Source organism: Hesperophylax consimilis, chromosome 9, assembly GCF_061612785.1.
Source record: "Hesperophylax consimilis isolate HC1 chromosome 9, BYU_Hcon_1.0, whole genome shotgun sequence".
In the NCBI taxonomy this organism is placed as follows: Eukaryota; Metazoa; Arthropoda; class Insecta; order Trichoptera; family Limnephilidae; genus Hesperophylax; species Hesperophylax consimilis.
In genome coordinates, this window is record NC_142844.1 from 29322477 (window position 1) to 29394565 (window position 72089).

At 35.0% G+C, this 72089-nt stretch overlaps 4 protein-coding genes across 5 annotated transcripts; 3 read left to right on the forward strand and 1 right to left on the reverse strand.

Moving 5' to 3' along the window:
- The first annotated feature begins 4618 nt into the window (after positions 1–4618).
- LOC149421208 (ranBP-type and C3HC4-type zinc finger-containing protein 1-like) lies at positions 4619–17270 on the forward strand. Of its 2 annotated transcripts, none has more exons than XM_089635408.1 (3): positions 4619–4987; positions 15742–16183; positions 16775–17270. In XM_089635408.1, exons 2-3 carry the CDS (start codon positions 15764–15766, stop codon positions 17066–17068), a joined length of 714 nt encoding a protein of 237 aa, XP_089491534.1. In that variant the 5' UTR covers positions 4619–4987; positions 15742–15763; the 3' UTR covers positions 17069–17270. The 2 variants fall into 2 exon arrangements, with proteins under 2 accessions (XP_089491534.1, XP_089491535.1); XM_089635409.1 differs by lacking the exon at positions 4619–4987 and adding an exon at positions 5011–5114.
- A 9152-nt stretch (positions 17271–26422) lies between these two features.
- LOC149421209 (ranBP-type and C3HC4-type zinc finger-containing protein 1-like) lies at positions 26423–30832 on the forward strand. The gene is made up of 3 exons (XM_089635410.1): positions 26423–26487; positions 28971–29405; positions 30414–30832. The coding sequence occupies exons 2-3, from the start codon at positions 29205–29207 to the stop codon at positions 30705–30707; spliced, it is 495 nt and encodes a 164-aa protein (XP_089491536.1). The 5' UTR covers positions 26423–26487; positions 28971–29204; the 3' UTR covers positions 30708–30832.
- Positions 30833–33221: 2389 nt separating this feature from the next.
- LOC149421210 (endoplasmic reticulum disulfide reductase DNAJC10-like) lies at positions 33222–52249 on the forward strand. Its single transcript, XM_089635896.1, has 17 exons — positions 33222–33357; positions 33583–33659; positions 34014–34185; positions 34421–34634; positions 34879–34991; positions 35226–35321; positions 35905–36108; positions 38455–38661; positions 38751–38877; positions 40728–40940; positions 41620–41726; positions 47910–48075; positions 49345–49484; positions 49623–49759; positions 50042–50161; positions 50852–50939; positions 51514–52249. Coding segments are annotated over exons 2-17 (2343 nt in total). The 5' UTR covers positions 33222–33357; positions 33583–33657; the 3' UTR covers positions 51751–52249.
- A 3281-nt stretch (positions 52250–55530) lies between these two features.
- LOC149421211 (uncharacterized) lies at positions 55531–58854 on the reverse strand. The gene is made up of 7 exons (XM_089635897.1): positions 58529–58854; positions 58175–58330; positions 58027–58069; positions 57659–57878; positions 57017–57169; positions 56521–56601; positions 55531–55959 (listed from the first exon to the last, which is right to left on the reverse strand). The coding sequence occupies exons 1-7, from the start codon at positions 58667–58669 to the stop codon at positions 55557–55559; spliced, it is 1197 nt and encodes a 398-aa protein (XP_089492023.1). The 5' UTR covers positions 58670–58854; the 3' UTR covers positions 55531–55556.
- Between the last annotated feature and the right edge of the window lie 13235 nt (positions 58855–72089).

Here is a 72089-nt window from a genome sequence, read left to right on the forward strand (position 1 = left end):
CACGGCCCGAAGCAAGCGGCCGTGCACCGTCATAGCGTTAGAAATGACCTGTGGTACGCCGTCATTACGTCCCACGGGCACGGTTCTGAGGATCGTGCCCAAACAAAGGAAAGCCGTGGTCACGTTCGACCACGGCCCGAAATTACCGGCCGAGCGGCGGTAAAATGACCGGCGGGGCGCCGCTATCGCGTCACAACACGGCTCTCGATTCCAAGAATCAAAGAGAAAGTGGGACCCGTGTGAGCGTAAGGCCACCGCCGGCGGCCTATAAAACGGGCACAAGCCCCTCAGAAAGCAGAGTTAGCCAGCAACCATCACCAGCTCTACACCTCTCTATCTGCTCTGCCCTCTACCTCGCTCCGACTTCTGCCTCTGCTCGCTTTCTTTCACTCTGACCCCCGCCTCATCCTGGACCACGGACTTTCCTACCCCTTCGGACCAGACCCGGGATCAGCGTCAAGAACAAGCGACAAGCGATCGGACCAGCTCTACAGCGGCTTCAGAGACAGCCTCGTTCTACTCCCCCACGCCACTAAAGGACGACATCTTCCGCCTCCACGGATTGGGGTCACCGTCCCTTTTACAGTCTTGTGTATCGCACTTCTGTCTGATACACTTACAGATAGTAAATAAATAAACTACAAATAGTATAGTACGTTCATATGATTATTTAATTTTTTGGCCTCTAGACCGAAAATTCCCACCACACTTCACAAACTCAAATGCACTATAAACACGTCTTAAATCAGTTAAAATAATCATTCTTACTCATATATTATTACACATAATAGAAAACAATTTAAATAATTAAGATGCTTCCCTAACTTATCTCTAACATTGTAAAAATGAAAGTAATTTCCACCATGTTATAAATTTAATGTTATGTAAAAAGTAATTTCTCCAATGGTATGAATTTATTGTTATGTATTTGTGATGTATGGTAAAAAGTTGGGTATTCAAGCGATAGATGGCACTAGTCAGAAAGCTTACTCCAGAGTCCGACAGATGTCGCTAGAGTGTAGCAATTGCCTGTGGGGTATCCTTGTCAGACTTCAAGCTTGCAGAAACAGAGAATTACCAACCCTCGGGTAATGAACAGTGTAGTAAAATCCAGTATTATATTTATTGTAACGTAAATACACGAAATTATAGTAAAGAACCTTTTACTTCTTCACAAGAGTTCCCAACACACTAAATCTGCCAGTAAGCAGAGATATAACAGTATTTGTGTTACATTACCTACTTCATATGAATTAAACCTATCAATTTGATTGTCCTGAAACGGAAAACCTTCCCAGTTGGACAGTCATTGTATTTTTTTAGTATATAATAAATAAATTATTTAAATAAATTTAATAAATATACTCACAGAATCGTCCTGGTGTAAAACCACCAATCAGAATTCAAACGATGCGTGAAATATCTTTAGACGTGTTTAGTGTATAGATCTGATTAGCCAGATACCTCCCACCTTCCTCATCCCCACCTCCTTACCTTATCTAATACCTTCAGCCTCACAAAATACCCCAATGGGGGATGCCATAGTCGCAGTGGATCCAGATGGTTGGGAGCAGTTGGTACTCTTGTGCGGAGGTTGTCGGATTACGACCTTAAAAAACCACTACCAGTCATTACAGCCACACATTATTATATTATAAGAACATAATACAAGCATCTTAAAAAATAAATTAAACCATCTACCATGAAGAAGTAAAGAATGTTTATATTTTTGACAGTAACACGGCGATAAACCTCTGAAACGTCATGATTTAAAACGTTATGAAAATCAGTGAATGAAAATCAAATTTAAAACCAGTTTTGTGTTTAGAATGCACAACGAAAATCCAATTGCGTAATCATCTTAAGGCCGAGTGTAGTTTTTTATTAATTTAAAATAATGATAATATTATTAAGCAAATCGATAATGATAGTGTTTTCAACAAGTAAATTTTTTTTTATACATTTTTTAAATTAACATAGGCTTAGTAATTATCAAAATCAAATCGAAAATATGACCTTTTTCAGACCGTAATGCGTGCGTTTTAAAAAATACTATTAAAAGCTGAATATCGTCAAAAAATACCTGAAAGAGTTTTCTTTAAACTTACGAAAAAAAAAACTAAAAATAAATAAAATAGGTTCGTAGTTTAATTTTTTCATAAACACTAATTGTACTTGTTTTTAAAATGCAGATTATAAAACTTTAGATACGTTTATTTAACAAAACTAAACGATAAATTATTGGTATTATATTTTTCCATTTTTAAAAGTTAATTTAATATTTTTTATACTATAATTTAAGAAAGGACACTTAGATTTTTATATTACTATTAAAATAGGCCTGCCGGTGGCGCCTATTTGAATTTTTTAATACGGTAGAACATCGAACTAAAAGCTTCTTTTAAACATCCCAACAGATGGCGCTATCATGGTGGGAGTCTTAGTTATTGTTTATTTTTCAAACCGATTATATTATTAAGTTATTATTTATTGATAATTATTAAAATATATATTATAATTAAAAAAATATAATTGAAAAATATATTTTATTTATATTATTATTATTATTATTAAAATATTATTATTATTAAAGTATATGATATTATACCATATTTTTTTATTCATTTGCATTATTGGCGGGTAGTCTGTGTTTTCATTGTTCATTTTTTTAAGAAATTTCCAAAGGTTTTTGGATTTAAAGACAGTGTCCTCGACAGAGGTTATGTACATTTTGTAACATTGTTTGGAAAGATCTTTACATTTTTTCCTAGTTTTGCTAAAGATTATATAATCATTTATGGATTTACTTTGTTTGAATTTTTTGTGTTGACTCTTTTTTTGCTGAAGAGAGGCTGTAAGCTCTGATGAAAACCAAACCGGGTAGGTATAGCTTCTCGGTGTGTAAAAAGATACATAGGAGTCAATAGTATTAGAAAAATATAAATAAAGTTTATCTAACGATTCATCAACGCTTTCATCGGATAAAAAAGACCAGTCTGTATTTGAGAGGTGGCAGTTAATTGAGTCGAAGTCGGCTCGTTTAAAGTTTAGGACGCTTTGTGAAGGTTTCCTTTCATTATCATATGTCATATTTAATTTAATGTATAGGGGAGGATGATGATTATCTATAGGTAGAAGTGGATCATTTGAGAGTTCAACAGACATTTCAGGATAGTTTGATAAAGCTAAGTCTAATAAGCGATTGTTACTGTTATATATAAAATTATGTTGATGAAAGTTTAGAAAGTTTACCATGTCCAAAATTTCACGTGCACGATCGTTTTCACTTTCGTTTATGATGAGACCACAGTTATTTGCTTTCCATATTAAGTTTGGTAAGATATAATCCCCAAGAATAACAATTTTCGATTGAGGATATTTTGATGAAATTGTTTCGATGTCTTCACAGTGGTTTCTATATGACTGAGGGTCAAAAAGTGGTGGTAGATAGGCCGTTCCAAATATAATTTTCTCGAGAGGAGTCGTTATTTGCACAAAAAGATATTCGATGTTATTGTGTTTCGTGGTTAATTTTCTTGCTGACAACTTCTGTTTTATTGCAATTAAAACTTCTCCACCTCTTGACTTGGAACTTGATCTGACGTTTCTGTCGCAACGAAATACTTTGTATTTAGTAAGACCGAGTTCAGTCGATTTGATTTCCGAGTTTAGCCAGGTTTCCGTAAGTATAATGATGAGAAGGTAGAGCTGCTTGTAGGTCATCGAGTTTTGATCGCAGTCCGCGGATGTTTTTATAATAGATTTTTATAGTTCTGGTTCGGTTAGGTGGGATTGCTTGAATATTTTTGTAACTTCCTAGTTTTTTGGTCGATTCGGCACGATTCGGGGGTTGGAGTTAATGTATTTTATGGTGACATCTTCAGCATTTTCTTTCCTTTTCTCCAGCTGAACCCTCAGATCGCTTAGAAATTTTTGTTGCGCCGGTGTTGAGTCGGGGTAAATTCTGACATTGTGCTTGAGAAGACTTCGTTTGCTTAGAATATTTCTCGATTGTATTGAATAATGTAGTTCAATTTTTATTGGTCTAGGCTTGTCATTTAATAATTTTCCAACCCTATAAAATTTAGAAATATTTTCATTTGCTGAATTGTCGATTACACCGATTATACTGGTGACAGCTGCCTGGTCATCCAAGATCCTGCCAGCTTCTGTTGTCTTAATGCTTTCGGGCACATTGCAAATAATAATATTTTTAGATCTCATTTGTTGTTCATTCATTTCCGAAATTGCCTCGCAAATAATAAAGTTATTTTGAGAAGGATTTGCTCTAATATCCTTGTATGCACGCAGTTCACCTTCTAAATTAGCAGTTTTGGATGCTACAGCTGAAGACATGGTACTTATGGCACTTAAAATTTCACATGCAATTGGGGAAATTTTAGAGATTTGATCCTTATTAAATTTGTTGGCCGGATCAAAAAGTACCTTATTTAAGGCATTGACAGCTATTTCTGCTTTGGAGATGAAATTTTGCACATCCATTGTGAAACGTTTAAAAATTCACTATTCACTGCTTATCACTGTTGGGAGTCGATGATTTGTTATTGCTTTTGTTGACACACTACAGAAGCACTTCCAATGCTAAATACTGCTATGTTAGTAAATAAGTGCTGCTTGTTAATATTCGATAATATTTATGTGTAATAATTCACTGTAAACAGTTTAAATGTTTAATTTTGACAGGAGTAGATCAAAATATGTTTTTACTATCAAAAGAGTATTGTTGTAATTAATAAAAGTATCTTCTCGTTTTATTTGTTTGTATGTAAAAGCCCAATGGGGACATATAATAAATAAATAAGCTTGCATAAAATGTTTTAAACAAAATAACGCCTCTGACCAAAACACAGTCGCTATTCAAGCGATTAAGAATATTGTGTCAGTCTTCAATTGCAGTCAGCCTCATCGGTCATCGCCAGTCATCGCTGTTATTAGTAACACGATAAGAGTGCCACAATATAATTAGGTGAGTCCAAATATTCTATTGCGCGGTTATTTGTACTGTACCCGTCAGGATTCTTTTCTCGACAGGAATATATTTTTACAAAAGTATGCTGCATTTATTTGTTGAACTATTCCATACCCTCAAGTCAGTGAGTATAATTGTTATACGAGTTTTATTGATGTTATTATAATAGCCATAATTGCCGATCTCTTCTGGAGTCGGCCAGTATTTTAGTGTTTTATGAACGGTGACCTCACCATGTGTCGATAACATTTTGACGCCTTTGTTTTCGATATTATTCAGTATTTCCCAAGAAATAACAAAAAGTTTAAAACTGGGAAATTCTTTTGGTTCTCATGATTCTGAAATATATATCCTGTTTACATATTATAATTTTTCCCTAGTTTAATGATATCTGCGACAAAAAGAAAAAGAGAAAAAGTCGGAGGCACCCGAGAAAGACATTAGCAATTAAAAAGCATTGCGGGTGCTCGGGCCAGTTATTGTTGCATAGTATTTGGTTCGAGTTGTTTCCCACCCGCGTTCCGCGCCTTGCACCTACATGCGTCAGTTGTTATAGTATCGCGCCGCCCGCAAGTACAACCGCTTTCCGCATAACCTATCTTGAGTTATTAAAACCACCGCGCCGCGCTAAAAACGGCAAATGTTATACCGCAAATATCGCCGTGAAATAGTGCATAAAAATAGCAATCTATAACGCATTGAACCATTTCGCAAAATCCAATATCACTATTCCCTTTCCTTGACCTCCTCCAATACTAACAATTACCCCCACCGGTGATTAAAGCAGAGCAAAGTGGAAGGTGCCGACAGTTTGGAGATATTGGTAAGTCGATCAAACAATATCACAAAATACCGCAATTACAGTCCATTCACGCCGCAACATTTGGTCACTTCGAGCCGCATTATTTAAATGTAGTTTTGTTCCTATTCAATCGCATTCATTTGTGCAAGGATTCAGTTAGCAACACTCGTCCGCTATTTGAAATTACATGCCTAGGTATAGGTACTCTTTGATATTTTGGGTAATTAAATTATTTATCGATGTTGTTGTAGCAAATTTATTCGGTGCAAATCGCAAAGATATTCCAGCGTAATATATTCGTCTATGTATTAATGCCAACCTAAGTACGTACGTAAACATCGCTTGAGTTTATGGCACAATATATTTAATTATTTGGAAAATAACTTCTCCACTATAATTCGTCAGTACAAATTGTCGCCCAGTACACTTGTATTTCTTGCGCATTATTTTATAAATAATTAAACTTTTAGTTTGCAAATAATTCTAAAAATGGAAGACAAACTAAAAAGACAATTAGTTTTACTAAAAGGTAAAAGAGATATTATTCTAAAAAGGGTTCAAAATTTAGTTTTGCTTGCAAATAATTTGCCAATTAATTTCGAAGCGTCACGCTCAGGTGAAGCATTTATGTCCGAATCTGAAAGTATTTTAGAAATTAAAAATAAATTTGAATTAATTATTGATCAAATTAACGAGAATACTCTTACGTCAGACCCGAATTCTGAACCAGATTATTCAAGCTGGGAACAGTTTGAAGAATTATACACACGTATTATTCGCGCACGAAATAATTTAAAACCAAATTTAGCTACAAAACCGCAAACATCTACATCTGCATGTGCTGCTACGACTAATAATAATAATTTTATTAAGTTACCCGCTATAGAATTACCTACGTTTGATGGACGGATGGAAAATTGGCACCTATTTTATGAAACATTCAAAACAAATGTTCATTTAAATTCACAACTATCTGATTCGCAACGCGTACAATATTTAATTGGAAAATTAACTGGAACCGCGAAAAATGTTACGTCAGGTTTAGTGCCAACTGGAGACACATATAAAATAATCTGGGATACGCTAGTCAATAAATATCAAGATAAGCGATCTCTTGCCACTTATTACCTGAATAACATATTTCATTCAAAAACCGTAGCTCACAACGCAAACAATCTGACAGTTTTTATAGAAAAATATTCAGCATCTATCGCCGCACTAAAACAATTGGGAATAGAAGACCTTTCGGATTTTATATTACTACAATGCGCTTTGCAGAAGTTAGAGTCGCAAACTGCACAAGCATTTGAGCTCTCAGTTCGAGAAATTGAGATTCCCACCTGCAAGCAATTGGTGTCGTTTGTGCAAGATCAGGTCAAAATTCTGCAACGAACTTCAACAACTCGTGGACCTAACACCGCCAACACACATTCAACCAGTTCCGGTGGAACTGGTCGCACAGCTCAACTCCGCACACATCATACTTACACGAGTACGCAATCAAAATGCCTTTATTGTCAAAATGAGAACCACACGCAACTGTACACTTGTACACAATTTTTAAAATTATCACCAAAGGAAAGGTTTTCCTTCGCAAAGGAAAAATCTTTGTGTTTTAATTGCTTGAGCCCGCAACATACATCTACAAAATGTAAATCAAAAGGCACTTGTCATAAGTGTCATGGCAAGCACCATACTTTTCTTCATTTTGATAAACCCAGTCAAGCAAACGCCTCCACATCCAATGGAGAAACTCAACCTAACGATGCAGAACCGCCGATATGTACTATGTCAGCAACCACGCGACAAGGGGCAACCACTGAAGTTCTTGCTACCGCCAAAGTTCACACTGTTGATCGAAACGGTGAAGAGAATACCGTCCGCTGTCTTCTAGACCCAGGCTCACAAAAACATTATATAACTTCACAATGTTGTGAAAAATTAGGCCTGGCAGTCAGTTCAGGAACGCGCTTCGCAGTCCAGGGTTTAGGTGGCAAAACGCAATCAATAAGAGGAAGTGTCACATTGACAATTCAATCTAGGATTGATCCCTACTTCAAATACTCCATAACCGCTCTAGTTTTAGAAAAAATTACCGCTCATTTACCTACTTGCAAGGTGGACTTGACGTCATATAAATTTATAAATGTTCCGCTGGCAGACGACACCTGGGCAATGCCAGGCCCAATCGATTTGCTAATTGGCGTCAGTCTGTTCTCTCAACTGTTGCTACCAAATAAGATAATCACCCCCGGTTTTCCAGTCGCGATTCAAACCACATTAGGTTATGTTTTTATGGGTGACGCCCCAGTAAATTCTCAACCAAACACCGCATTCACTTTCTGCGCTACGCACGAAATTGAGAACTTAATGCAAAAATTCTGGGAAATCGAAGATATTGGTTCGGAACCAGTTCACAGCCTCGAAGAAAAAGAAGCTGAAGACATTTTTAAAGGCACCACAACTCGCCTCGAGGACGGTTCTTATGAAGTGGCTTTGCCATTCAAAAGCAACCCTTGTGACTTAGGTGATTCATTGCAAGCTGCGCAAAATCGGTTTTACTCACTAGAAAGAAAATTTAATCATCTGCCAGAACTAAAACCGCTTTATGATGAAGTAATAAGAGAACATATTCATAAAGGTTATCTGTCCCAGGTGGAAGCCTTACCGTCAGAAAACGCATACTACATCCCGCATCACGCAGTTAGGCGTGAAGATAAATTGACAACAAAGGTGAGAGTGGTTCTGGACGCAAGCGCAAAGACAAAAACTGGTTTATCTTTGAACGATATTTTACACACGGGACCAAGCCTACAGAATGATTTATTTTGCATTCTTCTGAATTTACGCCTTTTTCCTATCGCAATATCCGCAGACGTTCGTCAAATGTATTTATGTATAAATGTTCGCAAAGAAGATCGTCGTTATCAACGAATTTTATATAGATTCGATCCGCAAAAGCCGCTTCAGGCTTACCAATACAATCGCGTAACATTCGGTCTTAAATGTAGTCCGTTCTTAGCCCTTCGAGCAATCAAACAATTAATGTTAGATGAAGGCGCTCGCTTCCCTCTTGCAAAGGATATTATTAATAGAGATGTTTATGTAGGTGACATCGCTAGCTCTGCTTTAAATGAGCAAGAAGCTATCCGCGCGGCTGAAGAGTTGATTGAGCTCTTCCAGTCAGGAGGTTTTCAACTCGCTAAGTGGGCATCCAATTCCAGCACAGTTTTAGAAAACGTTTCATTGGAACTTCGCCTGTCGCAAAGTGTAACTTTCGATAATGATGCATCGCTAAAAATCCTTGGGCTACGATGGCATCCTTCGGATGACATTTTCGCATTTGAAGTTACTCCAGACAATCGAACTTGTACGAAACGCAATATTTTATCATCTGTCGCTAGACTCTTTGACGTGATGGGTCTGGTAGCACCTATAATTGTACAAGCCAAGCTTCTAATAAAGGAGCTGTGGAATTTAAAAATCGATTGGGACGAAATCCCACCCGCAAGGATATCACAACAGTGGCAGCAGTTCAACGCGGAATTGCCGTCAATATCGTCGATTCGTATTCCACGTCATATAGGAGTCACTGAAGGATGCACGTTAATACTTGTTGGATTTGCGGATGCCAGCGAAAAGGCATATGGAGGAGTGGTATACGCTCATGTGACCACTCCTGATAACCGAATTAAGGTTCAATTAGTTTGCGCAAAATCAAAGGTAGCGCCGCTAAAAATCGTCTCCTTAGCACGCCTAGAATTATGCGCTGCATTATTGTTATCGCACCTGTTAAAAAAGGTAATTGATAATTACTCCGCTAGGTTTACTATTCATTCAACATTTGCCTTTTCTGATTCGACTGTAACTTTAAGTTGGATTCATTCATCACCTCACCGCTGGCAAACCTTTGTTGCCAATCGTGTAGCAAAAATACACGAAAATTTAAACAGTAGTCATTTTTATCATGTCGCAGGTGCTGATAACCCTAGCGACTGCCTGTCAAGAGGTATGCTACCATCGCAATTGATAGCAAATGACATTTGGTGGAATGGTCCAAAATGGCTTTGCCAGCCGCATTTCGAGTGGCCTATTTCACCATTTAAGCACGCAAATTCAGAACAGTTACCGGAATTGAAACCCAATCAGTATGAACAGCCAACTACTTTTGGCTTGTGCTCTCGTGTAGCTGATCCACCCGAAATGAAACCTAAAACCGATAATCGCCTCAAGACAATCGTGTCACCTTTATTATGCACGTTGGCTTCTCGCATTCATTCGTAGTCGAAATTAATTCGAATTGTCATTTACGTGTTTCGCTTCATTAGGAAATTGCCGCGTAAATTTGAGTTAAGCCATATTGACATTGCAGAAATCGCTATTATAAAGGCAGTTCAGCAAGTACATTTTTCCGATGATATGAAGTCAGTGAACGACGGCAAGAAAGTACGGCAAGTTCTTGCTAAATTAAATCCATTTATTCAGGACGGTCTCCTAAGAGTAGGAGGCAGATTGAGAAACGCCGAACTCGAATTTGATAGTCGTCATCCTATTTTATTACCCGCTCATGATCATATAGTTGATTTAATAGTAGATTATTACCACACTAAGAACTTGCATACGGGACCCACCTTACTTATGTCTCTGTTGAGGCAAAGGTTTTGGATACTTTCTTCGCGCAATTTGATTCGGAAACGCGTGCATCAGTGCAATACATGCTTTAGAGTCAATCCCAAACCGCAATTCCCAATAATGGGAGATTTACCCGCTTGCCGCGTCCGCGAAGCTAAGGCCTTTCTGCACACGGGGGTCGACTACGCTGGGCCGCTTCAAATAATCCCGCATAGACGTCGGGGTGTTAGAAGCCAAAAGGCATACATTTGCTTATTTATCTGTCTGGTGACCCGCGCGGTTCACATTGAACTCGCTTCAGACCTCTCGACTGAAGTCTTTCTCAACGCGTTCAAACGTTTTCTATCCCGTCGGGGGCCTGTAAATGTAATGTATTCTGATAATGGGACAAATTTCGTAGGAGCTAAATCGCATTTGAAGGCTTTATTCGAACTTTTAGAGTCACCGGACTACAAGAAAGAATTCTCAGAAAATTTGTTGGAAAACCGTATCGAGTGGAAGATGAATCCTCCACAAGCACCCCACTTCGGTGGGATCTGGGAGAGTAACATTAAGTGCATTAAATGTTACTTAAATAAAGTTGTGGGTACATCTCTTCTCACGTACGAAGAGATGCAAACGGTTCTTCATCAGATTGAAGCTATTCTAAATTCACGCCCATTATCAGTGCTCAGCGTTACCGATGTTTCGGCTCCATTGCCTTTAACACCCGCGCATTTTTTAACGCTCACTCCATTACAATCTTTTCCCGCTGCTGATTTGTCAGATGCGCCAGTAAATTTGCTGCAACGAAAACATCTTGTCGATCGTCTCGTCCAGACTTTCTGGAATCGATGGCAAATGGAGTATCTGAACACGCTGCAATCGCGTCAGAAATGGAATACAAATTCGAATCCAATAACGAAAGGCACCGTGGTAATAATTAAGAGTGACAATATCGCACCACTACAATGGCCTATTGGCGTAGTGGTAAACGTCCACCCCGGCGTTGATGGGGTGATCCGCGTTGCGGACGTTAAGACTAACTCCGGAACATATCGCAGGGCAGTCGTTAAACTCTGTCCCCTGCCTACGCAATAACTTTAACGTTATCTTAGATTTAGTTAATTTAGAATTTAGTTCTACCGCGGGTTCAGTATTGTTTATTGAATCCTTTCATAACGTGTTTTTGTTTTTCATTTTTTTTTCTTTGTTGTATTAGTTACTTTGACCATTGGTCAAGGCGGGGGGCATGCTCGGGCCAGTTATTGTTGCATAGTATTTGGTTCGAGTTGTTTCCCACCCGCGTTCCGCGCCTTGCACCTACATGCGTCAGTTGTTATAGTATCGCGCCGCCCGCAAGTACAACCGCTTTCCGCATAACCTATCTTGAGTTATTAAAACCACCGCGCCGCGCTAAAAACGGCAAATGTTATACCGCAAATATCGCCGTGAAATAGTGCATAAAAATAGCAATCTATAACGCATTGAACCATTTCGCAAAATCCAATATCACTATTCCCTTTCCTTGACCTCCTCCAATACTAACAATTACCCCCACCGGTGATTAAAGCAGAGCAAAGTGGAAGGTGCCGACAGTTTGGAGATATTGGTAAGTCGATCAAACAATATCACAAAATACCGCAATTACAGTCCATTCACGCCGCAACAGCGGGGATGTCATATTTTGTTACTCGGTTGTATATCCTCTCTGCATACCCCATTTAGTTATATTATATGTATTGTTAATTTATTTATAAATATACCCTCATGACAGATTTTCAATGTACACTTAAATTAAAACCTGTTTTTGAAAGCAAATAATAGACTCTTTCAGATTTTAATATTACAAACGGACACAATGCAATTAAAATATGAAAACTGTGATACCAAACATTGAGGATTTTTTACGAATATTTTGTCGCTTCCCTGTTGTTTGTTTCTTGTTAACTGTTATAATACCACCTCATAAGAATAAAACCATATTTAATTAAGCAAATTTGCAAACTTTGACAAATATTTCTCAAACACGCATTGGTATATATTACGATTATTTTGAAATGTGTTTAAACTTTTAGATGCCTATTACATGATACATATAGAAAACTAAACTTAAAACCCAAATTAAATCTTCCATAATCCCAAATAGACTACAAATTATTAGAAAAATCATTAAAAATTTAAAAATAAGCAGAAATTTTAAAAAATAAATGCGCCAACCAAAGTGCCAAAACACGTTTTAGAAGTGTGGCAGCGATGTGTGCGTATGAGAGCTATACTTATTTGTAATTTACGGCGGCTGCCCGAACCGTAAATTGTGTTCAGGAGATGGGAGATTGAAATGAGTGTCTGCACAATTAATTAAATTTATTCAAGAGGACGAATATTACAATTTTACAGAACGCGGAGACGGTGGCAGAAAAAGTAGAGAGAGTGGCGGTAGGATCGAAGGTTGAAACAGGAATGGAGATTTCTCTTCTCCAGCTTGCTTGCGTCTAGCAGCGGATTAATTTACGAAGGTATTGCCACATGTGGGAGGAAATAAAGTAGTCCCACAGAAGCAACAAAAACAAGACAGATCGTCCACAACACAAAAACAAGGAAAATTAAACCTTGGATTACTCTAGGATTAATAAAAGCCATTAGGAAAAAAAATAACTTTATAAAGTAACACAAAGGCCACTAGTTAACAGTAAAACTGTATTATACTATAAAAAGTATAAAAATATATTAACTACACTAATAAGAAAAACGAAAAACGACTATTACTCAAAAATTATAACAGAAGCTAAAGACAATAATAAAAATATATGGTCAACAATAAATGAAATAATAAATAAAAAGAAAAAATATATTCACATATCAGAAATCTCAGATGGGGAAATAATATATAACGTACAAAATGACACAAAAAAATGTTGTAATATTTTAAATGACTATTTTAATAACGTGGGAAAAAACCTAGCAAAATCCATAAATAAGACTAATATATCTAATCCACAACAAATAACACAATGTCAAATTAATAAATTTCACCCAGTCACAGAAATCGATATTGACAGAACTATTTCGGAACTAAAAGGAGATTCTGCCCTCGGCTTTGATAACATAGATACTAAAACAATAAAATCGATGAAAGAATACTTAATTCTCCCCATAACACATATAATAAACCTAAGTCTAGCAAATAGCGAATTTCCCAATAACTATAAAAGAGCAATTATAACCCCCATTTATAAAACAGACTGTCGTAAAGATCCACAAAATTATCGCCCGATTTCACTTCTATCGAATATATCAAAAATATATGAAAAAAATGTAAAAAAACAAATTTGGACATTTTTAGAAGAAAATAAAATAATTAATTATAACCATTTCGGATTAAAAAAAATACAAGTACTCACGACGCGATAGCAAAAATAACCAACTATTTATATACGGCCCTAGATTCCGATAAAAAATGTCTTGGCCATAAAATAATAATTAATAATTTAAATAATAATAAATATTATAGACCTTAAAAAAACCTTTCGACAGCATATCACATAAAAAATTAAGAAGTAAATTAAAATCAGTAGGGATTAGTGGAAAAGTCTTAGCATGGATAACTAGTTATTTACATAAAAGACCTAAACAAGTAAAATTACAGCAATTATTAGTCAGCGATTATTAGTCAGCGATTCAAAATATAGCGACTTTTCAATACCCCAAGGCACGGTTTTGGGACCATTGTTATTTATTATATATGTCAATGATATATTCAATATTTTTAAATATGGAGACATTGTCTCTTACGCTGACGTTACAGTCCTACTACTAAAAGCAAACACCTTGTCTGAATTAAATAACATGGCAAATACAGATATCAATGAACTAAAATTATGGTTTGATGAAAACCTGTTGACTTTAAATTCTAAAAAAACTTATTACTTACCATTTTTCATTAAAAAAACAAGAAACACCTAAAGAAATAAACATAACTATCCACTCTGTGAAAAATACAGAAAACCACAAATGCAATATGTTATGTACAAACATAGAAAGCAAGACCGATATTAAGTACCTAGGCATAACAATAGACCAGCGTTTAAAATGGTCCCCACATATAAATATTCTGAACGACAGAATAAGGAAACTAACATATATATTTAGATTTTCAAGAGATATTTTAAACGAAAAGTTACTTAGAACCACATACTTCGCTTTCTGTCAATCAATTATACAACACGGCATTATAGGCTGGGGCGCGGTACATATAAAAATCAAACACAAACAATTTACATATCACAAAAACTAATAATAAAAACCATATTAAAAAAACCCTATTCATATTCGTCCGAACTTTTATTCAAACAATTTTAGGTCAGAAAATTAAGTGCATTATACTTCTACCATGCAACATTACAAATTTATAAAAACAATATTCAAAATAAAATTGCACCCTTTAAAAATAACAGAAGTCTTAGACAAACGTCAATACTTCCTACTCCTAAATGTAAAAAATCAATAGGACAGTTCAACCATGAATATCTCGGAGTTAAATTTTTTAACTCATTACCAGAAAAAATTAGAAACATGAATGCAAATATAAACGAATTCAAAAGCCACCTTAAAAAGTATTTCGAACAGTTGAACTGAATCATATCAAATATAAACCAATATAACAATACCCCCATACACACAAGCCCTGCTTATTTATGGGGGTACATCAAATACTTATATTATATTATGTAATTAATAACTGTACTATATTGTGTAATGTAATTCGTGTATCTTTTTTTTGCTAGTAAAAAAAATAAAAATAGAAGTCTTAATAAATCTCACCGTAATACAACATGACAGAACGTCTTTTACGAGTAAAGTACCCATTTGGGTATATTTATACCCGGGGGTTAAAATAATGTCCATGGGCGCCGGGTTAATTATGGAAATTAAAATATGTCATTATTCTTACATTTTGCATTTACTGATATCGTTTAATTAGTTGAGACATGTGTATGTGTATTGCGGTGTATAATAATAAAGTGTTGGGTTTTGCCGATAAATCAATCAAATTATTAAAAATATTTCCTACGTATTTCTTAGATTTTTTTCTGACACCAATTTTAAGAAATATAGAATTGTTTGATTTTGTGTTATTTAATTTTAATTCACATCTGACTAAATAACAAACTTTTATAAAGTAGATTAAAAATGGACCATTAGTTCAGAAATGTGTCAATTTATTGAAATTACAAAAATCCTGGTCGAAAGAAAGGAGAAAAGTACTACCATTATACTTGACCAATTTAAAGAGAGTTTATATTTATGTTCATTATTGTTAAAATATCAATTTCAGGTCCAAAAGATCGAATTGAACCATGTCTAAATACGCAGACGTGTATCCACAACTCAAAGTATTGTACGAGCAAGAAGCCTTCAAATGTGGCTCTTGTCTCGAGATATGCGAAATCAAGGCTGGGATCATCGTGACAGAATGTCTGCACACCATTTGCAAGAATTGCATTACCACCCGATTCGATAACGCCATTGATGGCGTCATCATTTGCCCATTTATCGACTGTGAAGAGGCTTGTACGATGGTCCTCATGCCTTGCACGATGAAGGAGTGCTTCGATATCGTCGACTACTTCATGGAATTGTGCATGTATTTGACTGCGCACGACAAAGTGGCGGAAGAAAAACCGTGCATTGAAGGCATTGACAATAATCCGGCTCCTCTCGTTGATGGGGTGTGCGGCGGACGTAACTGCCGGAGACTCAATGCTTTGTTGCGTAAGGTACGTAATCTCCATCGGAATAATAATCTCTCAATCGATGTTTTCGGTATCATATTTACTTTTAATGTGTATGGTTGGTTCCAGCTTTAAAGAAAGGATAGTTTTGGAAAAGTGGCACAGTTGTCAAGATCTTAAATTTTTTTTTTTACAGAATTCTCATCCAAAAATACATAGAACCACAAATTTTAACTTCCCTACATAGAAGGCGGTCTGTGGCAGGACAACGTCTGCTCGAGCCCATTATTGGGTATATAATGCTCGCGTATTCGAATGCAGCGTTGTGTCAAAATTGCAAAGCAATCGGTAAAGGACTTTCAAAGATTTAAGATTTTTAACAAGTGAATATGTATACTAGCTGACGTGTAACTGGCGTTGCTCGGAGTATTTTGTATTTATTGTTATGGGCGAAGATTGGGAGACGCAAAATGGCGATCCTTCAAAGTGGGTTCCGTTCGATTGTCTGAATTGTTGCAGATTGCGCCGTTGTTCCCATTGTCCCGATTTCGTCAGCTTGATGACTTGGCATAAAAATGGCCGTACCTATCAACTCCATGTGATATAACGACAGAACTAACCGTTTCACATTTACAGGTGCTTCAAAACCATTTGATCGAAGACTGCGTGTTTTGCACAGCACAAAAACAGGATGCTCTTAACAAGCACGCAGGCGGGTCCAAGCCGACTATGAAGTGTCCGTCCTGCAGAGAGCTGGTGGTGAACCACGATGACCAGGACCTGCTAAGGTGTGGCACATGTGGCCTGTCCATCTGTTGGCCCACCCGAGGCCAGCGGTGGGGCCCATCTGGACAGGGCGATACTTCGGGAGGCTGCCTCTGTGGTTTAAATGGCAGAAGGTGCCACCCAGATTGCCGAGGCTGCAATTAAGTATTGAACCTCGTATTCTGACAACCCATCACGTCGCCTAATGTTGTTTTCTTGATATTGTAATCCATTGTAATCTATTGAATCCATTGATCCCCTCATACATTTCTAAATCTTTGTTTTAGTTATGCTTATCAATAATAATAATTGATTGGCAATATACCGTTCTGTATAGGATAAAAAACTTTGATACTTTTTCATTCTCGTTTTTGAAGTGAAACTTCTTTAGGCGCGTAATGAATTTTCGGGGACGGAGTAAAACCGAGTCACGATCGAAACGAAAATGCGGGTACCCCCACCACCGATTAAAGTTCATTTGATCTAGTCAAAGTTTTGAAGTAACATATAAATGCTTCTTAGCTCATCCCGACAACTGGCGTTGGTGGTGTAATGGTCAGCATAGTTGCCTTCCAAGCAGTTGATCCGAGTTCGATTCTCGGCCATCGCACATTATTTTTTTTGTTTTTAACGCCTTTTTCATTCAATATCTTATTTTTTAGTAGGTCAGAACATTTTTTAAAAGAAAATAATATTGCAAAATAATAAAAACACTTATCTCACTGTGATAAAACATTACTCCGCTAGAGCGCGCTTTGCGTTATTGTGTTGGATTAAAATTATTATCTAATCCGTATATTATGATAATTGTATTACATTTATTTAATTAATTTATTTATTTTGATAATATGTAATAATTTACAGAAAAAAAAATTAAAACTATCTCCCTCTGATAAAATATCCGTTCGCTAGAGCGCACTACGCGATCTTGTGTGGGATTCTATTTCTGTACATTGTACATTATTTTTAAAAATATATTATATTGAAGTGAAACTTCTTTAGGCGCGTAATTCGGGGACGGAGTAAAACCGAGTCAGGATCGACACGAAAATGCGGGTACCCCCACCACCGCTCACCGTTCACTGTCCCTCTCTCACCATATGCGCTTGTTGAGGTGGGGGAGCCGCTCACGAACGTTCTCTCTCTTCTCTTCTTTCCTCTCTCTCAGACACCAGCGAACTGCGCCACGCCAAGCATCAGCTGCTTGGTTAGTATACTGCGTCGTGAGTGTAATACGAGTGAAATACGTAATTGATTGTGGTTCATACGGTTTAACAAAAGAAGTTTCACTTCTGTCTTGCGTAGGCTTGACACACCCACTTTTTTATTTAACCTAAACAGTCTTACGCGAGGTCAGAGACCGATTTTATTTATCATTACTTGACATCTTTGGGATTTTGTGAAAATAGTAAGCATTGAGAATAGCTGGCAGAGAACTGAACTCTCGACGCCTGGGTGGGAATTTTACGCATTAGTCTATTTGGTTACTAGTCGAAAAAGAAGGTGTATTTCAACATTATTAGACTTTCGTTTAAGAAAGTAGTAAAAAATATTATTTATCGTAACATTATAGGTGGCAGGTGTCCTCGTGTTGTATGAATCACTTATTACTTCAGTCAAATTGTAGAAACATTCTACAGTGGTTTGCCGTTTTCATGTAGGTTTTTGGCTCAACACGGCCAAGGGTGTGAGGCAATGGGTCAAATCCGGCTCAAGGGGTAAAAGGGTCTTCCTCAACCAGCCTCTCCCGTGGCAAATACCTGGACAAACCTCTCCACAACAAAGCTCCACACAGAAGGCCCTGCGGAAAATAGTTCCCCTCGGGTATATGTCCTCTTTGGGAATGCTGTGTTAAGGGTTTTTTTAGGAAAGGAAGGATGGGAAGTTCTGTGAAGGAAAAATATACAAGACGTGGATAGGAATCTGGGGTCAGTGAGTCCAGGCATGATGGATCCGTGAATGAATCCATCCCTTCCACTGCGGTGGAAGGAACGAAGGTCTCCATCAACCAGTATCTCCCGATCCGGCCTGCCATGCAGTTGGTGGGTAGACACATTCGCCGCAAAGTCCTGCTAAGTCACAAATGCAGCGAACCACTTCAGGTGACCTGTGGCAAAGGAGTTGGTCATCCAATGAATAGATCCCGGGGCGGCGGTACCCATACCCACCTCCCAAAATGGAATATTTAATTTATTAATAGATGCCGTAGGTAATAAAGTCAGCTTACATAATATATCAGTTTACTGAAAAACAAAAATAATGTGATTTGGTTTAATATAACTTGTCTCCAGCGCCCTTATCAAAGTTCGTTAATTGATGTTTATTATATCACCAAATACAAATATTACTATAATGGAGAATACAATTATTTCCTGTTCATCCATCCATTAATATAACAATCAAAGCAAGATCAAAAAAAGTCAAACAAAATCCAAAAACAAAATTTAAAAAAAAATAGAATAAAAAAAAAAATTAAAAAAAAAACTATAAAACAAAATAAAATAAAAAACGAAATAAAATCGAAACTGGATACTCCACCATGCAAGATGGAAAAATATAACACTTGGAAAATTACAATACATTGGAAAGATAACTTAGTAAGAGCTACGTAGTTTGTGAAGTTAAATTATATAGGAACGAGTAGATTGCATTAGATACTTGGGCGTAATTATTGACAGTAAAGTTCGATGGGAAGTTCATGTTATTTATTTATGTATTTATTAACGCCCTTTTCGGGGCTTTTACATGAGAATATTAAGAAATATACATTATTCATTGTACATAACTGAGTTGCTTCATTAACAACATTTTATATTTGTTTAAAAATAAATTGAAGATGTCCACTGATGTGGTATGATTGTTTCCCTCCATTAGTATTCTGGGCAAAGAGGAATGCATATGGTAGTTAGTCCCAGAATTTCTGCACTGCACAAATAAATCCTGACTTCTAGTATTACGTTAAGAAATCCGAAAGCTTATCAATTATAGCAATACCGGACTATCAACTAAATCATTTAGAATTTTATATAGAAATACCAAGTTAGTGAAAATTCTTCTGTCTGACAATTTGAGTATATTCATATAATTTAACAGAGTGTTGTAGTTCAACATGATTGCTGGAATACCCGTTTTAAATTTTATAAAACGTAAGAATTTGTTTTGTATTCTTTCAACAGCTTGTACATGTATATTATAATGTGGGTTCCAGACAGGAGAATTGTACTCAAGTAGACTTCTTACATAGGCAAAATATAACAATTTAATACACTTTATATTGTTAAAATTTCCGGTTAGCCTAGTTAAAAATCCCAAAATTTTTAAGCCCTTTTTAGAGATTTCTGTTATGTGGTTAACAAATGAAAGATTTGATTGAATATGCCTAAGTCTTTGATTTGTGTTAATGTCTTAAGAGCATTGTTATCGATGTTGTATTAAAAAATCACTGGATTTTTATTCGATAAAATCTAACTATTGGAAATTTTGAGATATTTATGTAAAGTCTATTTTCATTACACCAAATTGATAATTTTGTTGATATTGTCTTGAAGAATGTTGCAATGGTAAATATTTTGAATAGTTCTAGAAATTTTGAGGTTATCAGCAAAAAGTATGATACATCATGAAATATTTTTGTAAGATCATTTATAAACAAGATAAATAAGATTGGGCCAAGGCGTGAGCCCTGTGGAACTCCATTTGTTGCATTATTTTTTTCCGACAGGGAGGATTTTCTTCTAACAATTTGTTGAATAAATAAATATTTAATAAATGTTACAAGCCGTATACGGAAACTGGCATATATCTTCAGATCATTAGGAAATATACTAAATAAAAATACAGTATACTTTTCCCTGTGTCAATCAATTTTATCGTACGGTATAATTGTCTGGGAGGGAATATGTATGCGTCTATGTATATGAATATGTGTGTGTGGATGTATGTGGGTATACGTGTATTTACGCGATTATGCATGCATGCAAACATACACAACTAAAAAAAGAATAATGTATGTGATAGCAAAATAATAGCAAGTCTTATTGTTCTTTATTATTTTCGTTTTTCTGTTTTTCTGTTTTCCATCTTATTTTATATTTTCTATTTCCGTTATAAAGCTGTAACCTTTCCTATTTTCAACACGTTTATATATTTAGTTCATATTTTATTATTTTATTTATTTTTATTTAAGTTTTAATCCAGCAGGACTGGGAGGATGGTGCAATACCAGTCTGCCATATAACACGAAATGCAGTAAAACAGGGAAACAATAAAATGAACTAAAAATTATAAAAATGGAAATAAGATAAAACAAAGAGAGAAAAAAATTAGGGAGGTACCTAAACATAAAATGAAAATATAAATCAAAAATAAAATAGTCATATAAATAGGTAATACAATAAAAACAATTAGATCAAATTATATGTTCACAATAGACCTCACATATATATTCCATTGGTCACCACGAAACAGGCAGTCGCTTAGTATGGTTATTTAATGTATCATATTTAAATAAATGTTTTAATGTATTTTATAAATAAATAAATAATAAATTTTATGTTCTTCTTTCTGAAATAAATTGGGTAATGACTTGTTTATATTTGGTGAATGATGGGTTGAATACATAGACTAAATACAACTAGACTAGCCGTGTAACCACTGAAAAATAACATCAACACAATTTTGGTTTGGTTCACGTGCACATTTATGAAAAGGCGCACGCATTGTGTCGCAATGCGAAATGGGCACTGTGCATTGCGTTTTACCTTTTGTTGGTTTAGAGTTAAGCTATTTTGCTTGTCAGCTATGCTGGGCAAGTTCATTTTTTCAATCACAAAAATAACCCAGTTCCAAATATTTTAGATTGTACTTATCACGGACTTTATTTTAGAAAATGTAATCAACTATCTGAATAAAAAAATATAAGTACCTTACCGATAGATTGAAGGCAACGCATTAACAAATATCAGAAATTAATAGAATTTCACTAACGACAAGTAAATTTTCTGACGTCATCTTTCAAAGTAGTCATACAATAATGACGTCATGCAGTGTGTTATACGCTTTTAACGAATACATATAAACAATAGTACCTGGCACGAGCTTGCCACATGATAATTATTGATGTGTTGGTTAAAATCACGCGTTTTTACTTGATGCGTGCAAAAAACTTTAGAAGTATTGGTTATTTTTTAGTCTTGTCACTAATTCAGGGTTGTATTAAGTCCACAATTATTTGTGTGTTAATTTATATGAAAAAATTGCGTCGTTGAGTAATTTATTTTGTGTTTACTATTTTAATTAAATTTTTCTTTTCATTGTAAAAATATATATTACAAAGTATTTATATATATATTACACATACCTTTTTTATTATAACTATTGCTGTAGAGGTGATGAAGGTGGTGGAAGATTTCTTACATGAAAAGTAACGTTCATGTAGGCTTAAAATGTTAGGTGCAGGAATAAATATTTTCTATATATATTCCGATAATTATTCTTAAAATGTCTTATTTTCGCTTAGGTTTCCCCACAAACCGAGAAATGGATATAAGCAATCCGGATTCAATTTTGTGAATAAGCATAAGAAACTTCTCTGGCTTGACTTCAGTTAACTTGTATATTTATATCTATCATTGTAGGTATATTATATAAAAGCTGTTTGTTTCTTACAAAATAAGTAAATAAATATTTACAAATACGGAAAAAAGAGTGTTTGCTAATTTATTTAAAAAAAGCGGATTGCAGGCCTTTAACGAACGAATGGACAGGTTTCTGGTTGAATTTTTAGTAAATTTCGAATACATTCATTATAACGATGTCGGAACAGAGTTAGAAAATTTATTTAAAAAAGGGATTGCAGGCCCTTAACGAATGAATAAACAGGTTTCCTCTTAAATTGTTAGTAAATTTCGAATACATTGATTATCACGATATCGGAACACGTTGACCGTGCCATCATCAGGAAGCCATTTGTGCTCAAATCATTTTCATCCCAAACGTTTAGACTGCAAATTTCTTCAGGTGCTTTATAATCTTTGAGCATTCTGTGTGCAGGAGAGAATGTAATATATTCACAAATTAGGTATTGTTGCTTAATCTGAGAAAAGTTATTTTAATTACTGGTTGTTATTGTCTAGCTTTGATTAAGCACTATCTATATATTTCACAAAAATTGTACCTACTACAAAAATAAACCGAATAGGCATTTCTCTGAAATCGTATGACATTACAGCAGTTAATATACGAAATAAATGTCGGTCCGATCGGCATGCATTTGGCAAGGTTGTTGGCGCGGTTCACTCCAATCCTTGGTAAGGAAGGTACAATCATAATTTTTTTCTCGTCTAATATGATTTCTCTCGCTTTATTTTGATATTATATTTTATACATTATTAATAAGTACCTAAACTAGTTTTTTTATAATGCTGTCTTATAAACCTAACGAAGCGGTTAAAAACAAAATAACTTTTCATTTGATTAAAGTGTCAAGCCACAAAGTAAACGCTTTCTTTGATAATTATATACTATTTTATTTAAATAATTTTGTAAATTCATAAAACTTCTACTCAATAGTAAATATGTGTACGTTTCCCGTTTTGGTTCAATATGTAGTGTACAGAATCCAAAACTTAAAATGTGAAAATAAAAATCATTTTGTGTTATTTATTAGTCCTTTACCTGATTCAGACCTGGTTAAGCAAAAAAATTTTATTTTTGGTGACGGTTTTGTATTCAAATTACAACAACAACTCGGTAACAAAATGAACGCTGTTTCTTGGTTTCGCTTACGAGTTTGAACGTTTGTACAAGGAGTTTAAACAGAGTTGGGTTGTTAAGTTCATCTCCATATTTGTGACGTACGCTATGTGGTGTCATTTTTAAAATGGATTTAACTAGACAAGGCTAATCTAGTATAATACATCAATGGTTGAATATCTATGAACATCTTTATAATCATTATCTAAATTTTGTATACGCGAACTTTATCTTCTTCATTGAATAGATAAGACATGAGAAGTTGTGAAAATGAGCAACTTGCATGTTGGTTTATTTTCGGTTCAAGAAGGAATTCTAAGTCGTTCAGTTCTTTTACTAAGCATCTATTTAAATTTAGATTTTGTTTTGATTGAATTAATAAATGAATGTACCTAATGTAAGCTTGGAAGTAGAAATTAAACTCATCCCAACATCCTATCGAGCTGAAACTCGGCAGATAGACTCGTTGTGGATAACAATGCATTGTATCAACTCTTGGTAGTACTCATACACAAGCGCACACACACGCTTTTTTTGAAATTGAATGAGATAATAAAAAACTAAAGAATTTTATATACGAAATAAATCTCGGTAGCATTCAATTAGGATTTGGCTTAAGTGAAAACTCGTTTCACCACAGACATATGAATATATAAACTAGAAATTAAAGATGAGGGGCAAAATCAACTGTTGAAGAACGAAGGGGGTAAAGCTGACTGTGGTTCGTCAATAAATCAATCTGACAGTATATAGGCATCTCGCATTATAATATCACCATTTAGTTCTTAAAAGTAAAATCTGCTTTTGAATGAATAGACATTTTTACATGAGAGCGCAAATTACTCGCCACGTTATGAACAAATTTGCAAAGTCCAAATTCGGCAAAATAAATTTCTTCTATTTTCAGAGTCGAATATTTCGTTTACGTATTTAGTTAAGACACTTTTATAAATGTTCATAATTTACTTCCCAGCAACCAACCAGCTTTGTGTTTCGCTTCCAGACGTATCTCGATGTGATAGTATATGTTTCTACAACTGATCCATATTATACGATGTGAATATGCTTAAAATAAAGTAAAATAATGCTTATATATGGAATGTAATACGAAAATTGGGTTTATTGTCTTTTTCACATCTATTTTTACAAGTTTTCATACCACAAGCCACCATTTTGCCGTGTTATTTCGTAAAATGAACCGATGATGCCTCGACCATAGTTCGCACAAGAATGATGACGTCACGTTTTCTAAATTCACTTGAGGCCATTCGCGAGCACAGCGGGCTCCAATGGAACCGGTATGGGGAGTGGGGAATAATACGCTTTTAATCACTTAGGGCAGGTCTACTAATATTCATATGTCTATGCGTTTCACTCATTTTAGTAAGCCCTTGGGGAGGAAGGTTCAATCCTCAGTAACACAAAAAAAAATTATGCTCATATATTTTTAATAAAAATAGATGTAGGTATGTAAATTTCTGGATGATTTTTTCTTACTTTTAAATCGTGCTTTCAAAACCGTAGTAATTAGCAAGATTACATCATGTTAAATAAGCGCAATAATTAAAAATCAGAAAATTGAACTCATATATAATTTAAGATTTTCACGGCCAAACGGTAGCGGTGTTGCGCTAACTCCTTCTTTAGCCAACGTTTCGGACAGGATTGCAGTGTCCATCATCAGGGCAGATGTGTATTGTATGAGGATGTGATACCGTGTTGCCAGCTCCAACCTTCTGAGCTAACATTAACGTATCATTTTTATTTAAAGTGGTTTTCTTCGTTTAGCTCTGGTGTAGCCGTCAATTACCGGATACCAAGAACTATTGAGCTTAGCTCCATCGTCTCTATTAATGTTTACGGGATATATTAATGTTTACAGGCCATTGAAATTCATAAAAATCCCGTAAAAAAATAAAAATTGAAATTCATAAAAATCCCGTCTTGCAACGCAAGAGTCGGTTTTATCCCCCAGGCATGGTAAAATAAGTTTCACATTCAAATCAAAGAGTTATTAAGTGTTGAGTTTTGTAACAATTTATAAGGATTAACTTATCGTATAGATTTCATAGGAAGTTGTCACAAACTAAAACCACGGATTTTTAAGTAAACGATTATTTATTATTAAATAATATTGTGGCATTTTTGTACTCTCGGTAAAAAAATCTATTCAAGAGCATTTTTTAAGCCATTAAAAATTGCATGCAAGCGGCTCATGTCTTTTTCACTTATTATTATATTTCTAGTAGGTGTGTCTCAACCCAAATACGTAGAAAGTTGAGTCAGTGACTAAATAACTAAAGATGAGTCGATGTACGTATTTTGTCATCAGAAAATGATTTTGAAAAAAAAATCACAAATTTAATCTTGCGCATTGCGCTTAAGTTTGATTTATTTAGCATGATGAAAGAATTTTATATAAAAACAATAATAATGTGATTTGGTTACAATCTGGTAATATAACCAAATACCCTATAATAACTTCTGACATTTCCCATACATTTTGATGGCAAAATGCTACACTAGTGCCTACTAGCGGGATGGGTTGTGCGCGTTGATTTTTTTCGTCCATTTCAATGAATTTCATGTGAAATTTATTTTATCGTTATTCGTAATTAATCATTTATTATTAATTCGATTCAATTCTCATATTCTATCGCCATTGCCCTTATCGGAGTTCAGCATTTAATGTTTATCTTATCACGAAATATAAATATTAGTAAAATGAGTCTGCAATTATTGTGAGTGAGTGTATTTATACTACAATTGCAGTCAGCATCATCAGTCACACCCTCATCAGTAACACGATAGGAGTGCCACGATATAATTAGGTGAGTCTAAACATTGTCTCGTGCGATTTTAATCCTACACATGTCAGGACTCTAATATTTTGTTACATAAGTAAGCTGTATTTATTTTTTGAACTATTCCAGACCCTCAAGTCAGTCAGTATAATTGTATACTAATTCCAATAATAGTATTACAGAGTCGGCCAGTATTTTAGTGTTTTATGAACGGTGCCCTGTTGTGGTACCTCCTTCTTTAGCAACGACGTTTCGAACACTGTTACAATGTTTTTTTTTCCGAAATGTGGGGAGTTTAGCGCTAACCCACAAATCCCATCAGTACATACATTCAAACAGGTGAAAAACATAATAATATACAAAAATTTATAACAACATATATGTATAATATACAAGAAATTTTTCAAGAAGTTTTATTATTTTTGAATTTTATTTATCATTATATTAACTCTGTATGTAGTGTGAGATAAACTTGATATATAAAAATCACGTGTCACTGTGTTCAAACACGCTAATCTCCTAAACCGCCCAACCAATTTCAATGAAATTTTGTGTGTATGGTTAGTTTCAGTTTGAAATATAGGCTAGTTTTGACCCCGATAGGTGGTGTTGTTGTCGAGATCTAAAAATAAAATAACAATTTTGTGAACGAAATTTTTTTATTTTATTTTTTTCTCAATCTTCATCTTAAAATACATATATTCATATGTCTGTGATACAACCACAAATTGAAAGTTCCATATATATAAGGCGGTCTGTGCATGACAACGTCGTACAATGTAAAATCCATTCTAAATGGTTGAGTTAAATTCTAACTGAGTATATTTTAAGTTTAAAGTTTGTTGTTATTAGTGCCAGGGTTTTCTGGAGAAGTTTACATGGTAGAACGTCCAAGGAATACTAGTAACTACTTAGTTACAGCGTATTTTCCTTAACAAACTGCATATGAGGACGTACAGAAGGAATAATCCTTTAGGTGGTCAACTGTCCGAGGGATCCGCTGTCCGGGGGGTCAACTGTCATGGAACCACATAAGCGTAAACAAAGTTATTTGAAGTCCATGATAATTGTGAGAAAAATATTGTGAAAGATCATGAATTGAACAATAACTCTCTAAGCCTCCTCTCCTCTCCGGAGCACAAACTTTATCAGGATTTTTAGATATTTAAAATAAATCAATGTAGTAAACAAACTACTATGTTTGTAAAAAAAACTCCCATAAAACACAGTACTTGAGACAGTAGGTACCTACCGGCCAAAGTAATTAAAAAATACTGCAAGCATTACACATGCTTAAAATACTATTCTTCTTCTTGTAAAATACTCTCACGCCGCCTCCCGGCAACACCCTAGGCATCCCTTGGGCCCCTTCCCCACCTAGGCCTCTCTTTGGCCCCTAGTCCCTCACTGCCACCCCTGCAGACCCCTCTGGACCTCCCTGGACCCTTTCTGGACCCCCCTGGGCCCGCCACTGGTCTATATTCTATAATTTCTAAGATACATTTCTAAATATAACGAAGCGTTTCTAGCTTCCGGTTGTGTTTCAGGTATTTTTATTGGGTTGGCAGTGCCTATACTTCCTACAAACTAACACGTATTAAGGTCTGTCAAAATGGCGCGAAATTATTATTTACGTAAATAATATCAAATATCAATATTTTTTAAAATCGTAAATGCAAAGAGTTGTTGTTTATTGTCATTAAGTTGAATCAAATGATTGTTTTTTTTTTAAATGCGTATTAAAACGGTAGTTTGGTAGTTTGAATAGATGAAATTGTACGTATTTGTTATGGATTATTTCAAATGAAATTATACGCTATTATGCCGCCAGAGGTGCGCTCTGTCGGCCAATAGGGAAACTACTCCAGCGGCCGGTAAAGAAGGGATTGTCTTTTTCAAGGAACCCTAGAATGCGTGATATTTTCCCTTTGCGGAATTTAAACGAAACACACCATTTGAATTCGACCAATCAGAGGGCCTAAACCGTCCAGACGCTGGCATAATAATACTATCGGATTATATTCAAAATAAAGTGATCTAGATTTTTTAATTAAAACCATTTTTTTAATCCGGCCGGTACTAACCCAGCTAATAGATGAAGTTTGTCTAATGATGCCGCGGGTATTTTAAGATTGTTAATTTATTTATATATTTACCAGCATGACTGATTTTCAATGGACATTAAAATGAAAAACTGTTTTGAAAGAAAATAAAAGATTCTTTCAGATTTTAATGTTACAAACGGACACAATGCAATTAAAATATAATAAACTGTGATTTAAAATACTAAGGATTTTTTACGATTTTTTTGTCACTTACCTATTGTTCGTTTCTTGTTAGCAAGATTTTATAAAGCAAATTAAAAATGGACTATTACTTCAGAAATGTGTCAATTTATTAAAATTACAAAAATGCTGGTCGAAAGGAAGGAGAAAAGTACTTCCATTATACTTGACCAATTTAAAGAGAGTTTATATTTATGTTCGTTATTTTTAAAATATCAATTTCAGGTCCAAAAGATCGAATTGAACCATGTCTCAGACGTGTATCCACAACTCAAAGTATTGTACGAGCAAGAAGCCTTCAAATGTGGCTCTTGTCTCGAGATATGCGAAATCAAGGCTGGGATCATCGTGACAGAATGTCTGCACACCATTTGCAAAAATTGCATTACCACCCGTTTCGATAATGCCATTGATGGAGTCATCATTTGCCCATTTATCGACTGTGAAGAGGCTTGTACGATGGTCCTCATGCCTTGCACGATGAAGGAGTGCTTCGATATCGTCGACTACTTCATGGAATTGTGCATGTATTTGACTGCGCACGACAAAGTGGCGGAAGAAAAACCGTGCATTGAAGGCATTGACAATAATCCGGCTCCTCTCGTAGATGGGGTGTGCGGCGGACGTAACTGTCGGAGACTCAATGCTTTGTTGCGTAAGGTACGTAATCTCCATAGGAATAATAATCTCTCAATCGACGTTGTCGGTATCATATTAACTTTTATTTTACTTTTAATGTTTATGGTTGGTTCTAGCTTGAAATAAAGGTAAAGATCTTTAAAAAAATTTACCGAATTCTCATCCAAAAATACATACAACCACAAATTTTAACTTCCCTACATAGAAGGCGGTCTGTGGCAGGACAATATCTACTCGGGCCCATTAGTGGGTATATAATGCACGCGTATTCGAATGCAGTTGTGTCAAAATGTCAAAGCAATCGGTAAATAACTTTCGGAGATTTAAGATTTTTAACAAGCGAATGTGTATACTAACTGACTTGCTAACCGGCGTTGCTCGGAGACTTTTCTCAGCTTTCTATAAGTGTAATATGTATGCATTATTTATGTAATAAGTAGCGCAAACAGACAGACGTGGACAGCGAATGTAATTTAGTATAATAGAGAAGATATATATAGATTATTATGTATTATTTACGCCGTTTTCAGTTATACAGTTTTTATTATTTATACATGACTGAACTGCCCCAGTAAGAATATTTACGAGTATTGTTATGGGCGGAGATCGGAGATCTTTCAAATCAGGTTCCGTTCATATGTCTGAATCAAAGATATTAGAAGAACGAGATATGCTATGATGGCCGCCGGACCGTAGCCGGAGTACTACCTAATTAGGGTACTTTGAACGGTATCGGGACGTGTACGCACAGAAATCTGTTCTATGTATTAGTGCGGATACCTTAGCGCAAGCGAAGTTGTGCAGTAGTATTGGTGGACAAAACCGGCGACACTTGGCAAAACAATTCCACTCAGTACGAACTGCGCTTAGCACATCTCGTTCTTCTAATATCTTTGGTCTGAATAGTTGCAGATGTCGCCGTTGTTCCCGTTGTCCCGATTTCGTCGGGTTGATGACTTGGCATAAAAATGGCCTTACCTATCAACTCCATGTAATGTAACGACACAACTAACCGTTCCATATTTACAGGTGCTTCAAAACTATTTGATCGAAGACTGCGTGTTTTGCACAGCCCATAAACAGGATGCTCATAATAATCACCCAGGCGGGTCTAAACCGACTATGAACTGTCCGTGCTGCAGAGAGCTGGTGGTGAACCGCGGGGACCAGGACCTGTTAAGGTGTGGCACATGTGGCCTGGCCATCTGTTGGCCCACCCGAGGCCAGCGGTGGGGCCCATCTGGACAGGGGGATACTTCGGGAGGCTGCCTCTGTGGCTTAAATGGCAGAAGGTGCCACCGAGATTGCCGAGGCTGCAATTAATTATTGAACCCCGTATTCTGTCAACCCATCACATCGCCCGATGTTACCTATCCTAACTTTCTTGATATTGTAATCCATTGTAATCTATTGAATCCATTGATCCCCTCATACATTTCTAAAGCTTTCTTTTAGTTATCCTTATCAGTAATAATAATTGATTGGCAATATACCGTTCTGCATTGGACAAAAAACTTTGTTACTTTTTTATTCTCGTTTGTTTTTATTTGACCAAATCATTCTACTCCCGGTCAGGGACCGATTTTAATTATCATTATACGACATCTTTGGGATTCTGTGAAAATGTTAAGCATTGAGAATAGCAGAGGACTGAACTGAACTCTCGACGCCTGTGTGGGAATCTGACGCATTGTTCCATTCGGCTACTAGCCGAAAAATATGGTGTATCATAACATTATTAAAAGACTTTCATTTAAGAAAGTACTAAATGATTTTATTTATCGTAACATTATAGGTGGCAGGTGTCCAGGTGTTGTATGAATCACAAGTCAATTTATAGAAACATTCTACAGTGGTTTGCTGTTTCCCTGTAGGTTTTTGGCTCAACACGGCCAAGGGTATGAGGCAATGGGTCGAGTGGCTGGAGGGGTAAAAGGGTCTTCCTCAACCAGCCTCTCAGACAAACCTCTCCACAACAAAGCTCCACACAGAAGGCCCTGCGGAAAATAGTTCCCCTCAGGCCTATGTCCTCTTTGAGGATGCTGTGTGGGGATCTTTTTAGGAAAGGAAGGATGGGAATTTCTGGGGAGGAAATAGGTACAAGGGGTGGATAGTAATTTGGGGGTTAGTGAGTCCAGGAATGACAGATCCGTGAATGAATCCATCCCTCCCACTGCGGTGCAAAGCAAAAAGGTCTCCATCAACCAGTTTCTCCCGAAGCAGTTGGTGGACAGACACATCTGCTATCAAGACCCCTATAAACCTCACCCCATTAACACGGGCTACCCAAGTTACAAACGCAGCGAACCACCTTCGGTGACCTGTAGCAAAGGAGTTGGTCATCAAATGAATAGATGCCGGGGCGGCGGTACCCATACCCACCTCCCAAAACGGAATATTTAATTTAATAGATGCCGTACGTAATAAAATCAGCTTACATACGAGTATATTATTTTACTGAAAAACAAAATAATGTAAATTGGTTTATAGCACAATCTGATAATATAACCTGTCTCCAGCGCCCCTATCAAAGTTTGTTAATTGATGTTTATTACGAGTATATCACCAAATACAAATATTACTATAATTGAGAATACAATAATTTCCTGCTAATCCATTTATTAACATAAAAAACATATTTTACCGTCGTTTTTATCTTCTTCATGGAATAGATAAGACATGAGACGTCGTGAAAATGAGCAACTTGCATGTTGGTTTATTTTCGGTTCAAGAAGGAATTCAGTTTTTTTACTAAGCATCTATTTAAATTTAGATTTTTTTTTAAAATTGAATTAATGAATCCAATGTAATCTTGGAAGTGAAAATTAACCCTCATCCTAACACGGCAGATAGACTCGTTGTGGATAACAAAGAATTGTCTATAATTTTGGTGGTACTCAAGCACACACAAGCGCACACACACGCTTTCTCTAAAATTGAATGAGATTATAAAAAATACAACAGTTAATATACGAAATAAATATCGGTAGCATACAATTAGAATTTGGCTTAAGTTATAACCCGTTTCACTCATTTTAGTAAGCCCTTGGGGAGGAAGGTTCAATCCTCAGTCACACAAAAAAAACATATTTTTAATAAAAATAGATGTATGTAAATTAGATTTTTTTTACTTTCAAATCGAACTTTTAAAACCTTAGTAATTAGCAAAATGTTAAATGTTAAATAAGCGCCATAATTAAAAATCAGAAAAGTGGGTGGCATATTTAGTATCTTTTTATCTGCATATGATTATATAAAAAAGGTATGCATTGTTTCGAAATACGCAAATAACTCGAACTACAGTTAAACATAGATTTAATCGTTTACCGCGGGGTTTAAAGTCTCGATTAAAATTTATCATCTGATCAGTTTTCAAATTTCAAAGCCAGCGTATTGCTGTATTAAAAAAAGGATTCGATTTTGTGGTAATACTTTTTAATAAATTAGAGTTTCCGTTTTCGAGTAAATCTCACCTAAGTTGGCGTTTTTTTGTTTAAATTTGAAAAAAATCAATTACCGAGAGGTTGATATCAGGCGTTTATAATTTATTTTAAATTGTGTCGAAGGGTAGACCCTGCACCTAAAGCTTTCTTAAAACTTTTTTCGATACCAAAATGGAGTTTTAAAACAACGAAAAAATCTAAGGCAAGATAGATAAGCCTAGTGAAATTACAAGGTTGAAATTCTGAATTTTTCGAATCTGGGGATTTATTTGAAATCTGGGTAGTTTTGGCGAAAAAGCTGGGGAGATTTATTTTTTCGGCATACCATCACTATGCCATCACTGCTGTCACGGCACGGCTGTCACCCTGTCACCGCTTCTACCAGCTCCAACTGTCATCAGTTTATTTATGGTCGCCAAGAGAATGGTTTATTTATGGTCGCCAGTGTGGAGAGTGGTTTATTTATGCCAGTGAGAAACAATGAATTATAAAACAGACGTGTTTACATTTTTATCGCTCTAATACTGCCGGTTTGTTAGTTTTTAATCAACTTTGGGTCTCTGTCATATTTCACGTTTTATAATGACTTTTATTTATGTTTCGCAAGTGAACTCAAAAGTTTTTTCACTATTTTACACGTACCTATCATATATTTTTGTTATCATGCAGAGTTTAAACTTTTACTGTATAACACTATATATTTGAACCAAAAGCTTATCTCTAAACGTGATCTGTGTTCTTGTATATCTTTCTAGGTTATTCCAGTCGTCTTTGAACAGCAGATTGGCTCTGTTTCTTCTTAAATAAACTGTATTTTTCCAAGCTTTAACATGTAAGTTTTATAAACTTTGTGCATTATTGACATATGTTTAATTCTTGTAATACATTCGCATTAAGTTGTCGAAAAAATGGTGTGAAATGTACTATATTTATAATGTTAATTGTATCTGACGCAGGATTAACTAAAAAAAATGTGTCTGATTTATTGTGTGGGTGTTATGATTGTTCTACTAAGTGAAACCAACTAGATAAGGTTGTTTCTGCAGTGTATTACTTAAATTAATTGGACAATGTTGTCTGAGATGTAATGCTTGTATTTCGAGAATTGTCCATTATTTTGTAAATCCTTTATGATTATGGTGAATAATAATAATTGTTTGTTATGATAATCCATCTTTTTTTTCAGGAAAGTAAAGCTGCATTTATACTTAGTGTACTTTATTAGTGTTGTACCACTATGCTTGCTAGCCGAAGAAGATTATTATACTCTACTTGGTGTTGGCAAACATGCAGATCTACGTGAAATTAGACAAGCCTTTAAGAAACTCGCTGTTCTTCAACATCCTGACAAAAATCCGGTAAGCCTTTTTTAATTATGTTCATATTTTAATATCCAAACAATGTTTATAAATTTTATGTTAATAAACGTTTACTCAATGAAAGAGTCTTTAGTAAACAACTGAATTGAGAATGATTAACAACTTATTTAACATCTGAATTGAGAATGATTACCGTATGTTGCACATCTTGCCCTCTGAATGCGTAATGGTCTACATTTATTATTGTACTCAACAAATTGATTTTATTTTTCAGGATGATCCTGATTCTCATGACAAGTTTATTAAATTGGCAGAGGCCTATGATATTCTGAAAGACCCCACGAAAAGAAAAGATTATGATCAATACGGCAAGAAGAACTTCAAAAACCACGCACCGCCGCGTTACCACAGCTACACGTATTACAGAGACCAATTTGGTATATATGATGATGACCCACAAGTTGCTACACTTAGCGGAGATGATTTTGGTAATCAATTTTAATTAAAATTCACGGTAAACTGTATTTTGAAGGTCCAATAAATACCCATAACTGATCATCCAGCCCACCCTAACTCTAAGCATTATGAACCCACCCTGATCATGCATGGTCATTTCCGGTCTGATTACCTTTGAGAATGTTCAAATGATTTTAGAAATGTATTTTGCCAGTCAGAAAAGATTCCAGCTTTCTATTTAAAATATTAATATACTTAATCTTTTTAATTTTCCAGAAAACAGCGTTTTAGAGAATGCGTGGTTCATTAATTTTTATTCTCCGCTGTGTGGCCACTGCCACGACCTAGCTCCTGAGTGGAGGGAGTTGGCCAGGAATCTGGAAGGCGTTGTAAGTTATTATTTTCTTTTTTTTTACTATGTATCTTTAACTTTCATTGAAAATATATTACATTAAATCTCTTTCTTATTTAAGCTTTGCTTTTGTCAGCAAATATCATCGCTTATTAATTTTATCATCAAGAATTATTATTGTCCTCAAATGGGTATTGAAGTTTTTGGTATCTAAATCAATTATTTTATAGTGGTTCCTGCAATATAGAGCCTTGTTTTCTTCTTGTTAAAGGTTAAAATTGGAGCTGTGAACTGTGAAGATGATAGAATGCTGTGTCGCAGTTTGAATATTAGACAATATCCAACGTTAATGTACTACAGCGAAAAGGTAATTTTTAAAATTATTGACGGAAATGGCTCGAAATAAAGCCATTTGTAACAACACTTTCCAGTGTCTCTGGAAACAGCATCTTCTTTTAATAATGTTTTCATTCTGTAATAATTTACCGTAAGCAAGGCTATTGGAACTAAGCTAAGTAGCTCCTAAAATTGTAAAGGATGAAATCCCACCAAGCTGATAGCCGCGGCGACTGCACTCACTTGCAGCTAGAAATAAAGCAACTGAATTACATAATTTGGTTGCAGCTGTTTTCATTTCAGTCGCCACGAATATTGAAGAAGTAGTTAAACAATACTGCAAGAGCAAGGAGAAGGACGTAACAGCGCGCGGCTTGCCTGTTCAGTCGGTAGGCTAGCAACTTAGTGGAATCGGGGCCTTGATGTCACATTTCCTCTACGCAGGAATCAAGTCTTATTTCTCAAGCAGCTATCAATTGATCAGACAGCAAAAGTGAAACATTCTATTGTAAAATTCATTAATATGTGTTCTACATATCTCACATTCTCCTATTTCTATGCTGTACTACATAGTTTGTGCTGATAATATTGTTCACTATTAAATATTATTCTAGGCATCGATGCACGGGGGAACGGAGTATTTCGGCAGGAATACGGCCGAAGCCATGGAGAAGTACGTGATGGATCTCTTCTCAGCTTCCTTCCAGGTGGAAGTGTTGAAAGATTACCCAGAGTCGGGATTCTGGGTTTTCTTTCTCTGCGCCGAAGATGGGAATTGTGTAGAGGAAAACACCAGAACTAAACTCGCAGCTGTATTGGTAAGATAAATTATTATTCGTCTGAAATAAATGCTCACTTACTTAATTTTTTTTTAACTATGATATTGGGATGGCAGACTAATAGTCAATATAATAATTATCACAATTTATTTTCAACAACCATCCAAACACTTCTTCCATCACACATTCGTTAAATTTTTCGTTTTTACATAATACAGTGAAACCTCTATCTATTGGTTTTAAAGGGACCTATCGAAATAAACGATGAATGCGGGAAAACAATGAATGCGGGATTAAGAGGACAAAACACAAGGAGATACGATCCAGTAAAGATACCGTCCTCCCAATCTGCATAACCGTTGGTAGATTAAAATTATAAGAAGAAAATAAGTTTTAGATGTAAATAAATGTATTTATTTAAAAAAAATACAAAGCTAAACAGAACCAAGTTTATTGCATTGTAAATACATAATCTTTCATGGACATTTGTTTTTTTACTGTTTTATTTCCGCAAGTCAACAGTATATTTTCAGCTTTGCAAATGATATTCTTTTCGGCATCAGTTATTGAGTGTGCGTAGTAGAAAGTTTTCAATCTTTCAAAGAGGGTGCATGCTTCTAAAAATGAAGGTACAGGCAGCGGCTCCTCTTCATCAATATCGACCTCTTTTGTTGTCTCCGTCAATCTTGCGTCACACAAGCTTTCGATAGTTTTTATCCCACAAGTTGGGATATTGTCGTCGAAAGTAACAAAATTGTTAAAATTTGTCAAATTTGGTACCAAGAGATAAGAATTTTCTCCAGTTCGCTAAACTTTGATTCTTTACTGGTTTTTCTAGTTTTCGAAGATTTTCCGCACTTTTGAATTTGCTCCTGAATTTCGTTTTTTTTCAAGAAAATAGAATTTATCGTGGATGCCGCGATTCCTAAACGCTTGGCTATATCGATGCGTTTTTCAGCGGGGTTTTTTTCCACCTCTTCGATAATTTTCAATATTTCTTGAAGAGTACGTACTTTTTTCATCAAACGGCTCATTTCGAAAATAGTTTAAAATCTCAAAAAGGATAACTGCAAACACTCCACTAAGTTTGGGTATCTAGCGACAACTGACGACAACTAGCGACTGATGGCGGCGACAAACTGTTATTCTTTCTCTTTCTCTCTCAAAAGTTTCGCGCATCGTAACGAGTGCCGTCTGGCGCCGTTTAGACATAGACAAAAATATCAAATACGCGACGTAATTCCTACGATGAATGCGGGAAAATGGTGGACATAGAAACGATCAATGCGATCTATTTTTGTATGAAATGAATTCGGACTAGAAGAAATAAATGATACATCCGGGAAAACGATTATTCGAGGAACGATAGATAGAGGTTTCACTGTATTACAGTGCTATAAAGTTTTATTACATATTGTGGAAAATTACTATAACTAGGTAACTATGGAATCAGCTTCCTAGAGTTACACACAAAATCATACCTTTATATACTCTCCCATGTATGCCACAAACATAAAATATTTGTTTGTGGCATAAATGTACGCCAATAATAATAATGACGAGCTGTGGCGGCTTGTACTCACAAAAATGGGTGGTGTGCTAAAAATATTACCAGAATATCGGGTCAGGTAAACCTTCAGTGTTGAAGGACACTAACAAATAGCAATTTTTATACTTATACCGACCTTCTGGAGTGGTCGGTATGCGAGCTGGAAACTAAGTGGCGCTGTCTCGCCGAAGAGTTTAAGGCAATGACAAACGCCGTTCACATTTCGGAGATATTTCAATTCTATGGTCAGCATCCACGCTCTGTACGTATAGATAATTGATGTTCCCGGGTGACGTTTCTCGATGAGCGATATGGAATTCGCTCGCACCATGTGATTTCCGAAAGAAGGAAAATTCGAGCCGGTTGAATTTAACTTAATTCTTAGAGTAGCAATATAGTATTTCTCTTATTTGCTTTGATTTTCAGTGATATTATTGTCGGTTGATAATTATTATTTATTGTTATTAAGTTTAATATGTAGAACTCCATTTTAATTCTTATTTTTTATATATTCAATAATATTGTTATTGGGTTTATAAAACAGTTTATTTTTAAACAAGTTCTGCTGTGTAATTATTATTACGCGTGACAGCTGTTTCGCCTTCTGAAGGCATTATCAAACTGTCTAATTATTATTATTAGACTGACCGAAATTTTGGGATTGCGTTGCTCCAAAGCTGCTTAGAGCTAGCTGCCACTGATAATGAGTTTTGCGTGTAACTCAAAAAGTTATCCAGTTGCAGTAATTACCCCGCAATACTATGAAGTTATTATTTATATATATTCATACATACACGTTTCATTCCCAGTTTGTTTATTCCTATTTTTCTTTTAAGAGAGGACTGGTTTCAGTTGGGTTCACTGACAATAGTAATGTGATTCAGAAATTCAACACACATTATGAGTCCAAGGTTATGTTTTGGACACAAAAGGATGGAATCACAACTAGTATCGACCTCGATGGGGAGAATTTCATAGATTTGGCCCTGCAGGCATTACATCAGTTGCCGGAAGCAGAAAAATTAGACGAAGGAGGTTTTCAGGTAAACTATCAAATGTTTTAAATTTTGTCAAGTTTAAATAATGATTTTTTTTAACATAAAATTATAAAAAATCATTGTTTTCTTTTTAGAGGATTAGAACAGAGCTCAGGATGGGAGAAGATGAGCCATGGGTACTGTGTTTCACCCTAGGAATGGACACCGAAAAGACAGTTATTTTGAAGAAGCTGAAGGCATCTCTAAAAGGAGTAAAAATTGGTTTGTTTCTGATTATCCTATTAATGTATTTATTGCAAAATACAGTCTATCCTCTACAACCGGTGTACCCAACTTTTTTCAGACCAGAACCCTATTTCATAAAAGTATAATGGTGGTGCAGAGAATAATTTAAAATCTACTCAACTTTTTTCCCCGTGACATGATATTTGTAGGTGTAAATAAAATGCATAACTTTCAATATAATTGAACTTAAACCACAGACATAGGAATTAATAGACGAGAAGATAAAGGCGAGGGGTAAAATCAACTGTTGAAGAACGAAGGGAGTGAAGATGACTGTGATTCGTCAATAAATCAATCTGACAGTAAATAGGCATCTCGCATTATAATATCACCATTTACTTCTTAAAAGTAAAATCTGCTTTGAATGAATAGACATTTTTACATGGGAGCGCAAATTACTCGCCACGTTATGAACAAATTTGCGAAGTCCAAATTCGGCAAAGTAAGGCAGCTTCTATATTCAGAGTCGTAGTTAGTTTCAGAGTATTTAGTTAAGACACTTTTATAAATGTTCATAATTTACTTCCCAGCAACCAACCAGCTTTGTGTTTCACGTCCAGACGTTTCTCGATGTGATAGTAACAACTGATTCATATTATACGATGTGAATATGCTTAAAATAAAATAAAATAATGCTTATATATGGAATGTAATACGACAATTGGGTTTATTCTCTTTTTTCGCATCTATTTTTACCAGTTTTCATAGTACAAGTAAACATTTTGCCGTGTTATTTCGTAAAATGAACCGATGATGCCTCGACCATAGTTCGCACAAGAATGATGACGTCACGTTTTCAAATATCACTTGAGGCCGTACGCGAGCCCAGCCGGCTCAATGGAACCGGTATGGGGAGTGGGGATAATACGCTTTTAATCACTTAGGGCAGGTCTACTAATATTCATATGTCTATGACTTAAACATTTTTTTATTTATCTTATAAGCTCCTTATTTTACATTTGTAACAAGCTTAAAAATTTGCATTTGAGCAAATGGCAGATGGAACCTTATTGTTCCAAGGGTACCACTTCTGGAGAATTCCATTCCATGCCTGGGGGCAGCACTGAACCTGACTCTAGCACCCTCTCCCACCCACACGTAAATGCTTGTCTAAGCTTTTGCAAATCGTATGCCGTTTGTGATCAGAGATTTGCGAATGAATATTTGCAGTGAGACATTTTTTCGTAAATAGCAGGTTACATTCGGATATTAGATTAAAAATAATTATGCTATTCAAACTTCAAGACACACGGATTAAAAATTAATAATATTTCTAAAAAAAAAATTATTTACTGTTTCGGGAGGCAACCCCACAGAAAACCCTTTGCAACCCCATTAGTTGGGAACCTATGCTCCACAAGAACCTCGGATATAGGAGAGTTCGAATTTTAAATGTTACTCAGAAATTAATTTAAAAGTAATTTATTTTTTGTATTCCTCAAACTTATTACACAGGGTGGTTCAGAATGTACCTGACAAACTTTAAACAGTGATATGTATTTTTGTCTGATGAATTTTTGATCACTTCTCTTCATCTGCCCTGAAGATAGACAGTGTAACCATGTTCGAAACATTGGCTAAAGAAGGAAGAAGCCCTTCACGACATAAAACAGCAAAAATAAATCACGATAATCCTTTTAGCCGTGGAAATCTAAAATCATATTTAACTACAAAGCTAATTTTTTTTTTACAAAATATATAGGACTCGTAGTAGTTTATTCTTTCATGCATAAATAAAAATTTTGCCGATATATTAATTCTTATTTTTAAAATAATAAAAGTTCTTTATAAAGATAGTTTAGATTGATTTTGTATTTAAATTTCAGGTGAAATAAACTGCGCTAGGTGTGCCAACCTCTGTGCCTCGTTGCACATCAACAGGTACCCCACCTGGGCCATACTAAAGGTCGGGGGAGCATTTGAAGTCCATAATGGAAGAAGTTCGCTTCACGCCGTGGAGAAATTTGCAAGAGAAACTCAGCTGGCCACCAACCTGCATGCTCTTTCGCCTCAAGACTTGATGAGAATAATGGCTGAAGGTAGGACTTTTATCATCATTGAATAAACTTCAAGTTTATAGTTTATATTTACATTTATATATTATATGATAAACCATCTGTGTAAGCCTGCTATTCCCAATCTTGTTTTACCTGCGTTCTCCTCGGCAACCCATTTTCCCAAATTATACCCAACATATTGCAGAAATACTTAAACCCTCAGGCCTCTGATTTCTGAATGTATCTGAAAACCTAACTCTGTTTTTGAAAGGGGATGAATCACATTTTCAAACTTTGTTATAAGAAAATTTTGAGTACAAACTTAAAAAAAGTTTTAAAAATAGCTCACCTTACGTTTTTTCATCTAAAGACTGAACTAAAATTACTGATAACGATAAAAGAAATACATATTAGACAAATGTATTATAAACATTATTGTTACCTCACGTTTTTATCGTTTCATGTAAAAATAATTAATAAAAAATTCATAAATTTTTCTCACATTGCGGTCGGAACCTTTACTTTGGTAGAGGTGTACATTTTAATTTTTCTGTGATTCTTCTTGACTTGAATATAAAGCATGTTGTTTTCTCTTTCTGACACCGTTTAGATTATATTTATCACCATGACAGTTACGATTTCTATTGAAATGGCTTTATCTATGTTTAGTAATTAGATCTGAATATCAGGTTCTGATTTTTCTTACTCTTCAACATTCTAGGAACCCCTTGGCTCATTGGCTGGCTTTTAACAGGATGTCCGCCGTGCAAAAAGATGCTTCCAGCCCTTAGGAAAGCTAGTAATCATTTCACTCCAGAAGTAATTCAGGTATCCTCAACTTACTTATACATGTTCCCTTTTTAAGGCGATGCACCAAGGCGTGAAACATTCAGAATCGGCGAAATCACATTCAGCATTAAAAAAATAAAACGGTTTACATATTTATATACATACAAGCTGAAGGAGCCCAAAATATAAAAATTAAATTATGGTGTATTTTGTATAGATTATCTAATTATGTGGATATGAAAAGATTTGCGAATACCGCACATTAGTCCCATTTCCTTAATAATCTCGAAGCCAAGTGGAACTATGACATCCTTAACTGGAGTAAGTGAAGAGAGTGGAATATGAATTATTATTTTCACAAAGACACGGAAAAAGCGCCTTTTTCTAGGTCAAAACGCAAACCAATAAATTCTTTAGATTTTTATTTTTCAGAGAGTCAGTATGCCAACAATATTTAGATGAAAATTCTTTAGTATTTTCTTAATCAGAAATATTTAGAATTGTTTAAAATGGAAATATTTAAAACATATCAGCTTAACTGGCTAGTAACCGAGTGAACAAAATCTGTAAGTCAACTTCTGCAGTCCTCAATCAATGCAACATTTTCTACTTACACAAAAATGTGAAATGCTCAAAGTGTCCTCAAAATCTTTTTGGTGGGTCAATCCGCACCAAATCATCCAGAAAATTTTGGATTTGTCACCCACCATCTCAGATTTTGATGAAACTTTAAATTTTTAATCCTTCCATATAGATAAGAAAATATACCAAATTTTACCTTCCTACCTCAACTCGTTTTTTTTTTATGGGCAGTTGAAGTTTGGGCAAAATAAGCGTTTTTACATATTCCGAGCACTCCGGAAGAGCTTGTACCTTCGATGAAAAAAAATTGTATCTTTGTCATTTATAGTGCAAATGCAATGAAAATTTTCAATATTATCAAGAAAACTATGCTGATTGCAGAAAAAAATAAATAAACCCTTTACATTTATCTACTTGACTTTAAAAAATTACCAAAAGTAATTTTTTAAGTAATTTTTGGGACGGAAAAGGTACTTTACAAAAAAGCAATATCTCGGGAAGGTACAGTGTTAATGAAGTAATTTTTTTTTTTATTCATATCTACAAATAGCATAGAATCACATACAAAAATAAAATTCATGGCATTTTACTTGCTTCAATAAATAAAATCCATTTTAAACTTTTTTCAAACTTTTTGTAATTTTTTTTTTATTCTTATCTACAATAAACATAGTACAACCTAAAAAAATAAAACCCCTGGTATTTTGTGTGCTTCACAGTGCAGAAACGTTTTTAAAATGAGAAATCTTAATCATACAGAATTGTTCCAAGTTTTTTAAAATCTAGATACTGTATTTGCAAATAAAAAAAGTCAAACTTATTCGGTCCTTTACAACATGCTGGTAAGCTTGCAATGTAAGCTTAAGGCACCAACAAAATAATGTACCTTGTTCCTTACCCTGAATGCATACACCATAGCAATATTTTATAACAAGATCAGCTTTTTAACTCTTTTCAATACAAAGTTAACTCTTTAAAAAACAAATACAATAAAAATAAAACAGGCAATGTAGGATTAGGTTAAATGAAAGTACATTACAATAATATTGTTTACAAATAAATGTTCAAGTTCATTTTTTACTTTTATTCTTGATCTGACCCATAAGATGGTTGAACTTTTGATCAGCATGATGAACGTCTTTTTCAAGAAAGTAGTAAGCTCTTCCTAAACCTTTTGTTGTGGGAGGGTCAACGATATTAAAAATATTTTGTAGTGGAACAAAACAAATATCTTCTTTTTGATGTGGCCAGTAAAAGGATGGAGCTGGGCCAAAAGGATGCATAAACTTGATTGATACATCACACTCGTCTTCATCTTTGGAAACCACAAGTCCAAAAAACCAATGATTGTCATATACGCAAGCTACATAAGAGTTTGTACAAATTTGTACCATACTTAGTTGCTCAGAGCGATTTCGTTCCCCACTGAAGTTAAAAATCAAAGCATAATCTGAATCTGAACTTATCCTTTTTGTGCCAACTTCATTTTCAGACAGAGGAACAAAGCAGTGGAAACCTCGAGTGCCTGGTATTGTTTTAGCTTGTGAAAAACGCTGCTGTAATTGTTGCCTGCAAGTGAATAAGCTTTCTTTTCTCAGCAAGTAAAAATATATATTTTCTACTCTCGACTGACAAAACTTAAAAGTTTTGTCTACAGTTGTGATAGTGTTGCCAGGGCCAAGTTGCAAACTTTCTCTAGTTAGAAGACGTTTTACTGTTCCACCTATTCCATCACAGGGAGATTTCCCATGACTCGTAGCAAAAAACGACCAACATGCTTTCAAGTTGAAGTCTTTTTGATGGTGACACAGATTTAAAAAGTTTTTGCAGTTTTTATATTGCGCTGCGCAACCATCAGTAAAATAATGAACACTTTGAATTTGGGGAAATTTTTGATTTAAGAATTGAGCAACAATTTTTTGAGTTTCGTAAACGAAACTTACATCATGTTCCAAGTCATCTGAAATTACACACAAGCTTGACACTGTGAGATCTTTGCCAGGCTCTTCACAAGTGTAAATTACCACTGGGTGGAGTGAACAACTGTCTTGCGTCCAGTGGTAACCCTGGACTTCATTCTGGATAACATAGGAGAAGTTTTCACTGAAGTCTAATAACACAACAGCTTCATTTATCTGAAGCTGTGCTTTTAGGGACTCTTTGAGATATTTTGATTGAGACTTTGTTATAAAAGAATGAGGAAGAAGTTTTACAAGACTCTTCACAAGATGTTCTACATATTCATGAAAGGGAACTGTAACTGAAACCTGCTGTGTTCTATCAGTAGTTACCCATGCACTGTATGTAATTTCATCTTCTTGGTCCCATTCTTCAAATTTTTCTAACAAATGTTTCTTAAGATTTTCACTAGATGTTGAACACTTATCGCAATGTCGAAGCATACAGTCTCTATTGTTCTTTGAGCACACTAAGTAGTCCATTAAATCATTGTACGTTTCTTCACTGTCACAAGCATTAAGAAGCAACACTACATTTTGATGAATTGCACAAACGCAGACAGAATGAGAGCCTGGAGAACCTACTGGCACACACCATTTGGGACGCAACCAACAAAATTTCGAAATCCCAATTTTTGAAGCAGGGTATTCAAACTTGAAGGTAGCATAAAGTTCATTCAGGTTACAAAGCAATAGTCTTTTGTTGTTCATAAACATTTTTGGTTATGCTAACTTTATCTTTTTTCCCTGGCATAACACGAGAAAATTCATCGTTTTGGTAGAAATTTTTAACCAAAGTAACTGTTCCTTGGTCTAATGGTTTTCCTTTTTTTGGATCAGGTAAAGCAATGATACCATTTTCATTTAGTAGCTCTCGTGCTTTACGAACTGAGTATTCACCAACACTGAATTCTTCAGCAACCTTTTTTCTACTCCACGAAGTTGGAGCGAGAGTTAGAAGCTGAATTCTCTCACGGCGTGTAACTTGTGTTTCCAATTTTTTTTTAACCAACTCAACAAGCCTGTCCATGTCATTAGCTTTTTCTTGAATACATCTTGGTATTTTTGCATCACATTTTACTGGGGAAAATTCTTTTTCTAAAACTTTACTTACTTTTTTCTTTAAGGTTGAACAAGCAGAATCTAACTTCCGTTTAGCGTAACTAGACTTACTGTGGGATGGTATTGCATGTAGTTTAAATGGAGATTCTCCAATGTCAGTTAAAGAAGTGTTGATTTCTTGTAAAAAAATTTCTTTGTTTAAAACATTTTCAACTTCACTTATGTCTTCTTGAAAAGTGTTAAGCTCTTCAATTTCATTGTTAAGGTTTTGGCTCTTACTAATTTTTGCTCTGCATGCATTACAATTTTTTTGTCCAGGGATTGCTTTATTAGTTACTTTTAGAATGGTATTAATGTTCTCTGAAAATTCCAAGGATACTGTTCTTAAAGTTTTTGTAATTTTCCTTTTGTGGCTTTGGAACGGGTCAAAACAAGCTTTTTGAAATGTTTCATATTTATTTAAGTTAAATATTCTGTGGTGCTCACAAATGTTGAAAACCAAGTCTGTAGATACAAAACTTCTTTGTTGAATAAGCTTTTTTTCAAATTCACTTAACAAATCCACACTCGTTAATTTCTCTGACTTAGTATAACTTTTTTTGTGACATTCAGTACCATTATGTTGTCCCACACTACATTTAACTAAACTTGTTTCGATTAGAGACATTTTAACAACGTACACCATAACATGAAACAACTACTGTATTTATATAGATGATCACTGCTTTGAAGCTGACTCAGAACTAAGCATGTCAGAGGAAACAAAGCATGTAGTATCCTGCAAACTTAGTGATGAGGCAGATAGTAATTTTCATGTTCTGTCTTGTTCTTGTTGCAGATACATCATTTCCATTAAGTGACTTGTCTCTAGGACTGTTTCTTTGATATTAGTCCATTCATTCAACCTATATTACTAGCTATATACCTAAACTATAACTTGCCCAATTACAAACTAAAAATAGATATAAAAAAAATCACAAAAAGTTTGAAAAAAGTTTAAAATGGATTTTATTTATTTTTGTATCTAGATTTAAAAAAACCTAGAACAATTCTGTATGATAAAGATTTCTTATTTTAAAAACGTTTCTACACTGTGAAGCACACAAAATACCAGGAGTTTTATTTTTTTAGGTTGTACTATGTTTATTGTAGATAAGAATAAAAAAAAATTACAAAAAGTTTGAAAAAAGTTTAAAATGGATTTTATTTATTGAAGCAAGTAAAATGCCATGAATTTTATTTTTGTATGTGATTCTATGCTATTTGTAGATATGAATTAAAAAAAAATTACTTCATTAACACTGTACCTTCCCGAGATATTGCTTTTTTGTAAAGTACCTTTTCCGTCCCAAAAATTACTTAAAAAATTACTTTTGGTAATTTTTTAAAGTCAAGTAGATAAATGTAAAGGGTTTATTTATTTTTTTCTGCAATCAGCATAGTTTTCTTGATAATATTGAAAATTTTCATTGCATTTGCACTATAAATGACAAAGATACAATTTTTTTTCATCGAAGGTACAAGCTCTTCCGGAGTGCTCGGAATATGTAAAAACGCTTATTTTGCCCAAACTTCAACTGCCCATAAAAAAAAAACGAGTTGAGGTAGGAAGGTAAAATTTGGTATATTTTCTTATCTATATGGAAGGATTAAAAATTTAAAGTTTCATCAAAATCTGAGATGGTGGGTGACATGGCCTGGATGATTTGGTGCGGATTGACCCGGAACCTAGCCAGGGCCTTTACGACATTGGGGCCCTATGTACAATTTGGTATATTATTTTATGAGACCTGTATCCTCAACGTGTACCATTTTCACAGCATCCCCGAAGATGACACTGTAAGCCTTAAGGAACTTATTCCCCATCGGGGCCTCCTGTGTGAATTTAACATTAAGTATTAAATAAAAATTGGCTCCTGGCTGGGGCTCTAGCCTAGGTGTTCCACCCCATCCGAGATGTCAGGTTACGTCTGTATCTGGCACTAAACATTTATTATGAAAAAGAATAGATTTGTAATTTAACCCCCCCCCCTGCCGACGTCTATGAAAGGTTTCCTTCTTAAAGGCATCTGCAGATGAATCCACAACTGTAATTTTATCTGTAAGCGAATCCCCAGTTTAATTAGCATTACACTCATAATTTCTAATGACACATTTAATATTTTATTGTACATTTAATTTCTTATTAGTACATAAAATATTAAGAAATTAAAATAAAATTAAAAAGGTATGTACGATCGCCCATTTATTTGTGTCTAAACTGCTTTTTAGTAACGTAGGTGCATACATAAATACCTGTCAGCTATTTTATACCTTTCTCTGGGTTTTGTAATAAGGTCTTAAAATGTATCTAAAACACCGTGAAAGAAAACCGTTCTCGAGTTCTAGAAGTAATTTTTATACTCTTTTTTTTGGGATCAGCAGGCTGCACCGAAAGTGCTCGCAGGCCGCGGGCGGCAGGCTCCCCACCCCTGGTGTAGAGAGTGAGATATAGATTCCTAATCAATCATTAGGTCAATATGAACAAAATGTGAATAGTGGCAGTTTCGCTTTCATTTATGATATATCAGGTTCCCAGAAACTTCAATTCTTATTCTTTATCTTCAATATTTTGTTTTAGTTTGGAACTGTGGACTGCGCCATGCATTCCCATGTCTGTTCCCGCTACAACGTACACATGTATCCTACAACGGCTATTTACAACGCCAGCTCTGTCTTCACCTTCGAAGGAGATCCGGATGAAAAAGCGATTGTGGACTTCATTCGAATGATGAAATATAACTATGGTAAGGAAATTCTCCTTAAAATTACTGGTTATTTTGGGTAAAAATACAAATACTTCCTTGTAGCAACTTTCAGCTGATTCAGCAAATGATACAAAAGTAATTAGACCTAAAAAACTGAACTAAAATAACTGATAATACTATTTTAATTATTCTGTGATTAACTTCTATATTTAAATATGTAGCTTCTTGTTTTTTCATTCTAAAATGGTTTAGATTATATTTTTCACCATGATAGTAAGATACAATGATTTCCATGAGACCATATGAGCTGTTCAAATAATCGAACAAATAGACTCTACGGGTACTAGCTGTTGGTTCGCTAAACCAAACAAATTAGCCTGAAGGTTTAAACATGTGTGTGGGCGTTCGTCAGTTCAGTCAGAGTTACTCAATAAACATACTACAAACATCACAGTGCGCGAGTATCGCGAACACTCAAAGACCTGAACTCTCATGAACTGACGTCATTTCAAATATAATGGAACATGTGTAGCCACATTGGACGAACTGCAAATTGGATCAAGTCTCAATGCAAATTGGACGGTAAACTTCATTGTGTGTAGCGGCCATTACTCTGACAGAAAAAGATTATTTGGTAAAAGAAAATATACAGTACTCTCTCAGTAATTCGCACTATAATCCACTGTTATTTGTACTAGTTGAAAGCACAAAATCAAGCTCTATAATTTGCCGGTATTTGTATGCCAAATTCCATAGTCCGCCGAGTTCCTAGACTCAAGCACGACGACATGAGTTATCTCACTCTTACACAGTCAGTTACTATACCGCCGTCTAGCTTGCTCTCGCTGACCATTTTACCACTCACCAGGGTTCATTAGTTTGTTGTTTTCGAACATTTTGGTTAGTCCTCTGTGTTTTCTTGCAACTTTTCCTGCAACTTATGTTTCTGTTCGTTTCATTCTGCCACGTTTTTTGTTTGATTATATTAATTAAGTTTTCTGACAAGCGTAAACGTGACACCTTAATTTTAAACCAAAAAATGATAATTTTATGAAAGATCGATAGCGGTGATTGTTTGTTTTTACAAAATGTCTCATTTAATTTTTATTGTATTTTGTCTGTATGTACTACAATTCGCCGCCTTCAGTAATTGGACAAGTGCTCAGTTCTCGTAGTGGCAGATTATTGAGAGGGTATTCAGATATCCATTAGTTAGAAGTCAAGGTGGTTTTACTTGATTGTTAAGTACTACATATGTACATATTTAAGAAACGTCTAATCTAATTATTCAACTGTTTTCTCTTTTAGTTACTACTCTGACAATGGACAATTTCCATTCTGAAGTCGGTGCTAAAAGTGAACAGGATATATATGTGGTGGAGTTCTACGCCCCTTGGTGTGGTCCTTGTCAAAAACTGCAGCCAGAATGGCGGAAAATGGCTCAAAAGGTAAAGAAAACTGTTTGAGGTATCCAAATTTACTTGATGAATAATTTTGATTTTCCACTTTGATTGTGAACATTATTGCTCACATGAAATTTAATCAAAAATCATTCTAATAATAATAATTATTATTATGTGTTTCAGCTATCTCATTTAAAGCACGTTAGTGTTGGTGCGGTGAACTGTGAACTAAATCGAGAACTCTGCCTTCAGCAAGTTATCAAATCATATCCCACTATAAGATTATATCCCACTGGGTCTCGGGGACTCAATACAATGGCGTAAGTTTATTATTACCTTTATTTCTTTTATAATGCCCCTTATACCACTAGCAGTTACATCACCGCCTTTGGTAGGCTGCCAATACCAAATTCCACACACAAAAAAGCATATGTGATGCAAGGTTATCAATTTCTTGTTTACAGAAGGAGCACAAATTTTGCACCAAGTTATTGGGGTTCATTTAAAACAAACCTATGAGAAGGATCTATCAATAACTTTCCCAAGGCTAGTCGCAGCCTTGTCTTAGCCAAAGTCTAATGCGGCATTATGTTTTGTTTCAGGATATATGCAAGTTATGAAAGAGATGCAACAGCTCTACATAAGTGGGTTCTTACTTTTGTACCATCCTCAATTGTCCAACTGAATGCTCAAAACTACAAAACGCAACTTCTTTCAAAAAGGTTTGATATCATCAAAAATACTAATTTAGGTTTTTTGTTTGTCTTTCTATTTAACTCTGGTTCGATGAACTCGGATTTACTTTGAATTTGTCTTCAAGTGTGCCAAGAAATCCCCCCGACTCAACAAACTTGTGTTGATTTTTGGTATTTTTATCCTTAAAAATGCATGTTTGTCCAACAAATGGCGTTGTTTTAAAAAAAGCATGTTTGTCCAATAGATGGCGCTGGTTGTTTTTGAATAACATGTTTTTACCTGTCACAGATTACATATATAATATAGATATATAAAAACGTGCATATTCGAATGCAACGTTGTGTCAAAATTTCAAAGTGTGAAGAATTTTCGGAGATTTAAGATTTGGAACAAACGAACATTTTTTTTATATAGCTATTTTTATTTATTATATTATAATATTTTTTTATAACATTAGAGAGAGAAAAACATTTCTCTGAATATAAGTAACTATTCTGGGGAAACTACATAGGATAGATATAATATGTATACCTTTTTTATAAATATATGAACATAATATCTAGTATACATCACAAAAATATAATTTTGCCAAAAACAAGTAAGTTATTACGAAAATAGTGTCAGCCGACACACGGCCGGCGATAACAATTTTACTCCTGTTTTTCAATTTTAGTATTTATTAAAACATGGCTTATAAAATATATTTCTTTTTTAAGAGAGGACCGCACCTGGGTTATAATGTTTATGGCACCGTGGTGTGGATACTGTCATCAATTCGAGCCTGAATTCATCACTGTCATTCAGGTAACCCAAACTCTAATTATTATTTTATTTTAATGTTTGTAATAGATTTTTCTTATGAGCAATCGTACCTAATCTAATCAGTATTAGAACCACTGTTTCATTTACGGTACCAATGTCCTCTAGAAAAAGAAAACTGAGATACTTAGAGACTACAAATGATTTTTTTTTCAATGAATTCGGCTGTTATTGTTATTCTTTCTCACCTTTTAAACTGCATGTGCTTGACTCCCCAGATTGTACTTAATGTGGTCTAGAAGTGGGAACCTTAGATCACATATTTTTTCGTTGTCCCTCTCTAAACTCTCTTCTATCTAGCCTTATCTAAAATTGCCTCCCCTCCGTTCAACATCTCACCTCTTCTAAGCCTGAACTCAACTCCAATCTTCCATATAAATAAAATTAACATACAAATTCACCCTCTCTCCATAATTTGAAATGATGGCCTTGAAGGTTGAAAGTCAGAAAAATAAAAAAATAAAATAAAATTAGGCTGTTGAATGGGTCAAGAGACTGCGAAATCTTAATTTCATTTTGTTTTTATTTTGTTTTCTCAATATGAACATTGTGTTTTCAGCGGCTAGAACATATCGTTGTCGGTGGAAAGGTTGATTGCCAAAGAGAGGGAACCCTCTGTCACCAAGAAGGGATCAACAGCTACCCCTCTGTCAAGTTGTTCCAGAGGGTGGACGGAGTCACTAGACTCAACGGAGGTATAACGATTGAAGGGTTCACCAGTGAAGCTTTGTACTCGGAAATATCCCTCCTCGCAGCCAATGCGTACATAACTCCAGTTGAACATGACGAACTATAGTATGCGAAATTAGTAGTATTTAATGATGAAATTATTACAATGTAGGTGTTGTTCATGTTTGAACCGCCCATTCATTCTCTTCCCCATCACATTTGACGGTATTCCAATTTAGTATTCTTAAAAAATAATATTTTTTAAATTAGAATCAAAATAATATGTAAATTAAATTATATTATATAAGACCAATTATTATAGTCATGTACCAATGACCAGCTCTAAGGTTGGGATGTTTCAATCTCCGTCTCATTTGATTGGCAATGTGACAGATGTGATTAGAGCAGTGATACTCAACCTTTTTCTTCTGCGGGCCACATTCATATGTTTGTAAAGCTACGCGGGCCGCAACACTATACTGGTCAGTGTTGCCAACGGTGTGAGCTTGATTCCCCCTTTTACTATTCGAAATCCATGGGGGGGGGGGTTGTTAGAGAATTTCTGTAAAACATAATAATTCCCCAAAAACATCATATGTAATTCCCAACAACAATTTTTCGAAATCCACGGGGGGGGGGGGGGGGGTAGCTACGGAATTCCATTTTCGAAAATTTCCGGCCGCGAAAAATATTATATCATATTATATTCTTCGTTGGTAGTAACACTGGTAACCATTTAACTTTAGAACTGTCAAAATTTTATGTGTTGCCACGGGCAAAATTATTTGCGCGCATATTTGTCTGTCAATTTTTTGTTTTTTAGAGATAGATCTAGCGTGTGCAGTTATGGTGTGTAGTAGCAACACTCTTATAGAATATTATATTATATAGATAGTATATTATACTTATACTATCCTCTTCGAGTTTCAACGTCTGTACGTCAAAGTCGCAATTAATCTCAAATTAACGTGATATAGAATGCCAGATTTTGTAAATCATGTTCCTGATATTAAATGTATGGAGGGCCGCACAAAATAGCTCAGCGGGCCGCATGCGGCCCGCGGGCCGCAGGTTGAGTATCGTTGGATTAGAGTGTGAAACACCACAACCTAACAAGCAAAAAATGCAGTTTTCTGTTCTCACTAAAACTCTGGTATTCTTTGTAATAATCAAAGTGATTACCTATTAAAAGTGGGATAGTAATTTTACTTAGTTGAAATTTATTATTTGACAACCTCAGTGATAAAGTAGTGAGAACTTTAGCTTGGTCCAGAGATTGTAAATTAAACATTAGAGAAGTGCAAATAAAATTTATTTTGTCATACTTTTTTTACATGCGTATAATTTAAATTATAAAAAAAATTAGGTACGCACGGATACTCTCAGTATCACCTTGGTGAGACATCACCATTCAAAATTAGACTTTAGTCTGAATGGCCTACATTTAGTAGCTAGATCTGAATATGAAGGTACTTGACATTTTTCTCAACTATTTCCTCTTCATTCCTCCATTGAATGTAGGCAGTTTTTTGGTAGAATTTGAATCATCTCATCTCTAAAATTAATAAGAAAAGTTTTTTATTTGGAGTTGTGATCTGATAGAAATAATAATCTTAAGAAGAACGATTGCGCGGCCTTCTTCATTCAAAACATAAATTTTGATTTGAGGCCACAATACTTGACCAAACTGAATAATCATTTTTTTAATCAAAAGGTATAGCAAATATCTAGTAGGGATGTATTTGTGTTTTAAATTACAGGCCATTGAAGAATTTGATTTTTCACGGTATTAGAAACAAAAAAATAGTCTTTTCCAAACTGCTATGTAAATACAATGAAATATAAATTAAAAAATAAAACATTATAAAAAAGACATTTTTTGTATCGGACTTTAAAATTAATATACAACAAATTCGTATTCCAATGTAAATCGGTTGTTTGAAAGTTAAATTTAAGCCCATCAAAATAGTTTTTTTAACAATTCAATTTTTATTTTATTTTATGTAAGTTAACATTATTTTTAAGTCGTAAATAATTTCCAAACTTGCCTATAGAATCGTGAAAAATCGATTTCTTCATTGGCCCATATTTTATAAATTGAAACACAAATAAATAAAGTAGCAACATATCCGTACTATATTTTTTCAATACCTTTTGATAAAAAAATTATTTTTTAGTTTGGTTGGTTATTTTGGCCTCGAATCTAAATTTAAGGTTGCGCAACTGTTCCCCTTAACCGGTGTGCAATTTTTACATATGATTTTTTTAGTATAAAGTAAGTTCACGCAAAACTTTTATATTTTAAGTTAAAATATATTTTAAATGTAATACTTTACGTTAACCTGACTTTATCACTTTATTTTATGCATTTTTTGCTTTCTCATAATAATAATATTCAAATGAATAATTAATATTTTTGTTAAGCAAGCTTTGAAACATTTTTTTTATACAGGGTTTAAATAAAAATGATAAATTTTTTTTTAAATCTTTCGGGTACCTGCTGTTACACCTGTATAGATAATGAGTGCGTAGGTAACTACTTGTTACCTTCGGAATATGAGTATGTAATGTACCTACATAATGTTAGAAAATTATTTTATTTAATACTCAAACTGCATGTCAAACAATAATGCAGCATAAATGAATTTGATAGGGTCTTTTAAAGCCAGGAGGCTTAAGGACCTCTGCAGATGATTTTTTGTAATTATCACAAGTAAAATAGGTCATCTCCATCACTAAGGCAATGATTGTGAACTATGCTTTCTGAGAGTCTACAATACGTAGTTTGTCATCGACCAAGATTGTAGACTGTCGGAAAATATATAGGGTTTTCCAATAAGAGGTGTGAATAGCCCGCTATTTCGGTAGATATTACTTTTGACATTTGACAAGTAGAAACTACGCCATTAATAACAATGGAACGATACACCATGCTGATTGGGTCCTTGAAATGCGTGAAAATTCCATCGAAAAATCATCTTGAGTGATGAGGCCCATTTCCACCTCGGCGGCTTCGTCAACAAGCAAAATTGTCGCATCTGGGGCTCGGAAAACCCAAGAGTTATTGTTGAAAAGCCTCTCTATCCTCAACGTGTGACTGTTTGGTGCGGTTTATGGTCCAGCGGAGTCATTGGATCTTACTTTTTCGAAAATGAGGCTGGAGCAACAGTTACGGTGAATGGATTGCGCTATCGAGAGATGATTAATGATTTTTTATGGCCGGAATTGGATGGTATTGATCTGGACAACGTTTACTTTCAACAAGACGGCGCTACGTGCCACACAAGCAACGAAACCATTGATCTTTTACGGGAAAAGTTTCTTTGAATATCAAAATAACACCTCTTATTGGAAAACCCTGTAGTATAGCTCTTTGTTTGCCAACGCTAAATTTTCCCTGTGCGCCAGCCGATTATATTTTTGTAATAATTACCTATTTTTCTGCAAAATGATGTTTTTGTGAATTGTACTGTTTTTTTTTACTAGATAATGTGTTTATATATATAAAAAAGTATAAGTGTATATACAATAAGTGGTTTCTCCAGAATAGCTAGTTACATTCAGAGAAATTATTTTTTTGTTTATGCCTATCGGGAAAGGCGGCGCACAAGTCTTATACTTTACCGACAGTCTCCAATAGTTTTAAAGACCATGATTGTAGACCGTCAGAAAGTAGTATGCTTTCTGACAGTCCGCAATAGTTTGTCAAACGACCATGATTGTAGACTGTCAGTAAGTACTCTGTCTACAGGGACCTTAATAATCTGAAATTGTATTTATTTTTAACTTTTCAGTAGGCTTTTACTATTACTAATTCCAAAGAAAATGTGATTATTTGTCATTAGTATGGTAATAATAAAAGAACGAAAAGATTTGTATTAAGTATTTAATAAATAAACAAATCACGTAAAAAAATACACTTTTATTATTTCGTCAAAATATCGGCTTGTACGATCTTCTGAATTCATTATAAGAACTGATATCTGCTGTATTGGATGGAATTATTTTCAAGTCTATAATGGGGATTTGAACTTTGCGTTTACTAGTAAGTGATGCCTCACTTTTACTAGTTAAAGATGCTTTGTCTTTATTCATTATGGATGCTTTCAGTTTTTCGTGTCTGATTCTATGTCTTTTCATTTCTGAGATGTTCACGAAACCAAGTTGGCATTGGGGCCAGTCACACTTGAATTTCTTGTCGCCTGTGTGTCTCTTCAAGTGGTTGGACAGATGGTAGGAGGTGATGAACGACTTGCCACACATCGTGCACGCGTATGGACGTTCTCCCGTGTGAATTCTCACATGCTTTTTCAGTGCGTGTGAAACTGTAAAAGCTCTGAAAAAAAAACACAGATGAAAGTCCTGTAGCTGACAGCTCCCTGTCTCTTTCCTATCTCATAAAGCCATAGATACATTACGCGTTATGCATAACGCATTATTTGGGCGTGGCCTAAACGTATTATATGTCACACTACACTATAATCTTCCTCGGGAGAGGGGGTCAGATCAATTGGGGAACTGCGGCGGAATATCATTTATTTGTATGGGATATGTCACCTTGACAGATGACCGCTGCATAATTACGGCGCTCCGTAAATTGTTAAAGGGGGGGTCGCATAATTTTCAAATATTGCCTGGCTAGCAAATCGCGGCGTATCATCGTCGCCACGCCCACACTTATAACGCATCATCTTTCAGGTATGACAGGTCTGTATGGGATTGTATGGTGAGCAATATTAAGTTATATAAAGCACTTCAAACTTATAGCGTAATCTGTCACCCCCATCAACATGTGGTTTATGAGAAAAAGGGAGAGATTACAGCAGTGTGCCTTTGATATAATTAGGCTTTTGTAAGATTAGCATAATGTTTGTTTTTATATGAAGAATGTTTATACCTGGGGCACAATTCACATTGATATGGTTTGACTCCGGAATGTGTTCTAGTGTGGATCATCAAGTGCCCCGCCTGAGCAAACCTAGAAAGAAATTATTATTGTAGTACAATTGTAACTAGTTATAATGGATAATTGTGTTTAATAATTGAACTAAATAACAATAACCGTGAACATGATTATAACTGAGGAGACATTTTTTTTTGGAGTGTGCTAAAAATCGTGTTCTTTTGTTTGGCTGCCACGGTACAAGAAGTAATGAAGAACAATGGTTCTATCTAGTTAAAAATATTGTAATGTTGTTTGATTTTAAGATAAGACATTTGAGTTCTTGTCAATTACATAAACACTCGGAGCATGGCAGGCGTACATAGGTTAGGTTAGTTTACTTTTGTGCTACCTTAAAAAAATATCACCATGATTTACGCCTGTTTATTGACATTGAAAGTTTAGAGTCAACTGTTGTTAAAATGTCCAGACTTATAATACATATATTTACCTCCGATCGCAAATATCACAGCCAAATGGTTTATCACCAGAATGAACCCTTTCGTGGTCCAGCAGATTACCGTGAAACAAAAACGTTTTTCCACAAACTGTGCACATGTGTTTCCTAGTTTTGTCCCTTTCCTTTGGTTTTGCAGCAGAACATCTAAAATAAATCAATAAATATTCCTCATTAAAGATTTTAAATTTATTGAAACGAAGTAAAAAGAAAAAAACAGTTATTCTAAGAAGGTCTTCACTAAGAACTAAATTTAAAAGTTTGTAATCATTTTTACAATGGCAACATTTACATTATTTAAAATTAGATGATAAAAAACGAATAACTGAGTTGCAAAAAACATTCTTTTGTATAATAGGTATGACAAACCCAGGAGGGTATAACTCCGATCGAAAATTGGAACCGAAATATTGTGACGTCATATGATTACCTAACTATATCAACCAATGAAAAACTCTGAAAGTCTATGGAATAAACTTTCAGAGTTTTTAATTGGTGTATAGTATAATAAGTAGGCTCTTAATGAGAATTTTACTGTCTATATATTAGAAAATCTATGGTTTTTTAGGACCAATTTGTTTCACGCAACAAGCCCGAAGATATAGATCTAGTGGTTTATTTATGGGCAAACCTTACATTTTATCTTTTATTTTCTTCTCCATAAAGCTGTCCTCTGTTTTCTTTGTACAAGATTTATTATGCATTCTCTGCTTTGTATTCAATATTTTATTCATTCTTTTTTTTGATTCGATGCATCCCGTTTTGTTGCGTTTATCTGATTTTATAATTGTAGCCGGTGGTGCAACGGTATGAGAATCTTCATATTCAGCTATTATAGGTTCCATACATGGTAACACTGCAAAACAAATAATAAAACAGTATTATAATAGTAAATTTTTAAAGTATGTTAATTTTGAAGGCATTTATATTTAACACCGTGGGTTCTGCTCCATTAACTTAAACCACAATAAATATGGTAATAATTGTTCTATTTCAAAACTTACATTCATCATCACACTGAGCTGTTGTCGAATCCATGGAGTCATCCTAAAAAACATCATCGATTACTATAAAAATTGTATTTTTGTTCAAGTTTTCATTTTTCTGTGCAAATGCAAATTATATAATGTCATTTTAATTTAGTGGCCTTACCTCTGATTTAAATAATTTATTCACACAACTGAGCCCAACATATTCCATGTATAATTTTTCTGATGTTTCACATTTTTTACGGAACTTGTATGCACTATCCAACTCTGTCAAACACTGGGAACAGATATTTGATGGAAATCCATCGTTTTCTTCAACCTAGAAACAAAACAACATATGAATAAAAATATCCTATGTTTATAGCATGTTCATTTGCAAATAATGTACTAACTAGTAATCATTAACTTCGCTGCGAAAATTAAAGGTTCTTCTATTGACATAATGCAGGAAAACAACAAAAAAGTATTTAGGGATTATTTATTACTTTTACATTAAATTGAGTCACTTCATACTAACACGTATTGCACTGCATGCCATCAAACGATCACTTATAGGGTCATCGGTCGCTGTTTCCCGGAATATGTTGAATTCTCCTTTACTAAGGCAAACTCTGCATAAACAGATTGCATTATTCATTTGTGAACTTTGCATAAACATTAGCTTAATGTTAAATTTACACGAATCAAAAGAAGATGCAAACAACTTATAATCTATAAAAAATATTAAATTTTTCTAAATTGGACTTGATTACACTCTTTGGCAATCCTGAAAGTCGAAATCATTAATAAACCGTTCTGTCGAAATCACGTCGAAGTAATACAAGCCATAAATATACAAATGATACAAACTGACACGAACTGACAGTTCATACCATAAATATACCACTCTCTAGATCGATATCTTCGGGCTTTTTGTATACAACAGAATTATACAGTACTTAACCACAGATATACAAGCAGTACCTACCGTGCGGAAAAGAGCAGTAGACAAGATAGAAAAAACTCAAGGTCATCTAAAAGTAAGATGCAACCATAGACAATATAATTGCTCTCGGCCTACTCCATTCATTCACTAGCCCAAAAAATATATTTTAAAAATAAAAATGTCCTTGAAGCAGAAAAATGTCGAAATGTTTTCCAAGGGCAATGTTCATCTGACTAAGAAAATAAACTTTTACAGTGCATTTCCTTGAGATGAAACTTGTAAATCTGAGAAGAAGAAACCCAAAATGACAAGAAATTTGCAAAAACACTGAAGAAAATTTCCAAAACATGATTGTCCGACAGTATGACGAAGAATTCCGACATTTTTCAGCCTCATGAACTCATGGTTACATATGTTTAAAAATCTTTAATTTCACCAAAACAATAAGATAATACAGGATAACACTAATCAATAACATGAATAAGTTTATCGATATAATAAATAACATTTATACGTTGTGGAGGAAGACATAATGTCAAGTATGAAGCCAAAAAACCGAACGAATAACCTAAAACTGTTAATTCACTTTAAACTTGAACTTACGTAGGTAGGTTGAATATAATATGTTTGTAACTCGCTAACACTATACTGGCTTATATTGTATTTTTATCACGAACAACTTTAACACGCAATATTTTCGACGGAAATGATAGTATTTCGGCAGAAAATGACAACCCGCGTGTATAAATAAACCACTGTCATTTTGTTTGAATGATTTGAAATTGTCAAACGTCAAAATTCCGTCATCTCTTTCTGTTACACGAGTCATTATGGTAGAGAGCGAGAGATCAAACCAATCCTTCTGTTCTCACCAATGAGATCTGAGCTTTTAGCCATATTATTCGTTTTCTATAAGAATTTTGAGGTGGGCGTGGCGGTTTCAAATGAGTTTCGAGGCCAAAGCTTAGTTAAATGCCCCTGGTTCATGGGTGCGCCTGTTCTCACATTGCTGGAGGATTGGGGGCGGAGCTACGAAATCCGAACTTCACTTCATATCTGCCCGGCAAATTTAAACCTGTGACAATGAGAACTTGGCTTTCTTGGTTGGTTGTTATTTCTCAATAAGACTGCATAACAATTACATCGAAGAAGGCACTTTGTCATAAAAATACAAGTAGTGCATTCAAGTTTAAATGATCTTAAGAGTTACTAGTGAAGTAGGCCTATCGTAAAGGAATATCAGGATAGGTCACGGATTAAACACAAATTTCTTCTACTTTGTGATTTTATTCGGAAAACCTAGAATATATAAGATTAAATAACAATTGTGAGGTCAGGCTTCTGGCAGAAAGCTTAAATAATACAAACATAACCTTCAAATATCAATACAAACTACCAGAGCTAGGTAAGTTGGAGGTTAGTAATAAAAAGTACAATAACCTATCCTAGTAATGGTTTCGTAACCAGGAAGTAGAAGGTTAGGTTAGGTTAGGTTAGGTTAGGTTAGTTTAGGTTAGGCTAGTTTAGGTTAGGCTAGGTTAGTTTAGGTTAGGTTAGGTTAGGTTAGGTTAAAAAAAAAGGAATACAAATTAGTTTATGTTGGCCAAAAGGGCAGGGCTAGACGCTGCACGCTCTGTGATTGTAGTAGGGTAGGGCTACATACCTTTTCTACCATAACTGGTTCTGGTTGAGAATGAAAACCCTGAAGCCTTCAAGTCAGTATTGAATGCAGCGTATTTCTCCTGGCTGTCGAAGTATCCAGAATAATACTTATTTTCGTCCGTAGGGTTGATTATGTCTTGTAAATGTTTACTAATAACGACCTCCATGTTTCGTTTCTTTCAACTCAAAATCTCCCTCATACTTGAGAGATTTTCGAACGTCAAACCACAGTCAAACTTCAAGACTTCAAACAAATTATTCAAAATCAAGTTGATTGTTGCCAGCCTTCGTGTACACTCGGCAAACTTCGTAGTTCCGAGCCGCTTTGAGCCTTCGTGTTCACTCGGCAAACTTCGTAGCTCCGCCCCCAATCCTCCAGCAATGTGAGAACAGGCGCACCCCTGGTTCATACCACAGAGAACGGTGAATACATAGATATATCACTCACTGGGGGAATAGCAATAACAACAAATAGAGATGATAGATCTTCCCGTCGCAGTGACTTTGACGTCACTGGAACGCCGGAGGTTATTTTTCGGAGAAATGATTTTTTTACAAAAATTTTAAATAGTCAAAAAATTATAATCACACCTGATAGAGTGTCTGAAATAAAAATTCCAAATTCGAACATGTCGATAAACCCCCGCCTTCGGAGACAAGCTCCAAATCGCTCTCCGGTAGGTGGAATACGGTGACGAGCTGGTATTTCATCCATCGGCATTTCATTTCGGCCATCCGCTCACGGGGCAACTAAAAAAAAACAGTCGTTGTCCTGTGAATTTCAATGACGATCCGCACATCACGCAACTTCTCAAATACCAGTTTTCAACGCCGACGCAACGTCTCTCACAACTCGCATACAACTAAATTGCTAGCTAGCCAACGTATTGCGCCTCTTAGCCAGTAATTAGCGAATTATTTCAATGAATTAATTTAATATCAGTGATGTTGATTTCAATTAAATAATTGACTTTGAAATTTAAACGGCAACGACATTTTGTATTACTACGATATTTTACCAAAATATAAAACTTGTATTGTATTATAAAATAAATAAAATGTTATACAAGACATTTGAAATACACAACTTTATTAGCACCTATTTATATATAGCTTTAACGGATAAGTTGAAAAAATTTGCTGAGAAAATAATTACTTAAATATTATTTAACTGTTGCATTTTCCATGGAATTTTTTATCGTTTTCTACAGTGTACATCTTTAGGCACTGCGTGTGTTGAAATTTCCCAGAAAACCACTAAAATAGCTTTGTAAATAGGAAAATCACAAGTGAAGACATTTACTTTAGTGGCATTAACGAGCGAATTTTTGAAATAAAAGCAATCACACGATCCTCCCGCTGTGCTGCCATTGGCTGTTTGGTATGTAGGTAATACGCCCGTAACGGAGAGTTTGAAGTTCACACATAAGGCTAATATATGGCTTGGATGTTGGATACATTTATATGAAATGTAACGTAACGGCCGGTTTTAAAACGAGGGGTGCTTTTGGCCAACGTGTAGATGTTGAATAAACACCCTCGGAATGTTGTTTAATTTTGGTGGACTTAAGACAAACTGCGTTTTAAAAACACCTTAGAAATTTTTTTTTCACTTGTATGGTATAAATAAATGCTTTCTGTTGTCTTTCTAAATGCAATTTTTGCAATGCATTTCTCCAAAATGGTGTGTTGGATTGAAACGAACTAGAGCGATGAGTTGCGCCACACGCGTTGTCATTTTAGAAAAAAAATTATACATAATGTTCGAGCAGGAAGAGATTGATAAATTTTACCTCCCATTTACGAATATAGGCTTTCTAATTATGCACGAAAGACATAACATTAAAAATGCATATTAAAAACTATAATTTTTGCAATGTGTAAAGTTTAATTTGTATTTTTAAACTCCTACTGTACCTACTTAATTTATAACTTTATTATATTCATTACCTTGGCAGTTATCTTATCATTGGTCGCAGAAAAAAACGTCTCCACCCTTTTACACCTAATATACAGGGTGTCCGGGGGTAAAGGGCTCTAATTTCGGGGGATAATTATACATAGTGCAAGTAAAAACGTTTGTAACTTTTTTGAAACTCCAACGTTTTAAAGTGGTTTTTATTTTTTTAATGGAAAACAAATATTCTTCAAGGGAAACATATTTTTGTACGGGAAAATAAACATTGGAATTTCTATTTAAGTAAATTTTTTGTTTTTTTTTTTTTATTTCTACCATCACGTAGAATCACCTCCCGAAGCTAGCGCACTTTACGCCCAGGACACCCTGTATTGTGAACGGGGTAGGTATATAATGCATTCTCTAAATATTTAATTTCTTGCAATATTTAATTGTCCCGTACGTTTGAATAGAATAAAAATTATTATTGATAAAACTTACCAAAGTACATTGCTGGTTTTGTAAGAAATAAATCAATGTACCTACCTACTGAAGTAGCAAAATAAAATGTACATATTATTATTCGGTATTTAAATTTGTTTTGATATTAATGGAACAGTCATTTATGTCATAAAGTATAACATTTTCATTGTATTATAATTTTTTTTAATTTCTTTCATATTTTCTATTTTCAGAGGTTTTTTTAAACTTTTCTAATTTTCTACTAATTGTGTTATGTATCGACGGTGCCGTGAAACTGATTCTTAACACAGTATTACTTTTTTTAAGTCTTTTACGATTAGTATTCAAAATGTCAATGCTAATGAAAAACAGTATTTACATTAATGGCAGAGATCGAATTATCCGCCCTTCTGTTAACTCATACTTACAACAGAAAACTAAAATAAATCCGATGACCGTGAATAATGCTGTCTTATCAAGTAATTGCTTAATTTTATTAGTAGACTTAAGTCACGTGTTCCATCCGAAATGTATTTTAATATTATTTATCTAATTAGCAATCAGAGGGGAAACCCTATGCTCGACATTATCATTATCAGTGGCGGATTGCGGGGTTGAAAAGTGGGGAGTGAAAAACTTTTTATTTTGAAATTTAATTACTAGACACACAAGCATAAGTGCACAAGACTGTCAAATGCAAATTCGCTGTACTGAATTAATTCAAATAGCTGTACTCCGTAGGTATTGCAGAATCTCTAAATAGTACAAAACAAAGTCGCTATTCGCGTCTGTATGTTTGTGAGCTTGGTTCTTCTAAACTACGCAATGGACTTTTGTGGGGTTTTCTCTATCATTTAGAGAATTTCTTCTGAAAGGTTTATGTATATATTACATGTACCTATATTATATTTTTAGAAAGTAGAGAAAAGTCTATGTTATGTAATCAAGTCGTAAAATGTATTTTCGGGCGCTTACATTGCTAACGCTGGCTAAACCTTATGAGACACATCAAAATAATAATAATAATAATAAGTGTTTTATTATCTTTTTTTTGTGTAACAAATAGATATAATGATATCCTCACTGGGATCTTAATAATGTAGTGCGGAATTGTTTATCTTTAAAAGGCCTCCAGAAAATTATGCTACTGTATATGTCTACCACCTAAGAATAGTCCCAGTAACTCCGGGTACACGTCAGCTAGTACTATCACAAATAATCACAAAACCAATCAAAGCTTGGTCACGAGAGCGCTACAGCTAATAGTAAATGATCTGTTCCACTTCGGAAGTGTTAATTTTTAAGGAACACCTCAAGCTAAACAACGCGCGACCATTTCGATGCCATGTGACTTCACACTCTCCTCCGCTTACACAAAATCAGCGGCTCTGAGGCGGACCCTATATCTGCCTCACTGGCGTATTGTACTGCGTCATGTAGTAGCTCCATGCCGCGAGCGTAAACCACATGTTGCCGTCGTGTAACATCGGTGTGATGAGATTCGTAATATAATGACAACCTGTCCTAGTGAAATACGAAAATATTTAAATTGCAGTACCTAACTTATTTATGGATGTGTGTATTTTTTCCCTTTTTCTCCTTTCCTCCTATTTTATAGGGGATGTACAGCCTCCCCTTCCTCAATGCAGGAACTGCCACTGATCATTATTATTTACTTCATCTAATTTACCATATATTATTTATCTATCATTATTTACCTTACTGTTATAATTATTTACTTATTACCCGTTACTTACCACTATTTACCCTTTGTCATGGACAATAGAGACAATCTATAATATTGTAGCTAATGGGAGTCAACACAGGTACTTTGAAATATTTGATACCTTTTGAACCAGTGAAATTTTATTAATTTATTGTTGTCAACTCTTAAATGTCTGCCCAACTATAGAATTTGTAGTTAGTAGCATTTTTTCAAAAATTTCTTTTATATTTAATATGTAGGCTTATACTGAAGTCGCTCTTCTCGATAAATAACTGCCCTGGTGAGATGAGTGGCTTACGTTTTTATTTTGTTGTTTTCTTTGGCATTAGTAAATAAATGATAATAAGCACACCATTTCTTTACTTGACGCTCCCCCAGTATTTTCAAAGTTGAACAAAGAAAGCTGCGATTCCTTTTCTGCACTGTCAAATGATGCTGATGATGAAGACAAAGAACTCAGGCTATCGATTGTTCAATATACTCCAGGATTTGGAAGAACTGGACTGGATAGATTGGTAATTAAATACGTACATTATGTTAATATTAACGGTTTAGTGATTCAGCCTCTGTTGTCCATGGGTAAGGCTCTAGACCAGCAATCCGGAGGTTGTGGGTTCAAATCCCGGCGTGCGCAAGTAAATTGTATTTAATTAATTTGCGTTGTTTTTCAATAATGAATTAATGATGTATTTACGGCACGTTCCGGAGTGGAAGATACTCTCAGTATCGCCTTGGTAAAAGACCACCATTCAGAATTGCAACTGGCTTGAAAGGTTCGGTGACCAGAACTGAATGGCCAGGTACTTCCCCGACTTTTTTCCCTTCACAATAGCTTAATTACCACAACATTCCCCAATTGGGGGTGCCATTGCCATAGTCTCATTGGCTCCAGACGGTTGGGAGCAGATATGACTCTTGTGCGGTAGGTAGATACTCACACAAAAAGGCTTGACTGCCATCCTGTGGAGATAAAAATGTAGGCTGTTTTTCCTGCTTTATTTGTAGTGACCGCTGAACAGGTTCTCTGCGGCACCCTTTCCCATTTTCATGGCTGGGCCCAGGGGCGGATCTAACGGTCAGCTTTCCCCCCCAGCTGTTCTGTCCCTGCTCTATGGGCACGCGGGGCAGGAGTCCTGGGCCCCCAGCCTCATGCCTGTAGACATGGCCGCCAAAAGGGGGCTTAGGGAGGTATAAATCATCTGGCCCGTGGCTCGATCAATCGCAGTACTTACCCGAAAATGGCGCTCTAATGAATTAAAAGGTCACTTAAAACATAACACGTCATCACAATAGTATTGTTGTCATGCATGACCGTAGTTTACGTTATGTATGAAATAAAATTGACGAATTTAGTGCAAGATACAGATGTAACGTGATCGTCTTTGTTATGGTCGGACTTCCGTCTAATATAAGTCTTTTTTTATATCTCTATAAGTCTTTTTTATATCTCTATAAGTATTTTTTATATCTCTGTAGGTAATTACTAGTAATTAGTTGCACGTTAAAAAATTTTATACATAATTTTTATTTGACCTTTCTAAATGCAAAATATATTTTCAACCACAATTCAAAATAATATTGGCGTTATTTTGAATTTTTCAAATTATTTATAACTAAGGCTCATTTGTCTCGAAATCACGGTTAGGTGCCAGATCACTGTTTTGCATGGTGACCGGGTGTCATATCAAAATTACAGTTCAAAACAGCTACAAAAAGTGATATAAAGTCATGAAAAGTGAGTGAAAAACAAAAACTATGTTAAATAGGTTACATAGGTAACTACAGGGTTTTCCAATAAGAGGTGTTATTTTGATATTCAACCGTAAAAGATCAATGGTTTCGTTGCTTGTGTGGCACGTAGCGCCGTCTTGTTGAGAGTAAACGTTGTCCAGATCAATACCATCCAATTCCGGCCATAAAATAACATTAATCATCTCTCGATAGCGCAATCCATTCACCGTAACTGTTGCTCCAGCCTCATTTTCGAAAAAGTAAGGTCCAATGACTCCGCCGGACTATAAACCGCACCAAACAGTCATACGTTGAGGATAGAGAGGTTTTTCAACAATAACTCTTGGGTTTTCCGAGCCCCAGTTGACGAAGCCACCAAGGTGGAAATGGGCCTCATCACGCAAGATGATTTGCATTTGATTCACTCAAGTGAATTTTAATAATTTCAATGGGTTGTTGAAGCGTGTATCGTTCCATTATTATTAATGGCGCAGTTTCTACTTGTCAAATGTCAAAAAATGACAGCTTCAAAAGTAACATCTATCGAAATAGCGGGCTATTCAAAATAACATCTCTTATTGGAAAACCCTATATTTTACCTAGTTTTGTTATTTTGTTATTAATTGTTATTTTGATGAAATATCATGGAACCGTATTGCATAAACTCCTTCAATAAAATGAAAGAAAAAAATTATAAAGTTAAACAGTTTTCTTGTAGGTTTGTGGCTTTCAAAGTGTGTCCCCAAACTCAGTCTGCCCCGGGAGTGATACGTCATGTAAGCTATGTATCTAAAATGATTGTTTTCAGATTGAAGAAATAAGGAATATGGATATAGTTCACATTCTAATACCAGCATTGACAGCTTTAATGGATCAGGTGAAGGATAGTGAGAAAGCTTTTTATTTAATCGACCATGGAGTAGTTCCCCGGTAAGTGCTTTGCATGCTTTAAGTGGCAGTTTTCATCCCGCTTCTTAACTTTTTTGTTGTTATTCCGATTTCTATGGTGCATTATTATGCATTACTACTATACATTATTATTTTGCTATGTGCATATTGTTGTTATTCCGATTGCAACCACGAAGCATGAGAAAGGAACGAACCAACCGCAAACGGGGCCCAGTGTTTCGTTTTATACAAGCTAGATGATAAAAATTCTAACACACCAATCAAGTACTTATAACCCACCTGCGGGGTGTTTTTACTCCTAATATAATGACATTTTGTCTTGAACAATATATATTTAAAAAAATATTAATATTTATATTTAAATTGTGAAGTAAGTTAAAAAAAATTGCCTTATGGACTGGCTTTTTTTGTTTAATGCAAATTGTGTTATATTGCATTCTTCTGAAAACAGCCAATTCATGGCCAGTCATTGTAAAGTACAGATATGTTAAATAATTGTTATAAAAGGTCATCATGATGATGATCATAAAAAAAATGTAAAATGATTACATTTTTCAGTAATTTACGCTATTTACTCTCGGCAATGTTGGTGGACTGGCTGTTTTCAGCAGAATGCATTATTATACAATTTGCATTAAACAGAAAGAAGACAGTACGTGAAACAATTAATTTCAATTAAATTTGGCATCCGGATTTAAAACATCATATATATAATATTTAAAGTTAAACATATTAAACTACCCTTCACAATTTTAATAATAAACTGTAGGTTGTTTAGTTATGTAGTTACAAATCACCCCCCTTATCACAAAGTTGCTTATTTCTCAGAATTTTTTGGGTGTGGACTGGCTGCTGTCTGCATAACATTACTCGAATCAATGGCGATTTGATTTTTTTTTGAACTGTCGAAATCAATATGTCATCATCTATGATGCCGTTTTTTGTAATATTAGAACTCTAGTACACCCAAAAGTCACGAGCCACCAATGCTCAGTAGTTGCTACAGCGTACTACCAAAGACAAAACCCAAGAAAACTTGGTCATTAGAGCGTTAGAGCTAATCTAAAATGATTGGTTCTACTTCGGAAGTAGGTAAAAGGTAAACGCCTCAAACTAAACTTTGCGTGACCATGTCGTCTACCTTTCATTTCGATTCCATGAACCTTGCCCACTCCCCCCCGCGTGCATGAAATCAGCGGTTCTCTGAGGCGGACCCTATCTCTGCCTCACTAGCGTATTATTTAATGCGTTGTGTCGTAACTCAACGTGGTTAGCGGAGATCTATGTGTGGCCGGCTGCGTTACACTGGTGTGATGAGTTACACAATATAAAGATATCCAGTCGTAGTGAAATACGAAAATATTAATAAGAAATATTTAAATGGAAAAATTAAGGCTTATACAATTTACAAAAGTATTTAAAACAAAGTTTAACTATCTTTTGGATGTATGGATATGTGTAAAAATGACAGCTTTTCTCCGCTATTTTTTGGGGTAGGCACAAAACTGCTACTGGCTCAAGTGGAGATGATGCTGGTAATGTGGTTGATTATTCGATGAATTGGTAGCTTGATAGGTATATTATTATAATCCCCATCCATAAAACTGGTTCAAAAAGTAACATTGCAAACTATCGCCCAATCTCAATACTCACAGTATTTAGTAAACTCTTTGAGCGTATTGTGTACGATCAAATTTATACAACTATTGCCCGCAGCATACAAAATCAACAACATGGTTTTTTACAAAAAAGGTCAGTAATAACAAACTTAGTCAACTTTACTGAATACTTAACAAGCAATATGGATAATGGACACCAAGCTTTCGATAAAGTTAACCACTCTATCCTCATTAAAAAATTACACCAATTAGGAATCCATGGCGACTTACTTAGGTGGCTAACTTTTAATGATCTGCCCTTTTTAAACTTTTCTTTCTCTTCTTTCTTTAAGTCCCATAGGTAACTTTTCCATAAGCCTTTGATTATGTATACATCCGGGGTAGAAATATCCTCCCTGCCATGTTTACAAGCCTTTGCTCCTCTCTTTATTACACATCCCTTCAAGTGTGCGCATCCTAGTTTGTCTACGTGTTTTACGACCTTGAACGTAATTATTTCACGTGACGGTTCAGTATAAAAAGGTCTCACCGAACGTTGTGTTGGTTTTTTGTTTCCGGGTATAGAAACCTAGTTATCTATGTATGTGTGTGGTATCCCTCGGTTCTTTTGAGATAGAGTGAGTTGAATCCATTACCGCTGTGTTTTAAAGCCATTTCATAAACCTTATTTTCTGTCTCGCCTGCTCTACAACTAGCTACGTGATTTTACCTGCCGTAGGGTAATGTGAGTATGAGAAAGTGTTAGATTTTATATATGTGATATACATACGATAAATTTATGGTGTTAGTTATCGGCGCCATCCATGTATATATTTTGGGAGGGAAAGGAGAGGAACGGAAATGAATTTGTTCAAGCTAAGTTGGCTCCTCCTCTTTACCAAACAAATCTGATAGATGATAATTTGAACAAGGCAATCGATATCTGCGTGTCTGGATATCCGAACCGGCCGGATCTGACGGGCTTTCGCTTGGCCTCCCCTTGTTCCAAATCGGCAACCTTCACGCCAGAATAAAGAAAACCAGGTCTCCTTACCAATTTCAGAAATGCCCCAACCTCATTGCATCTCCAGGAAAATCTACTTTACTGAATGTAGAAGGGGAAAACCATGACATCCCTTGTCACGAATCTAGTCGCGAAAATGTGACACGTAAGGTCTCAAGTTACATGCCACCTCCAGAAAACGCTGTAAATTCCACGTCGTCGGGAACCTACATCCCTTTCTAGGTCAATAACACAGATAACACACGACGATCTTGTCGACATTTAGTCTGCTTCTATCAGTAAGTTGTGTGCTTACCCATTCAGCCAATTGTCATGTGAGATATATGTAAGGTTTACTCGAAATGTCAAATTTAGGAAGAGGACTGTCTGTATTTTAATATTGAGTTCCAGTAATTATTTAATGAGGTTACTTGCACCCTCGTGTATTAGGTATGGGTATCTTCTATTGAATACCTATCCTCTCAGGTAGGTATAAACGGATAATTGGTTTGATTTTGGCATTTAATTTTATGAGGCTGCCTACCTCTCGAAAGGGAACCTGTTGAGAAAAGTTGTTGGGTTGGTAGTTTTATTTTGGAGATTACCATCTCCCCCTTTTTGACTCTAGATTTGTTATTGTGTATCCCAAATAACAGATGAAAGTATTACATTAGAAAGTCAAATAACAGATGAAAAGTATTCATTTTTGTTCTGTTTGGTTGCATCCGATCGCTTTCTATTCGGGCGGTCATACGCTAGCAAAACGTTCCTTTCGACTGACTGTACTTCGCGCCTCGGCTTACATATGAAAAGGTCATTGGCCCATCTCCCTTTTACAGCTGATAGATAATCTGTCTGACGTTCCCAATACCAAACATTATTTGGGCGGCAGGTGTTGTAAACTTGGTTCCTGTACTTCGGTTGCATCCGTCTTTTAAAGGGTTTCCTGGAATTTAATAAATAATATAAAAGGAACTCACCCTGTTAGTCACCTCCCAATCTCAGTATGACACTTACTTGGATCCACCCTACATAGCTAAATCAGTTTATTTTTACGGTCTCCTCCCTACATCTATAGAAGAATGATTAAATACTTCTGCAAATAAAATTGTACCTCCCTAAAACCTCTGTCAGGATTCGAACCCGCAGTTTTATGATTTATCCCAGAGTTACATAACTCTTATTTAATAATTTGTTTGATTCTTTGGTCTACGGTCTCTGTGGATAGTACGCCATCTGGTTAACTATTAATTCCTCCCTAGCTCGATTAACCGATACGGTAAACACTTCCTGCTGCTAAATACGTTCACTTTATTTTTAAAACGCAATTATTATTATTATTTCTATGTTTTTAAGACAAGTAATTTAGTTTGAACTATTTACGAAATCACGTTTAATTTAACACATTTTATAATATAATCGCGATCGCACAACTCTTAGCGCCCTTGAGGTGATTTTTCACAAAACGGCGCTCTACAAATTATCCAATTATTATTATTGTTATTATTATTATTTCTATCCTCACTGAGTCCAACCACTTTCACTTCACCGGTTCAATAATATTTCACTTTAATTTAATATTTAACAAATAATTTTTAACACCGTCTGAATTCACTAATTAAGCGTAATTTCACATCATCACCACTGATTTTTAATTGATTTCTCGGAGCTGTCCACATAATAATAATAATAATAATAATAAAAACGTTTATTTGACAATAATTTTTTACATGTTTGCATATAGTTTGTACACATACATTTAGATGATTATATTGCCAAAAGGGCAACTGCTCAGCTGTACATTCCGGATTTCTCCGGGAATGTAGCTGGTTTTCAGCAGTGCCTTTAATATAATGTGTTATAAATCGATAAATACAAATTTCTTTAAAATAAAATAAAATATAAATTCAGGATTAAATTTACATAAAATACATAGATAAAATAAAAAAAAATAATAATCACAAGTAGGTGTCCCTTTCATTTTAAATTCGATCAATTATGATGTTGTGCGGTTGACTGTGCTGTCAGCAACCATTCGCTGCAGAGCTTCTTAAAGCACTGCAACGATGTTGTTGTTCGAATAGGCAGTGGTATTTTATTCCAAAGTTTTGACGATGAGTAGCTATAACTACCCTCAAAAACAGCAGTTTTATGTTTGGGGAGAA

Coding starts and splice junctions, on each gene's coding strand:
- LOC149421210 (XM_089635896.1), top strand. Junction 38,878..40,727: donor TCTAAAAGGAGTAAAAATTG/GTTTGTTTCTGA, acceptor TTTAAATTTCAG/GTGAAATAAACTGCGCTAGG. Junction 41,727..47,909: donor TCACTCCAGAAGTAATTCAG/GTATCCTCAACT, acceptor ATTTTGTTTTAG/TTTGGAACTGTGGACTGCGC.
- LOC149421208 (XM_089635408.1), top strand. CDS start 15,764: ATGTCTAAATACGCAGACGTGTATCCACAACTCAAAGTATTGTACGAG. Junction 16,184..16,774: donor TCAATGCTTTGTTGCGTAAG/GTACGTAATCTC, acceptor TCACATTTACAG/GTGCTTCAAAACCATTTGAT.
- LOC149421209 (XM_089635410.1), top strand. CDS start 29,205: ATGGTCCTCATGCCTTGCACGATGAAGGAGTGCTTCGATATCGTCGAC. Junction 29,406..30,413: donor TCAATGCTTTGTTGCGTAAG/GTACGTAATCTC, acceptor CCATATTTACAG/GTGCTTCAAAACTATTTGAT.
- LOC149421211 (XM_089635897.1), bottom strand. CDS start 58,669: ATGTTTATGCAAAGTTCACAAATGAATAATGCAATCTGTTTATGCAGA. Junction 58,331..58,528: donor TGGCATGCAGTGCAATACGT/GTTAGTATGAAG, acceptor TTTTGTTTCTAG/GTTGAAGAAAACGATGGATT. Junction 57,170..57,658: donor AAGAAAATAAAAGATAAAAT/GTAAGGTTTGCC, acceptor GATTTATTTTAG/ATGTTCTGCTGCAAAACCAA.